Raw genomic sequence first — 72,089 nt, 5'->3', positions numbered from 1 at the left:
TTTAGGGCTCTGCTAGTATCTCTGGTGGTTCATTCGCGAGTTTGCGGGTGTTTCTCCCCCTCTGACGCGCGGTTTCCAGAAAAACGCCGCGTTTCAGTGGAAGTCTGAGTGTGCTGACGCTTTTCACCAGCTGAAGCTTCTGTTAACTTGGCAGCCAATACATCGGCATTTCGATCCTTCGTCTCTGACAGAGATTTACACAGATGCAAGTAGTGTCGGCGTTAGTGATATGCTCGTTCAACGGCCTCACAAAAAGAACACGTCGTAGTGGGCTGCTGAGCACGAGGGGGGGGGGGGGATCGAATCTCAGCGGCCGGATTTCGATGGGGCCGAAATGCGAAAACACCTGTGTACTTAGATTTAGGTGCACATTAAAGAACCCCAGGGGGTACAAATTTTCGGAGTCCTTCACAACGGCGCGCCTTATAATAAGAAAGTGTGTTTTGGCCCATAGAACCCCATATTTTATTACACAGGTCTGTTTTATTCATAATGAATCCCTGTGAACTTCTAGAGCCCATAATATATATATATATATATATATATATATATATATATATATATGTTGTTGCGGGACAAAAGCAGGCCCACGAGTGTAAAATAACGTATATCTACAAATGGTGTATATGGCGTTCAGGCAACTGCCAGACTTCGTCTTCCTCTAGTCCAATTAAACTTCTTCCTTCACTTCACCGTAACGTCCCCCTCCCGGCGTGGTAGCTCCGTCTCGGTGCATGTTATAGAGCCTCACTTAATGGGAGGACATAGGGCTTGAGCCTGGCGACGTGAACAACATCGCTGGTTACGTTGGGAGGCACTGAAGGCTGACCTACTAGGGCGATCTCGCATGTCACGTCGGACAGTTGGCGTAACATCTGGTACGGACCAGAATAACAGGAAAGTAGTTTTTTTATAAGCCGACGCGACGTGAAGGCGTCCAGAGGAGGGCAAGGGAACCTGGTGAAAAATGGTGGTCTCGGTGCCGAAGGTCGTAGCATCGCTTTTATAAAGCTTGCGAGACAGCGAGGCGATGACGGGCGACATCTCAGGCCTGGGCGGCTAAGTCAATAGCATCGCGAGCGTAACCAGTGCTGGGTGATTGTACTACGGAAGGTAGCAACGTGTCAAAGAGCAAGGTGGGGTCGCGGCCATACAAAACGTAAAATGGTGAAAATCTGGCAGTGTCGTGAGGGGACGAGTTGTATGCGAAAGTGATGTATGGTAAAACAACGTCCAAGTCGCGGTGATCGTCAGAAACGTACATGGCCAGCATTTCAGTTAGCGTGCGGTTGAGTCGCTCGGTGAGACCGTTCGTTTGAGGGTGATACGCGGTAGCAATCTGGTGTTCTGTAGAACAGGAGCGGAGCACATCATCGACGACCTTCGATACAAAGTAGCGGCCGCGATCCATCAGCAACTGGCGAGGGGCGCCGTGGTGCAGGATGACGTCGTATAGTAAGAAGTCGGCGACATCTGTAGCGCAGCTGGTTGGTAGCGCTCGTGCAATGGCATATCTCGTGGCATAAGCGGTTGCTACAGCAATCCATTTGTTTGCTTTGATGAAAATTGGAAAGGGGCCAAGGAGGTCTAAGCCCACACGGAAGAAGGGCTCTGTAGGGATATCAACTGGTTGCAGCAAAACAGCGGCAGGCATAGCAGGCGTCTTCAGGCGCTGACACAGGTCACAAGAAGCGACATAAAGGCGCACAGAGCGATAAATGCCAGGCCAGAAGAAACCGCACCGCAGGCGGTCGTATATGCGAGTGATGCCCAGATGGCCGGCAGTAGGAGCGTCGTGAAGTTGCTGGAGCACGGCGAGTCGAAGGTGCTTGGGAACGACTAGAAGGAGCTCCGGGCCGTCAGGACGAACGCTACGACGCTATAAAGTTCCATCGCGCAAGGTGAACATACGGAAGGACGGGTCATTGGGCGAGGAGCTTAGGTGTTCCATAAGTGTTCCAAGAACAGGATCTTTGCGCTGCTCGTCGCCAATATGGAGGAAGCCGGAGAGGAATAGAACACTGATGCCCGAGTCTGCATCGGTATCGTCCGGTTGATCCACGGGATTGCGGGACAGGCAGTCAGCGTCTTTATGCAGGCGCCCTGACTTATACACAACAGAAAATGTATATTCTTGTAGAACCCCAATGCCCAACGTGCAAGTCGTCCAGTTGGTTCCTTCAAAGAGGCAAGCTAGCAGAGGCCGTGATGATCGGTTACGACGCAGGAGCTCCGACCGAAAACGTACGGCCGAAATTTCGCGACCGCCCATACGAGCGCGAGGCATTCTCTCTCAGAAATGAAGAAATTTCGCTCGGGCGTGGAAAGAAGGCGGCTAGCGTAAGCGATGACACGGTCTTGGCCCTTTTGACGTTGAGCGAGGATAGCGCCGGTGCCATGACCACTCGCGTCAGTTCGTACTTCAGTGGGCGCAGAAGGGTCAAAGTGTGACAGAATTTGGGGAAGTTCTAAGCCGCTCAATCAGGGTAGAGAAGGCTTTCTCCTGCAGTGGTCTCCAAGAGAATGAGATATCTTTCTTAAGAAGGTCAGTGAGAGGGTGAGCGATGTCGGCAAAATTTTTCACATATCGCCGGAAATAAGAACATAAGCCCAGAATACTACGGACATCGTTTGTTGAACAAGGTACAGGAAAATTTCACACAGCGTGAACTTTCTGTGGATCAGGGGTGCTATGCAGGATGCGCCGAGTTTCTCGTTCACCCGAGTTTTGCCCGAGTTTGCTCGACGGCAGTCAGTGAACGGAGATAGCGCGGGACGCGCAAAGGCTGCAGGCAAAAAAATACGTAGACAAAAAGCCGCGTATGACAACATGAGCGCACCCTGCGCGGGACGCTGCTTTCACGTTTCAAGCGCAGACGGCTGCACAACGAAATGCGCCAGCGCCGCGTATTGTTATCAACGGATTATCGCAACTCAGCAATACCGTAACTGTCCCGCTGTCTGTCTACGCACTTGCCGTGAGCCGCTTGCCACGCATTTCGCGGGCGCGTCAAGGGCGTGCCTCCACTTTTGGGGACTATCTTTGTATCCTCCATCGAATGCGAACAGGGTACATGCGGCGCATTCTTGCACTTACGCTTTCGCTCAAACGAATACGTTAAAATACAACAAATAAAATAACGAACATTTTTATTTCTTTAAGTGTCTGTTTTTCGTTTTGAATGCTAGAAATTTCTGATGACAAACGGAGATCGAGCAAATTATTAAATTTTGCACTTCTTGCCGCGAGTGGCGACAGTGAGGCGAAAGCTTAGAAGCGGATACATTGAAGCGGGTCGCGCGCCCGAGGCAGTTCATACGGTGAGAAGTCACCTAGGGGCGCTACAGTAGTATTCTCAATAATGTCAGCGATCACCACTCTTTTTTTATTAGGGGAATAGAAACGCAGCGCAGCGGTACGGCTCTTCATGGCAGGCGCTTTAAGGACCCCGCTTTAACAACTAAAAATGATGCACTAGTCATACATACGGGAACAACGGCTGTCGCTGCAAAATGACGGTCCGTAGTGCCCGTAGTGACGCAGTTCAGTGAAAATGTACCAGTTTATCTTTGTGCGCGAAGCCTCGGCGATGCATTGCGAAGAAGTGCGTGCTTCCCAGCGACACAATTCATCGCTTGTCATCGCTTGCCCAGGGAAAGTGCCTCTGAGCGCGTGTACGCAGTATTTGAGTGTTTTGTGCGCACCAAGGTGCTTGCGGATTACTTATGCTGGAGCCAGCAGCGATCGCAGAAGGATACCGTAACGACACCGCGGCAATTGCATTTTGGCAGGTGAGGGCTCTTGTGTGTGGTTATGAAATGAGACTTCGAACTGAGGAAGGTGTTGGAACTGTTGAGTGCACAGTGCTTGTGATGAAGAAATGCTATTGCACTGGGTCTAGAAGAGCGAGCGATTCTCGGACGCTGATCGTGTTTACGACGTTGTGGCTCCGATACATCACCGATGACAGAGCAGCCATCTCAAACGACTGCTGCGATACGCACTCCTCAGCATCGTCGTCACCCTCGGTGCATCGACGCCTTGCAAGCAGCTACAGTGACGTGCCGATAATTATTTACTGTGCGCTACGTCGCCACAATGCAGGCAATGAAACCGGGCTGTGGGGCGATCTCAGCCCGAGAAGATATATGCATAAGCCAGCGACAGTGAACGCTTTGTTTTTGATAGTAGTGCGCAGTACATCACTGATGACAGTGCGTTGTGCGTGTTTTATGTCGGTGGTTAACATTGTTGATGCCTGTCAGCTCGGCACCGCGTCGCTGTTGCCGAAAGATAAGTTGGGCGTGGCCCAACCGTGGTGGGTGCGCGCACAAGAGTTGCATGCCTCGAGCGGGGCGTGACCTATGGCTTTGATTGACAGGCGAATTCGTGCTAAACTCGTGCATCGCGAAACCCCTTCCGAGTTCAACTCGGGAACATGGCGGCGGCAGCAGCAGCCTGTGTTATTTCATCCAGCGGCAGCAAGCGTCAGTATGACCGTCTGGACCCGTTCACGTACATGACCGCCGTGGAGTTTCAGCGTCATTTTCGCCTGTCGAAGACATCAGTGCGCTGGCTGTGTGACGAGCTAAGCGAAGACTCGTATATGGAGACAGCGTGGCGGGCTTCATTCGCTCACCGTCGAAGAGCAAGTCCTCTGCGCCCTCAGTTTCTACGGGACTGAGAGTTTTCAGGGAAGCGTCGGCGCCGAGCGTTACATTGGACGTCATCAGACTACTGTGAGCCTCTGTGTCAGAGATGTCTGATGCGCTTATTGATGCGGCAGTGCGGAAGCGGTGGCTGGCTTTCCCGAAGACTGCGGCTGAGTGGGCATTAATAAAAGAACGCTACTTACTTCGCGGAAACATTACGAACGTAGTCGGGTATGTCGACGGAACGTACGTAGGAATTAAGGCGCCTTCAACGTCAGCGTTACTGTGATTAGCATTGAAGCGATGTCTAGACGCACCATATTGCCAAATTCGTCACTTCTGTGTAGCCGACCTAAATTTTGTGTTACCGACATGACACATGCGACAGCCTATGATAATGACTTTTTCGCTGGTTGCTGAATTTTTACAGATTGTTCTACTTATCTATCAGGGTGCCTTCCAAATGACTCACTTTTTGGGGAAAGAGGTTAATGAAGTATGAATAGATAAATGGATATCACAAATTGTGTGAAGTACCCTGTGAATGCTAATCTCATAAAGAACTTGGTTTTTCTTATGACATTACTTAGTACAAGTTAGTATGCATAATGCTGAATTATGGTCATGCGTCATATATCGGCCGCACTATGAAACAGCAAGGCATTGCACAATTCGTTGCAGTGTGAGATGTGGATGTCGCACCAAGCCGGTTGTGCCTATGCATTTATGGCGAAATGAAAATGCATTGAGAACCTTAGTGTGCTGGCTTGCATGAAGAAAATACTTCAGAGTGTTTGCTGTGTTCACTGTTTGTGCATCTGCCAGTGGTTCAGTGTATCTTCTTTTTTTTTGGGGGGGGGGGGGGCAGCGTTATTCTGTATGGACAAATCATATATTTTCGTCTCATAATGGGGCTCTAATTCTTCAGCAGTAGAACAATGCAGATCCACTGATCTGCAGAACTCGGTGTGCGTGAAGATGTCGTGAACCACCAAGGCAAAATTACATATCGGGAGAAATGTGGTGCAGATGCCACTGAAAAGTGGGTCTTTAAGCCGCCATGATAAAATTAAAGATTGCAGAGGGAATAGACCTTTTGTACAGCTTTAGAGCAATGATTACACAAACTGTGACATGCTCAAACGTGTAAAAGCTTGCCGCAATGCCAAAGTAGGATGAGCGATATGTAGCGTATTTTGGCATTGAACGTGTCTTGTAACTGCTATTTTTATTATAAGCCTCGCTTTCACACCTTTCCCTCCGGCACTTCCTTTACTGCAACGTGGCACTGTCTTTCTATTGTTGTCATGATGGTGATGGTAACAGCCGCAGTAAGGCTGGTTAACGCTTGCCCCTTCGATTCCTGCGAGTTTAGTGGTACAGAATATGGCACGTGCATACACCTGTGCAGCAAAATTTTACGCTTGTGGTGATTTGTTGGAGAGCTAATTCGTGTTGGGACATTTCAAAGATGTGCGCCATTGTGGCTTAATAACTAGAGCATTGATGAGGTTGAAGACTGGTTGTATTGGTATAGAAGCTTGAAGTTGAATTGCACAACAATTCGACGGGACACAAAGAAGAGAAATATACACAGCAGAACGCTATGCTGTGTGTGTTACTCTTCTTTGTGTGCCGTCGAATTGTTGCTCGATCCAACTTCAAATAGAGCATTGAGCTTCTTTGTTCTTTGGTGCAGGACCGAGGAAGTGTGAGCTATTCAACACCATGCCAGTGCCTTGCCCCCGCAATTATGGAAGTCTGAAGGTTTGCAAACAAAGCTTTGCTTTCAAATCCACCTGCTCATGTAATACAAGCACTGATTGAAAGAACCGTCATACAAAAATAATGGTGAAATGAATGGCCTTTGAAAATTTGTATGTTGACACTAATGACATAATAGGTGCCACACCGAACTCGGCAATTGTACTGGACAGAGCAGTTTGTTTCCTATGTGAAGCAGAAGCTTCCATTTCATGCTGTGCAGATAACCAAGCTCAGTTTGTTTTAACGTGGTTCACAAGATTCACTGTAATCTTTTTTTGATTCTAAAGAAGTGCCAAACACCACCTCTTTTTCAAGGATATCATGGGAATATTTGGCGAGACCTTTTTACAGCCCCTCATAATGGAAGTGTGGCCAGCCAGCTTTGCTTGGGTGCCTTTATAGATTTCTGTACCTGATCATTGTGTGCTATCAAGTTGCTAAAGTCTATGCAACCAGTGCAAGGCATTACGTGATTCTATAGTCGGATACAACTTTAGGAGGCCGCAGAATCTGCACTTCAATGGCAGGTGAACACAAGCCTGCACCAATGGGCACACACTCTACACTGACGTCGTGCTGCTGGACGCACTAATACCCGCTCATTGGAGAGGGACTATTTCTTTAGACGTGGAGGCAATGGGCAGCTGCACTTTGGTCATCTGGGCGGGGCCTCTCCTGTCTTGTGAAGTTGTATCCGACTAGCGGATGCCGCTTTTCATACAACACAAAAGGACAAAGTGTACAATTATTTGGCCTATGAAATGGATACATCACAAGTGAGCTATGCATGGGCTTAAGCTGTGTGAAAATGAGTACATGCAAATATATGACATTGTTAAAGAATATGTGGTATCGAACATGCATGTAATGGCACGTTTAAATCGGGGAGTGTTGCATTCATATGCACAGTCTATAGGTGATAGCATTATTAAGCTCATGCAGTTTCCTGTCTTTTCATTGTGAAATACACACACCATTTATCTTGTGGCTAATCAACACCCACTGTATTCTTGCACATAGAAAGAAGAAACAGCACAATGACGTATATGCTGCATTAGTGTCTTTTTGGCACAGGTTGTCTTACGTTTTTGCCCATTTTGAAGAGACATCAAGTGCACGTTACAAGTGTCTCAATATGCACAGCACAATGTTTACTGCAATAATTTTATTCATGCTCTTGAATAATAAACGAAATAATAAACTGAAAGCTCCTTTATAAGGTGTGTTCTGGGGGCTCGACTGGAGAGCAGTGAGGGCACTGATCCTATTGTTGCAGAGCAGCCCTCTGGACCTTGCCACACTCTCAAGAGCACGTGCCTGGCGCTCGCCTACTGCCACCAGGTGGTTGAGTGCCTCCAGCAGCAGAATGTTTTGCTGCAAAAAAAGTGGATTGTTGGAATGAATCAACCGCATTTAAACCATTATTTACAAATAAAAATGCTCTATACACTATTGGTACTAAATGCCCTTAACTGTGGAAGCCTTTAGTGTATGCATAAATAAACAATTTGTCGGGACAACGTTGCTTTATTTTTCATAACGGGTTGTTTTTTTTCAGAGCCAATTGTAATGTTTATTAGTGTGCCAACAGCTGAGGTGTCCTCGCACCTTCACGAGTCTCTACTGTCAGCACCACAAACCTATTTTTGTTCACTGCAAAACCAATGCCGCTCCCTACAATCCCGTCTTATGCGAGCTGATTGCATCCTATGCCTACAAACATCATATTTTTGTCCCATTATGCAATTTTCTGCCATCCTCGGCTGCAGTTCTTGACATCCATTCTGTCACGCTTATGTAATCACCTGTTATAAATTGGCAACAAGTGATTGAAGACGTGCATGGCCTGCCCGCCGATTCCATTTTTTTTTCTTAATCTCAGCTAGCATATCAGTTGCCACGGTTTACTACGCCACTGTCTTCCTGCCTTAATGCTATCTCCAACAATTTTTGTTACTTCGCTTTCTGCACAGTCCTCGACTTCTCAAGTTTCTTTGTTAACCTCCAGGTTTATGTGCCATATTGGATAACCGGTAGAATGCAATGATTCTAAACATTTTTCAAGGATATTGGTAATGTGGCGATCACGATTCGGGAATGCCTCCCATGTGCTGTTCAAACCATGAAATTTTTGTATAATTTCCTGCTTTACATCAGTACCTGGTATTGATATTTCACCTGGATAAAGATACTCTTCCATAGATTCTGCGGGCTGAATGTCACTGATGAATTTCTGTCATCTCACCAAGTTAGTGAAGGTTACCTTTATCTTTTCCATATTTTCGCGGGCCCACGTACATGTAAAAGCACGAACACTCATTGGTTCTCAATGCCTTTTTTAAACTGCTGGACATTCAGTTCGTTACTACGATAGTGACTTAATCCGTGCACTATTATTATGCTAAATATGACACAGTAGAAATATACTTATCTGCAGTTTGTCGATGTCTCATTCACTGTGTTGGTTGCGAGATCCATCATCGGCACCACATCCTTGTCGCATCTTAGCTATATCGGCTGTCTTCCTTTAGCACACGCTATGCAATATTCGTGACGCTCGCAGTCACGCAGAGGGGAGGAACTCAGCGCACTCACAGAAGCAGCACCGGATAAGTTGTTTGTTCAGGATTGTACCGTGAACAGTAGGTGCGCGTTGCGATCTGTAAAATCGCCTAAGCTATTGGCAGTCTTTCGGGGTGCACGGAAATATTGCTCACGCAGGAACAGAACTATCCAAGAAATAGTGGTCATCGTCGAGCCTGATCGCTACGTCGCGGACTGCAAGCTCGTTGTACGAGTTTGTTTACACTGGGCTTCGATGTTTAGCCGCCATGCTCGCCCGATGAATGTATGTGATGACGCCACCACAGCGTTCCCTCGTGGTATAATGCGAAGCGTACTAAATAACAAATTAGTCGAATACACATTCAGTCTACATCTTGTAAGCTTTAAAATGCTTTTAAACCACGTTAAACTAACTTATAATATTGTACTAAATTCATTTGTTTTATAACTCGCTTGTGCGTGTAATGCACTCAGTGGAACGACAAACAAGTGAAAGAAGGCACGACCATGCACCGACGGTATGATCACGTGAGCCCCAGTTTGTCGACCGCCCAGAAGGCAACGCCCAAGGAATGATAGCCACCCAGAGTGAATCTAGATAAACCAATGAAACTGGAGGCTTGTGTAAAGATAAACTGTGTCTCGGTACCATTTGTGCTTTCATCTTGGGGTGTCGCCAGAGCTCGTGAAGATCCCGAGTTTCGCCAAACTCGGCGCATCCTGCATAGCACCCCAGGTTGGATTCCGGCGGCGTTTACGAGATGGCCGAGCATGTTACTTTCACGGTGACCGAAATGGCACTTGGAGGAGTTTAGCTGATGGCCAGCCCTGCGAAACACGGAGAGTATAGTTGTGAGGCGCCAGAGGTGGCTATCAAAGTTCGGCGAAAACACAATCACATCGTCGAGGTAACAGAGGCATGTAGACCACTTCAAGCCGCCCAAGAGAAAGCTTATCATGCGCTCGAATGTAGCTGGCGCATTGCATAATCCAAAGGGCATGACTTTAAATTGGTACATACCGTCCGGTGTGACGAAGGCGGTTTTCTCGTGGTCCATCTCATCGACGCTAATCTGCCAATAGCCGGAGCGGAGGTCAATTGATGAAAAGTATTGGGATCCGTGAAGGCAGTCAAGAGCGTCCTCAATGCGAGGCAGGGGATAAACATCCTTCTTTGTTATCTTGTTGAGGTGACGGTAGTCAACGCAGAAGCGCCACCAGTTGTCTTTTTTCTTTACTAGGACAACCGGTGATGCCCACGGGCTACTGGAAGGTTCAATGATGTCCTTGTTCATCATCCTGTCTACCTCTTTCTGTATGATGGCCGTTTCTGTTGCGGAGACACGATATGGCCGCCTATGATTGGGGCTGGCCTCACCGGTGTTCATGCGATGCGTGACAACAGTTGTCCGGCCGAGTGGACGGTCGTTCAAATTGAAGATGTCCCGATAAGCTGACAGGAGGTGACGAAGAGCTGCTGTTTGCTCGGATGGAGGGTCAGGGGCGATCATCATAGAAACATTGTTCGCAGGCGTCGAGTCCGGAGGAGTGGGTGACAAAGGTCCGTTGGCACTGAGGAAGGCTTCAGAGGTCAAAGACTAAATCTGAAATTCTTCAAAAGGAGTGATGTGCGCTATCGCAATATCTTGTGGCAGCACATGTGACTAAAATTCAAAATTGAGGATGAGCACGCGAGCACAGTTGTCGCGGATCCGGATTAAGGTGCTCGGTAGGGCAATACTGCGCAACAAGACCACTTCAGTAAGCGGCGCCACGACGTAGTCGCCATCAGGTACGGGAGGACAGGGCGTCAGGAGGACATTTATAGCCGCCTGTGTAGCCTTGCAAACTCAGCAGAACATAAGCGGTGTGCAGCACAAGTGGTTGCGTCGGCAGGATGCCGCAGATCCAACTTTACAACACCTGCGGATCAGTCAATTTGGGCAGAGTGTTTCGAAAGGAAGTCGAGGACGAGAAATAGGTCGTGTGGACAGTGTTCAAGGATGATAAATAGAACAACGGTATAATGGCCCCCAATGGTCACACGTGCTGTGTACATTCCAAGGACAGATGAAGTACTCCCATCGGCGACTCGCACAGTGCACGGTACGGCGGGTGTCAGAACCCTTTTGAGCCTTCGGCGGAGAGCAGCGCTCATAACTGAAAGGTGCGCTCCTGTATCAATGAGAGATCTAACAGGAACGCCAACAACTTCAATGCCCAGTAGGTTTCCACATGTAGGCAGGGTCAACAGAGGATTTGTGGGCCGGGTCGAAGTTGCAGCTTCACCTCCGGGAGCTGCACCGCCTAGTTTCCCGAAGCGAAGTGACCGGTTGCAGAAGGGTACGAAGAGCGGTGAACGAGAGGCGAACCGGACCTAAGACCCTGCGGAGACGGGGAGCGGCTGGATCTTGGTGGAGCACTGTCGGCATTGATGTTCCTAGTCGGCGTATTGGGCGAGAAAGTACAATTGTCCGGTACTTGGCGGTAGTGACTCGGAGACAACCACCGAGGAGGCGACGACCAGTGGTTGCGGCAATGACAGGCGATGTTTCCAATACCGGAGCAATTAAAACAGATGGGTTTATCGTCCGCTGTGCGCCAGTCAGCTGGGTTGCGGCGGAGTGGCGGAAAGCTCTGCGTCTGGGAGCGAGCGGCAGGAGAAATCTGGTAGGTGTTTGTATGGCGGACCGAGCAGAGAGATGGAATGCCCAAACTTGCTATTTCCTCCCGAACGACCGCTTGTATAAGGGAGATAGCGGGTACGCTTTCCCGACAGTCTGAACGAACTGGAGCCGGGGCCATGGCCTCAAGCTTACGGCGAACGATGCGCATTATTTCTTCGGGTCCTGTGGGCTGAACGAACCGCGGCGAGTCTTCGCAAGAAGATGTCGCGACGGCATTGGGCAATCGGTCGAAAGTTTGAGTGAAGCGGCGGCCCTTCGCTTGTTCGAAGCGCCGGCACTCCTTTATAATTGCATCCACAGTGTCACAATCCTTACACATCAGGATATTGAAGGCACCGTCTGCAATACCTTTAAATATATGACCAATCTTGTCTGCCTCGGTCATGTTGTCATCAGCCTTGCGACAGAGGGCCAGCACTTCCTGCATGTACACGACATAGGATTCTGTGGACGTCTGAGCGCGGCAGGCAAGTTTTTTTTTTTTTTTTTTTTGCTGCCAGCTGACGACCGACAGGTCTGCCAAACAGGTCTCGCGTTTTCTCTTTGCAGACATGCCAGCTCGTTAGGTCAGCTTCATGTGTGTCGTACCATTGCTTCGCAGTTCCCCTCAGATAAAATATCAAGTTTGCTAGACACATCGTTGGATCCCACCTGTTGTTGTCGCACACTCGCTCGTACGTCACAAGCCAGTCCTCGATGTCGGCGTTGTCCGTGCCACAAGATGTCCCCGGGTCCCGTGGATGAGTGACGATGACCGTTGGCACGGGTTGCCGAGGCGTTGTCGCTTGTGTCGGTTGATTTGCCATTGTAGCGGCAGGTAGATGACGTCCGCTGCGAAGTTCCGTGATTGTACCCCGCACCTCCACCAAAATATTGCGGGAAAGAAGCAGGCTCACGAGTGTAAAATAACGTATAGTTACAAATGGTGTATATGGCGTTCAGGCAACTGCCAGACTTCGTCTTCCTCTAGTCCAATTCAACTTCTTCCTTCACTTCACCGTAATATATATATATATATATATATATATATATATATATATATATATATATATATATATATATATATATATTATAAATCCAAATAAAAAATGTTTTGCTTTTTCCGTTTTGCTTCAAATAGAAGACGCTGAGGTGATATTTTGTAAATGGCTTTGAGAAGATAGAAACGCTGTCTTAGGGTGTGTTTATCGGGGCCCGAACTCAGGTGACAAATTTATCAGTGCCATTCACGAATACATGCAATGTGACGCCCATGGTTCACGCATCGTTTTATGGGTGATTTTAACCTTTCTGACATTAATTTGAACGACATGCACTACTCATCAGCAGCCTCGGATGCACCAGTTGATCTCATGTCAACCTTCAGTTTTCATCAGGTCATTCCACGTCCAACGCGTTCGGTGGGAACTACTCAAAGCATTCTTGACCTAATACTCATCAGCCATCATTTCGATAATAACCATGTACGAACTGACGTAATTCGTGGCATATCAGATCATGGCATACCAGTATGCGTGTTAACACTTGTTGGTATTACTGCCCACTTCCCTACGTCCATAATAACCGACTTCCACAACGCTAAGGACAACACCATACTAACATACCTTGATCACGAGTACCAGCCTTTTTCTCAAATGGATTCCAATGCTTCTGTTGACGTAAATTCTCTTTGGCTTATGTTCAAATCTGTCGTCCTCTATTGCGTCACGAAACCAAGCTGCCGCCAAAAAATAATCCCTGGATAATCCGATAAGTGACTCAGTGAATGCAGCGCCTGAAAAGATTGCGCAGAACAATAAAAATTAAAGGAGGAGACGAATCCGGGGTGACGAAACTGCCTAATGTCATCGGGGAATTCAAGCTTACAGCCAAAAATGCAGAAAAATATTATTTTAATGTAAGGTTACCGAGCTTTCTTACTAATAATTCCGGAAGGGTCTGGAGGCACTTTCGCACCAATGATAGAGTAGCGTCCCACTTAAGCCCACAGGAAGTAACTGCGAAAGCCAACGCATATAACATTTTCTTTCAATCAGTATTTACTACTGACAATAACATTATTCCCTCCATTTTAACCAGACAGGGTGTAAGCATTGGCAAATTAGACATTGTGGACGCTGGCATACTTAATCTTCTGCTTAATCTTGACCCTAAAAAAGGCAGCGGTCCTGATAACATAGCTAACGTCTTTCTGAAAAGGTATGCGGAAGGGTGCAGTAGATACCTCCGCATAATTTTTCGTAAATCACTCACGACTTCGCAGCTACCGAACGACTGGAAAATTGCAAAGATAATACCTATACATAAAACAGTCGATAAAGCAACAATTTCAAATTTTAGATTTCTTTCTTTAACTAGTACATCCTGTAAGCTTCTAGAGCACATAATCTTAAAGCACATAACGGTTTTTCTTGAGAGCATTTGCTTCTTGTATCCATACCAACATGGCTTTCCCAGTGGTTTATCAACAGTAACCCAACTAACAGAACTAGTCCACAATCTTGCATTTACTCTCAATCACCGCGGCTAGACTAACATGATTTTACTTGGTATATCTAAGGCATTTGATTGTGTATGCCACAAGAAATTCATCGTGAAAGTTGAAAGTGTTGTTGGGAAAGGAATCCCTTCAGCCTGGATAAAAGAATTTCTAGCCAATCATTCACGATTTGTAATCTACGAAAAAATGCTAACACTGTCGCCGTTACTTCTGGAGTTCCCCAAAGCTCAGTCCTTGAGCCATTACGCCTCCTGAACTATATTAATGACATCACAGCTAACATTGGTTGTAATATAAAACGGTTCGCCGACGACGGCGTTATCTATAGCGAAAGCACTAATTACAGCGACCACATCGCACTTACTACATCCCTCAACACTCTCGCTATTTGGTGCTCTAATTGTCAGATGTCAATTAACGTAAAAAGTCTGTGGCCATCACCGCAACAAGGAAAACAAGACCATCTAACTTCACATATGAAATTAACGGTATACCGCCAACTAAAGTTGAACAACGTAAATACTTGTGAGTTACATTAACCTCAGACCTTGGGGGAATAAACATATTTCGAATATCAGCGCAGGAGCATTACGCAAACTATTTTTCCTCAAAAGAAGCCTCGCGCTCTCTACGACATCAACGAAGCTACTGGCCTACACAACGTTCGATAGGCCAGTTCTCGAATATGCAAACACAGTCTGGTTTCCTAATACGACGACTAACATAACAAAATTAGTGGCAGTACAAAGAAAGGCTATAAGGTTCATTCACAACAAATATAAACGCGCTGACTCACCGACTAATCTTCTAACGCAGTCTGAATGACAAACGCTATCTACCAGAGCAAAACATCCTCGCCTGAAGCTCTTGTTTCAGCTTCTAAAAATAACTATCAGATAGATGTGTCTAGCTACATTTCATTTTCAACGACACGTTTAAGTATTAATTCATTCTTCCCCCTTACAGTAGCTGAATGGAAGCAACTTGATCCTGCTATACCTGCCATCGAATCGTTGTATCCTTTATCAACGCATGTATCTTCGTCCCAAATTTCTCATTGTGTTGCTTTCGACGTCCCATTTTTCTTTTTTCCTTTCTTTCTGTTGGTTGTTGTTATGTGGACATATTGTACGCTCTGTACCCAAAATAAATTGTCATTACTGTATTACTTTTAGTCCTAAGGTTATTGTTGTAACTGCCATTTTCCTGATAATTGTTTGCTTAGATATTTTTTCGATTCGTTTCATCCCGCTCTCAAAGTGTATATGTTTTAGGCGCATCTCGTCACACAACTTTAAAATTTCTTGATGCGTTAATTGTTATCTTTCAGTTCGCTCGTATTTCGTGTTCAACTGGTAACTTACATCTTTTTCACTGCTAGTATCATGTTCATTAACTGTCATGTGAAAATATGCCTTTTTGTTCCTAAGCTGAGCTTCCTTTGTATATTGCCATCCTTGGGCAATTGTTTTCTTTTCTTTTCCTTTTTTTCAATTAACTATTCTGCCTAGATGCGTACTGATAGACATGTATACTGTATCGCCCAATCGCCATTCTCTCAAATGAGATAGCAGAACTGTAAATAAATAAATAAATAAATATATTCTAATCTCGTTTCTTTCCTTGAAAGCGAATCATTTTCCAGTTCTTGTCAGCACGGTTTCCGAAAGAATTTTGCTTGCGCGACTTAACTCTTGCCTACCACTAATATCTTAGCATCGTGTTTAGATAGTGGTTTGCTAACCGACTGTATCTTTCTAGACTTGGCTGGGGCTTTCGATAAGGTGTCACATCAAATACTCGTTCGTAAAACTAGTTCGCTGAATATTGACCTAAATCTTTTCAAATGGATTGAACGTTCTTGACTAACCACTCTCAGATTGTAACAGCTAACGACTCCTTATCGTCACCATGTGCCGTAACATCTGGTGTTCCCCAAGGTTCTGTTTTGGTTTCTTTACGCCTTTTAATTTATGTTATTGACCTTCCGATTGGAAATAACTCTTCCCTTAAGCTTTTTTCTGGTGACTGTGTTCTTTTTCGTGCAATAAATGACCCTGACGATAGTTGCGCCCTTCAGTGTAATCTTAACAACGTATTTGCTGGTGTGAGCGATGGTGTATGATTCCTAATCCGTCTAAATGTAAAGTTATGTCCATCTCACGCCAGTCTAATCCGTTCAATACGTTCGATTACAAGGTTAATGGAATTTCACTAGAGAGTGTCCTATCTTATAAATATCTTGGTGTTCACATTACTAACAATCTGTCCTGGTGCACGCACATCGAGTACGTCACTAAGAATGTCAACCGCCCTCTTGGCTACATGCGCAGAAGCTTCTCTCAGGCACCATCCCATTTGAAGTTACTTTTGTGTAAAACATTAGTACGGCCTAAGCTAGAATATGCATCATCCATATGGGACCCCGTACAACTAACTTCAATCGAGGCTATAGAATCTGTTCAGATTCGCTTAGCTCGCTTCATCCTTTCGAATTATTCTCGCACAGCTATGTTTCTTTGATGAAATGAACACTTGGTCTAACTAATCTTGCAGTTCGTAGAAAAATTGCTCGCATTAGTCTTTCCGACAGCATTCTTTCTATATATATATAGAAATATATAGATATATATAGATATATATCTATATATCTATAGAATATATAGATATATACAGCATATATCATCACTTGTTGATCATCCGCATGTAATGTTGCCATTCCTAGCTGCAAAAATAAAAATGTGCTTATTAAATCTTTCGTACCAAAGACTAGCGCAGAGTGGAACCACCTTCCACCTCTTATTGCCTGCATTGAAGACACGCCATCCTTCAAGACACCCATCCCCAAGCTTATGATTTTTTGCTTTCTTCTTGTACTTTTTTTGGTTTGTTTTGTTTATCCACCCACCCCCTCTGTAACGCGCCTGTTGGCCCTGAGGGTATCGTAATAAATAAATAAATAAATAAATAAATAAATAAATAAATAAATAAATAAATAAATGAATTGAAGCCGGCGGCATTCATTACATATTGAATCTCGGAGTAAGTAAAGGCTACACGTGTAACCGAAAATTTTAAAGGGAGACCTAGCTCCTCGATTTATTAAACCACACAGATCAGATTAAATGAGTTCATTACCTCTCGTTTGTCTGCATCCTTGCAATGCCTGACAACATCACATTTGAGGACGTTATCTAAAAACTTAGCGGCCGAGTTCGGTGGCCATCTATTCTGCACGTACGACTTTCATAGTATGGTACCCACTAGGTTCTTCTGTTGCTACCGCATTCATCGTTGCGAATTATTTTCCGCGTTTAGCGGTTTCCAGTGTGTTATCCGATTTCAGTAGGATTCCTCAACCTACTTACACACATTTTATTTTCTGCGGACGAGTGAGTAAATGTTTCGAATAGGTTAATTCCTTCAGGCACTTCTCCAGAAACACAAAATTCGAGCATAGCTCAATGCGGAGCTGTCCCTATATGCAGAAGACCAATGCTCTAATATTTTGATATAAAAGTTAAATAATTTCATTTGCTTACATATTGAGTAAACGCTTCATTCCTATTGAAAGCTATTAATATGCTTCCCGATATCATATAACCTATTGACTAACTAGAAATGGAAGGCTCGCGGTTTTCTATTTCTTTTGACGAGAAGTGGGGTGGGTATTCATGGATAGCAGAAAATGTTAGTTTTTGTGAAGAAATCGTTTGCCCGATTATGCTTCTTAATCCAATCAAGCTTGCCGCGCCACAGAAATAATGGCAAACCTGCTCTGACGGGGCTAGGTGAGATAACGAACGCTCTTTCTATAGCTCCGTAAAACCTTTACATTTTCAGCAATACGAACTGAGTGATGATATTATAGGGTCCAGAATGGCAGCCACTGGATAAAATGTAATTTACGCCATTATATGCGCGGAATGAACGAATTAACGTCTATAACCTTTTTTTTTTTTTTATTGGTGATTTTAGGTGGCTACGCGTACCACTTTATCTAAACAGCACTTCTTCAAGGCAGCCCCGTCGCGGTGTAAGGCTCGAAGGCACGCCGATACGCTGTGCGGCACGCCGGCCGCGCCGACGCCACCACGAACGGAGGCCACCGAATCGCCGAGCCCCGCGCGCCATCACCAAGGACGTCCGTGTCAGCCTCAAGGCGCGTGTGTGTAAAGACACACAGAAGGTAGAGGCCTTCGAGAGGCTGCAGGGGCCGCTGTGGGGGCACGCGTAGCTGTTTCCGCGATATACGAGGAAACGACGACGACGCCTTACGTGTGCTGTTGTGCCTGCAGCCGCTGCTCACGCGGCAGGGTGAAAGATGTTGACCAACTTCTGGCATCGTGGGTGAGTACAATCGAGACTACTTTACATTCATGCGAAATTCAAAAACAATGAGCACGGGCCCGACGTTACAGCTTTACAGCGGCGACACTGCCGCAACAGGTGCTGCTGCGGTGGATGTTGCTGCTGCTGTCGCAGCTGCGGCAGCATTCGTCGAAGCTGCTCCGAATTTCAAAACCATCTTTGTATGCTATCAGTGCAGTTGTCAATGGAGAATTAAAAGACACACCATGCAATTTTGTCATGTCTACAATGACTTATATTCACCAACATTTGCCAACCATGGGGCATAAGTATTACGTAAAAGGTAAGCAAGTTATGACACAAGTCGAGGTCAGGATCCGCCCTAGAAGCTCCGGGATCGGTTTGGGCGCGGGCTTGAGTCGGTCCCGTAATAGAATTTAAACGTCTGTAAAACAGCTGGCTGTAAAAATTGCAACCCTTAAAGAATCTCGGTTCAGTGACGGCCTATTGGCCGAAAAAAACCAGCGCAGGCAGGTCCCGTAAAGGCAACGGTGTACAGTCCACCAAATACTTTTAGCCCTTCCCTCGGTTTCTGGGTAATTCGTACCAGTAGCCACTCACGCTCACCTACGCCCCAAGTTTGATGCGTTAGTATTTCTAGGGTATTTCAGGCACTTTCTGGGGCCAATTATTTATATACGTTTGTATCTATGTACATTTGTACCTAACTGATTTCCGGTCTACTTGGGTCACTGGATAGTCCGTGGTCAAATGGGTAGCGCCCCTGGCTGCTGTCCTGAGGAAACAGGGTTAGAAATAGAACATCAGCGTGCGCTACAGTACACGACTCATACACAACTCGTTTCAACGGCGGGAATACGTTGCGTGGCTATAATGGTTCCATGTGAAATGCATTATCGTCGACAGTAATCGTGGAACGGGTTCTTGCAAAAAAATTTTTGTTAGTCTTCGTGACACGGAAACTCTGGTGGACGTATTTCTTACGTTATAGAAGCCGCAAATTGTTTGAGGCGAGAATTGCGCTGAGTCGAAAGACAGACGACGAGACGTTCCAGTGAAGGTGATGACATCAGTGACAGCGACTCTGTTGGACAACATGGGAAAGCACATTAGACAGGCAGTGAACCAGGGCGTAACTTCAAGTGGGGCGAGGCGTCACAAAGTCGGAATAAAGTGATGGTGAGTTTGCATTGCGATGGCGTTGAAGAGATTGGACACGTGCCTGCAAAATACAAGGCTCGCAGAAAAAAAAAGTGCCAGATGTATTCGTTGTGTAGAAGCCACGAGTGCAAGCAGTGAAAGAAATTGCAGTGCATCTGATTTCAGTTTTCGAAAGCAGAAGGCATGCTTATAGCAGAATGGTTGCGCAGTCATTTGTTTCAGCGCAGATATGTTTACACTTCTGGCAGCAGTTCATTCTGTCTCACCTCGTGTTACCTTGCCTGTTATCGTTTAATTGCAAGAATATAAGTAAACTAAATTTTGAATACTTTCTTAGAACAATAAAATAATTATTTTGGTAGCTGCAAATAAATTCTCGCACATACGTCCACAAATGATGTTGCGTGCAAAGGCATAGTGCAACGCGACATTGGGTTTCATTTACTTCGTCATTCTTTCTTCAAGCGAGATGAATAAAGGGCGGCATATTGTCGCATATTTATACAGACATAATTAAATTCTGACTTTCAAGTGTTCTTAGATAAATACTTCAAACCAACGCAGAAGCTGCAGAATTTTGTACTTTCTGAAGCGGATGTATGAAATTAAACAGAATGCACCGAAATGCAATCTATAAAAGCATTTTTTCCTTTTGAATGATGTTTTGAAACGCTGTTGTTGAAACGCTGAAACCCTGTTGCTCTTACGGAAACTTGGCTCTCTATTAACATACAAGATCGCGAAACCTTTCATGAAGGTTCACATTTTAACATATACCGGTGCGACCGCACTGTGTCTCGATGTGCTGGCGTACTACTAGCGGTTTCAAATGATATTCCTTCATCGAGCATATCAGTTAGCACCTACGCCGAAATCATCTGGGCACCAGCAAAAATTGACTGTCGCAAACTCATTTTAGGCGTGTGCTATAGACCCCCTTCTTCCTCTTTCTGTTTTTAAATGAACTGCATGTCGTCCTTAATACGATTTGAACTCTGTTTTCTACATAACCCGTCACACTTTCAGGAGATTTCAACTTCGCTAATATAATATGGAATGCGAACCTTCCTACTTTAACTCCGTACTGAACCGAATCACAAGAATTTTTCGATATGTGTTTTGCCTTTTTGTTAACCCAAATTGTTTCCGAGTCAACCAGACTGTCCACTACTGCACCACACACATTTGACTTAATTCTTACAATTACCACTGATCTTCTCTCTGACGTTGCTTGCTATCCTGGAATTAGTGACCACTTACTGCTTACTTTCACATTGAAACAGCCGCGGCGAAACGCTCGAAACAACGCAAAACTATTCTTGTCTACAACAGAGCAAATTTTGAGGGAATAAATACTGAACTTCATGCATTCATAGATGTCTTCTTGCATAACTTCGACAATACCTTAATACAACCTAACTGGGACACATTCGAAACTAAAGCACACGAGCTAATCAAAAAATACATTCCAAAGCGAGTGATCACCACCCATTGGCAGGCACTGTGGTATAACCTCCATTTAAAATGCCTATCCAATAAGAAAAAACGTGTTTATCACGCAACCAGGCTCTCACCTTCTAATTTACGTTGGGATGCGTACAAGACTGCACCTGACTCTTATCTTGCAGCCATCAGGAATGCCAGAGAAAACTTTTTATCTACTGTGCTTCCGTCGATGCTTGCCTCTAACGTAAAGAAATGTTCGCACACCATCAACTCTCCGCCTCAGGACACTATCACCTTACATGATTCTTCTGACGAACGCGTACCCAACGATCTTTGTGCGAGCCTTCTTAATCAAACATTTGTACAAAATTTTTCCTCTGCTTCTTCAAATGAATTACCCTCGACACAAGCGTTCAATCATACAGGCATGCCTTCAATACGAATCAACGTATCGGGCGTCGCTAAACTCATCGGAGGGTTAAATAACTCATCATCTCCCGACTTCGACGGTGTTGCCACCAAATTCTTGAAAAACACTCGTGCGTACTCGTCTACTGAATTAAGAAATATTCCAACAATCTTTGGACACGGGTACGCTTCCTCAGAAATGGAAAATAGGGAAGGTGATTCCAATCTTTAAATCAGGCAATACAAACTTCCTTTGTAATTATTATCCTATTTATTTCTCTCACCAACAACTGTTGCAATATACTAGAACTTGTAATGTACAGTAACTTGGCTAACTTTTGGAATCAAACTTATTATTTGGCACGGCTCAGCACGGCTTTCGCAAAACATATTCATGTGAAACGCAACTTATATGTTTTACTCACACATTGCACCAAATATTATATCGACCATCTCATGCCCATTGCATATTGTTAGATTTTCCAAGAGTGTTTGAAAAGGTGTTACATAGATTGCTGCTTCATAAACTAAATCAACTAAATTTAGATACTAGTTTGCTAAGATGGATTGAATTTTTTCTTACATATCGTTCACGGTTTGTTGTCGCGAATTAGTGCTGCTCTGCTTTTAGCCACGTTTCTTCAGGCGTTCCGCTGGGATAGATTCTTGGACAACTTTTTCCTTATCTATATCAATGACTTCGCGTCTCAGTTGAAATATAAGGTTCTTTTATTTGCTGACGACTGTGTTATTTTTTGGGAAATATGAACTGTTAATGACACTACCCTCACAATCCGATCTTGATGCTGTTGCTACCTGTTCCAAAGCATGGTTAATAGACTTAACAGTAGCAAATATAAAACAATGCATATTTCTTGGGCAAAGGCTTCCACATCTCCTTTTTAACAATGTTCAATTAGAATCAGTCACCCCGTACAAATACCTTGGCGTTCACATACCACTAACTTAACCTGGAACCTTCACACGGAACACATAATTGGCAACGCAAGCCGCATGTTAGGATACTTACGTCGTAACTTTCTTAGAGCGCCATGGTCACCTGAACTATTGCTGTACAAAACACTAATACGTTGCAAGCTAGAACACGCATGCTCGATATGGGATCCAAATCAGGATAAACTTGTAATGGGACGAGAATTGGTTCAAAATAACTCCGTTAGGTTTACTCTGTGTAACTACAATCGAACCGCTAGAGTTACTGCCATCTTATCTAAGTCTAATCTTGCCCTCCCATCCCTGTCTGTGCGCCGCCAAATTTCCCGACTAACTCTTTTTCATAAGTAGTATTATCATGCTGTTCTGCGCGACAAATCTATCTATAGGCCGCATTACCGATCCCATCGCATCGACCACAGCCACAAAGTTGGAATTGAGATTTGCAACACTAAACATTTCTTTCACTCCTTTTGGCCCAGGACTTTCGCGATTGGAATCACGTTCCTTGTGATTCTGTATCTATCAGGGATAACCAACACTTCCGAATTTTTCTAGCTAACAGTGTATAAACAGGGTCTTTGTAATGTTGGTTTTTCATGTTATCGTGCTAATATATTATGTATATTTTTTCTAATGATATAGCTAACAATGTATTATGAGCAAATATTGTATTTTTCTTTTACGTTTCGCTTGTATATTAACACCACACTTCTCTGAATTGCCTTTGGCCCTGAGCGTATCATAAATAAATAAAGTAATGACATGGCCTATAGCTTCATATTCATCATCTTTGCCCCCCACCCCTCTTTCTGGCAGTACGCGGGTTCCCTGGGTATTAGCCCAAATTAAGAAGTGTGACATTCTAAGTCGACGAAGGAAACAAAAAAAAAACAAAAATTGTCCGTCTAGCCAGAAGGCGAAGCACTGAAAGAGATAGCAAGGCTTAGCTTTCCACAAGAGGCGCCTCAGAACATTGGCGCGCAGAGGAGCGTGCCAATGGCGCTGCAAGCGTCGTGTATGTAACCGACGGAAGATCGTCGGTGTCGGTGGTGCCCTACGTAAGAACTTATAAAAATATACCTTCACGTTCACCACGGCGGCAAGTGCAAACAGCTACTTCAGCATGGATGCTACTGAGTGCGCGCACAGCGGCCACATTCGCACAACGGAAGCCACAACGTGACTTGAGTGGAGCGTGACGTTGCGTCCACTAGTCGCTCCTGAAGCCGAATGCGCTTCCCTTCCCTGGAGGTCTTCTACTCATGCGTCGTCACTAGTGGGACAGCACGACAACGCCGACGCCAACGGTGACGCCACTAAATTTGCCTCTAGCATCTCTACAATTGCCGTCGCAATAAAGAGATACTGCGCTTACTGAGCTTAACAGCCCATATGCTAAAGCAACAGATGTAGAGACAGACCAGGAATTCACTCATAATATGAAACATTTTAAAAGAGTCGAATGCTGGGCTAGCCGGTATTTTGACACGAGAACCATTCTGAAATATAGCGCAATGGGATGGCACAACAGAAAGGAAGATGAGCCCAGGCGCATGCGTGTTCTTCTGTGTTCGTCTTCCTTTCTGTTGTGCCGTCCCGTTGCGCTAAATTTGAACATGATTCTCATGTGATGAAACACGAATTCTTGAACTGCTGACTGAAAAGCGACGCAATAAAAGAGAAACCGAAGAAAGGAAAAAAATATCTTATTCCAGGGGACAATTAGGAGATACGGACCTTAATTGGCCCACAGAGTTAAGAAATAAAGCGATTTACAAGGCTGCCCTTTTTTTTGTAGGTACAGCTGTTGACATACTTCGTTGCCAAGAGGCACATTTTGCAGAGACAGCCGGTCGTTGCAATAGTCTGGCCCAAGTTATTTTAGCGTGGTTTATTTGAACTTATTAGTGGTCCACGTCAAAACTCGAAATAGTCGCGGTATCCGCGCGCATATATATATATATATATATATATATATATAATCATTCTACAGTAATTTTGCACACATGGGGTTATTTGACGCGCATGCACGCACGAATATGCGAAATTTAGAATGCGAATCGAACAGTTTTCATTATTTTCAATGTTCTCAGATATACATTCCTCTTAGGATATAACAGAGAGCAACATTAATTCTGTTTGCAGGAAAAAATATCAATGCGAATAACGGCTCTTCCCAATGAGTCTGCGACTCGAGCACTGCGCTGGTTGCGCAGGGGCACCACTTATTGAGCAAACGCATGGGAAACATTACTTATTTTCAACATTCAACAAAGACGACTCGTCGGTAGAAAGACTGTGAATTTTTTGTCTTAATTTAGGCGAAGCAATTTATTTTCTAGCCATGCTCATCATCGTTTAGCCACTCTCATCATCCATTTACAGCAATGCGCCGTGCTTGTACCGGCCCAGTTGCAAGAAAGAAACAATCTGACCAGAGAAACCAAAGTTCATCCATGAATGCACTGAAGTAATGTTATGCACAGCTGCAAGCTGCAAAAGCTTGCGCACTTTTGAATTTGTACTAAACGATTGCTTGTTCCAGGCGACAGCTGTCTCTATCATCATTAGGGAAAACACGGGAAAGACGGGTGGGGGTGGGTGTTGTTTTTTCAGCGCCGCTCAAGCTCGTAAGGATCTGCAGGCTGGTAAAAAACGTGGGGACTCAAGGTACATGCACTAAACACCATGTCAGCTTCTTTGTTGAATGCAACGTGGGGTGGTGTACAAAATTCCACTTCCCTGCGGAAAGTGCTATATTGGACAAACAGGTAGGTGCCTGAACGACCAGCGTAGGGAGCACAGGAAAGCTTTAAACGCTCTGACAGGCGCTGGCCACTTGGCTGACCACTGCCGTAGATAAACACGAAAATGCTCCCCGTGTTTTCACAACACGCAATTGCTCAGACGGTTCGCCAGGCACTTAGATCGGGAAATATATGAGGAATATTGAATTTAAAAAGCTGCTGATGAATATGTAGGCACTACATCCCTGGAAATCACTCATAAACAGTTGTATCTTGAGAAGAACCTGATCAATGCTTTGTAATGGCGTGCTGTGGATGCCTATCGACTTCTTCGCGCATGTGGTGCTCTCCTACGTGGCACATTCTTTAATGCGTCCGCCTGCGCTTTCATTTGAGCATACGGTGGTTTCCTGTACGTTTTTTTCTTGAATAAAGCCTGCCAGTTGAAATCTAGCGCTGTGTCCTGTCTCAACTTATTTCCGTTAATTTTTTTAGCGCTAGTAACTACACCTTATCAAATGGATCAACACCAACTAGCCCAACTTTCTACTTTAATCCTGCCGGATATTCAAGCCGTCTTAAGCTGCTTTTTTCACTGCTGATTCTCTGCGGGAAAGAGGTGTCCATACCAAGACGATATTATCTACTTATTTCCCGCTTTTTGAAAAGTGATAAGGGAGGAATTTCACATTTAAAGTGCATTGAGCTTGAGCAAGTTTTATGTTTGAAGTTGTTGATTCTTTTTCCCTTTGCCATCTTTGATTCACCTAGTTAACTAAGTAGCTAGAAAAGCTGCAGGAGAGAGGCGGTGGCGCTAAATTAGACTTGTGCTCCAGGGGACATTTTCACGGTCACTGGAGGAACTGCTTGTCATCTTGACTTCAGCTGTCAACTACTGTGGCCTCGGCATCTTTCTTGAGGGTCATGGCCATGTCCAAGAAACCTTGTTTCTACAGGCTGCATAAAAAAGGATAATTTTCTGAGCTAGATCTTTGTATTAAAAGAACCCGTTTAACTTGTATTCGTAGCTTAGCGACATAAGATTGCCGTGTGACTGGCCACTCAAGGAACTTTACGTGTATTCGAGAGCTTCTTTCTTGGAAAAACACATTTACGTAGGACACAATGAGCAACAGAAAGCTGTATCAGGAGGCTTTCATGTTGTTCTACAATTTTCTCATTGACACTTTTCATCAATTATTTGAGAAATTTATTGATTAAGAGTAATTATGTAATTAGGCAGAATGCAACAAAATAATCTGAGTATCTTCGAGCAATGAAAACATTACCTTGGTTTTGAGTAGCTACATGGCATTTACATGTTTCTAAATCTTGGTGCATGATAGTTGGGACACCCCGAGTAGATGAAAAAAATATTACAATTTTCATGATCATGTCATGCGTGGTATTGGTGGCTATGGCTGCTTCAAGTAATTCTATCTATAAGGTGGAATCAGTTTTGAAGTTAGATTGTTTGCAGCAAGGGCGTGCAATTTAGAAAATAAAGCGAAACGGTCAAGCTGTGTTCCCTATTCAGATGTGTAACTAAGAAGCTGTAGAAAAATGAAATAGCTCAGAACACCTAAAAAACAAAGGAAATTTTGAAAATTTCAACTGAACAAGAAACCACCTTTTGAAAATGCAGCAAAAAGCTGCCAGCTTATGCAGAGTACGCCGTTTCTATCTACACCAAGTGAAAAAGTTGTTACAGAAATGTTTCGGCACCATATGAACGTAAGAATCAAGAACTTTCAGCAGTATATTAAGACCCCTAAATGAATTGCGCTTTCAAAATTCTCCATCTGAAATCCTCAACAACTTGTTCTGGCGTTCAATGTGTTGAGCTCATCCTCTATTCTCAAAAGCCTCCTCTAAGATAGCAAGCTCGCAGCCACAATTTCTCTAAAGGCGACATCAGCTTGAGCCTCAACATAGGGTTGGTATCCAAATAAAGTAGACAATGCATGGCAAACATCATGAACATTCTTACATGTTAACCAGTGAGCTCACTGATGAAGCCATGAAATTATGTGATGCAGACAAATGATATATTGAAGCAGGTTTCGTGAAGTGTTTCATGCTTCCAAGGCTTCTTCTCCAGTTGTAAAAGCTGTCTCCACTACAGAAATAGGCGATGAGAATAACAAAGAACTTCAATATGCTAACAATACGTTAGCCATTTGCATGCAACCAGCAGACTTTCTGGCTCCTAGCCTGCCTCGTGCAAATCTACTATTCCACAGTACTTGCTTTTCCCAGTACCAAACACTTTAAAATGCAATGTGTTCAGAACCCTTGCCCTCTGTTTCTCTGCTTTGGAAGCATGTTATCACGTGTTCGTTGGTTTTAAGAAAAGGGACACAAAAGACTTTGCACCACTGATCTACAATATATGTTTTGCTGGGTGCCGCTAGCCGCGCTGGATGCAAGTGAACCAATTGGAAATGTGTCACGCAGCAGCTTGTCCTGGAAGCAGGGCGTATGGTGCACTAACTATTGCATGTGAACAGATAATATTTCTGCTATAAAAAAATTCTTTCTGCTTTTCCACAATTTAGGAGATGTTGTCTCTAGATGTATGGTAAGCACTTTTACGACAATCTGAACCCATATACAATAGTGTTTCCTCACATAAAGTGTTTTCTCATTTATAAGTGTTTCTAGTGCCACCCCTTATGTTAGCGACGCTGTGGACGCTGCAATAGAAAAAATTTGGAGATCTTTTAGAAAAATTGCTCTAGCCTGCTTTGCTAGTTCACGGCACAACAGGCGGGAATTTTAGGGGAAGAAATGTCACATACCCGTGCAAAAGAAGTGCTGCTACAAAGGGAGTCCGATGTGCTATTCACCCTCTGTAGTGGAGATCAGTGGTGTGCACCCTTTTTTACTGGCATTTCCTTTATAGCCGGAACCGGGGCAACAACCGGCACCTTACTTTTCTGAACATGCAACACGTGCAGGAAGAGCCACATCACTGTGCATTGATTCCATGGGTCCATTTCTCTGAGCGAACGGATGACACATTCTATCAAATTATTAAAATAATTAGTTGGCACATTTTTACTACTGTGGCTAGACATGCTAGTTACTAGACGTGTGAAACATGTTACCAGCCCTCTGACAGAATGCAGCAATAGAAGCATACAGTGAAAATCTGCACCACAAATTAAATCTGGAACACTGTATGATTATACAGTATGGTTACTGTATGCTCCAGCTCTGTGTGAAGTAAAAGTTAATTGTGAAGTGTTTATGGCGTGTTTCTACTTATGTTGAGTCATCAAAGTGTACAATCGATGTTCCAAGTTGACACATTGTCGGCTTTTAGTTGCTTATGTGATTCGCTTCCTACTTACACCCCCCCCCCCCCCCGTGCCGTAATCCCACTCCACTAAAAAAATTTGAAAAAGAAATGCCGTGATAATCTTCAGCATTTGCTAATGGCAGGAGCAATGGCAAATAGCACGTGGTTGAAGCTACATAAATATACAGTTTTCACACAGCTTAATTGCTCAGCAAGTAAGAAAGAAGTATGCTGTGCACGTCTGCATGACCAATTCAATGTCTACTTGAGACTGCACTGAGGCGGCTGCTTGGTACTGTTCGGCAATTCGGCTTTGGTTTTCTGCTATACAGAATTGTTATGGTACTAGTAGCTTGCTTTGCGACAAAATGGAACTTGGAGCACTCGTCATCTGCACATAAATGATGAGACTGCAAATATAACACAAGAGGAGGACTATGTAACTCTTACAGAAAGAACTGATATATTATGGTTATAATGTGATGTGATGCCACAATTAAACAGAACGCAACGAACAGAAGTGAAAGGCGCTTCCATGACACCAAGGTTATTGGACAGGTAGTACTTCAGAAGCGCCCGCTACACAGTCAAACAAGGAAACGCCGTGTTCCATTGTGTGTGTTTGAACACGGATCCACACGCGGTAGCGATTCCTGTATTTCTACCCAGTTGTTTAGTTCAGCGCAGTTTGAAGTGCCAGAAAAAATAAAGAGAGAAAACTGCATTATAGTATTGTCGCGAAGAAAAATACAACGTGAAGTGCATTCTGAGGCCACGGACTATTGAACAAACACCTTGCATTACATTCATGCAAATTTGTAAGCTGCATGACATATATAACATCATAAATTTTCATATCGCACCAGTGTGCAGGATTTTATACACAAAGTCAAATACATTTAGTGCAAAGATCACACTGTGATGGTACGCAATAAAGTGAGTTCTCATAATATAAAAGGCGTTGCCTTAATGTTACAACAAAAAATGACATTATTCAGTCACAGCCTTGTAAATATTAGCATGCAGGAGCACCACTTGGTTAAACAATAGCGATGTAATGTCTACGCATGCAAGTATTACCTATGCATTTCTGCCATTGTCTAAAAAGAAATAAATTTTCCCATCTAAGTCTGCCTCATACAAGATTAGAACAAAAGCATAAATGTTCCATACTCACCCAAATAGGAACACCTCATTCGAAGTTCACAAGAAATATACCTCTGTTTATGCCAGCCTCCTACAACGCTAAACGTTGCTGCATGCTTTACAAAAAAAATTGTAGTGGTATATCACTTCACTCTAAAGCTATTCAGGTCTGCAGCATTGTAGAACACATCTACAAATATCCTATTTCATGTGTAACAGCCTAATTGATTTGCTTACAGAAATTGCGAAGAGCAAATTAAAATTACTTCTTGTTTAGCATTTTTGCCTGCTAGACCACTATCGAATGATATAAATATATTAACATATTAACTCAGAAAACCTAATTTGGCTTATAGATTACCATCGTCGCATACTGCCACAGCGGCATTCTGTCGTGTGTGTTGCAATAATGAAGGGGTGCTTGTCCACCAGTACTCCAACGTCACTAACAGTGATAACCTACACATCTAAGTAGATGGTCATGATTCAGGTAGCAAAAAGCTGAGAAAAAAATTCACTCCCTTTGAGAGCAACAATACTAGGATAACTTGAAATAGATGGACTCAAATCATGCAGCCGACCTCTTCTGAGCTCCAGCAGGGCAACAGCAACTAGTCTTTCACTAAAAGAAAATGATCGATTAGTAATGATAAGGTGCGTTGTTCCAGCTAAGTATGAATACAATCTGATTTCCATGCATATCTTCTCCCCGCTTTAGTAATACTAATGAATTATTCGTAAAATACAGTCTACGATGATTGCATTCGCTTCTCTTGTACGTCCATTTTTTTTTGCAACACATACAACATTTACAGCTTGCTTACTGCCGCGAATGCCTTGACTGCCCAGGCATCATACAAAGAAACACGTCTTGCTGCCCCGCAAGCAGCTGCATCAAGAAAACAGAGCAGCCAGAGCGAATAACGTTTTTGGTTCCTACAATAAAAACGTTCATGATAGCAAAAAAGTAACGATCACACGTAGCGAACCACTGCTGTTATCTCGAACGTTTAGTTCCATATTCTAACAAAAGTTCTTGCCGTATCGCATACAGTATGCTCTCAAGCTGCTACAAGCGTAAATACACGTGCGCAACTCAATGTAGTTTTATTCTACGCTTTTAACACAAGTGAGCAAGAAGTTAACAGTGTCACACGGAAAATTGCGATCGTGGTCAAGCCGATCGCGCTACCATTGAAATCCATCCGAAAAGATAGGTGGTCCTTTTCCCCGTTCCTGCATCATTTTTACCCCAATACGCTGCTTAGCGTCCTTTCGAAACAATACTTCTGTTCGCGACGCCGGCTTACCATACATCATTTTAACGCCTACCTTATGCAAACTAAATAAAATTAAAATCAGCTTACATAATTAGCAAGTTAGGAGCGCACGTAGACTGTTGAACATCCGTTGATAGCAGCAAGTTATCGCGTGTCCAAGCGCATACGTGCACCCGAACACAGAGCATGCAGAGTTTCGTAGACGAAGTGAAACACATTCAGCGCGAATATCCCCGCGCTATGACGGCACATGACGAGCACACAAACGTACACCACACAGCGACGAATTCGGAACTTTGCTAATTCGAACATGCCGAGACCCGAGCAGCGTAAGCATCCATCGCTTCTGTTCTTCGCTCCCGATGCATCAATCTCTCTTCCCTGGAGCCTTTCTCCACTCTTCAGAACAAATCAAGACATATTTAAGGTAAACTAACAATTTTTACAACATCAAATGATAAAAGCCGGTTCACTGCAAAAGTGATGCTTTGTCTGCCGCTCTTTAGATCAGGATGGATGGATCGATGGATGGATGTTATGAGCGTGCCCTTTGGAACGGGGCGGCGTGTTGTGCCACCAAGCTCTTGCTATTATACTGCCTAATGTCCTACCTAGGTTAAAAAAGGAAAAAAAAAAGAAAGACACTATGAACTCCCACAACCAAATTTTCGCACCCCCTATTGCGAACTTTGATTTTGTACGTCTCCTTTTCTTGTCGTTTCCCTACATTTCTTCCACTAATCTTCCAATCGCATCTCACTAATCTCTCCTGCGAATATGTTTCTTTTTCCACTGCCCTCGCTGAGCCCAAGGGCTTCAAGGAGGCCAGTGGTGCCTAAATCGACCACTGCGCAGACGTCTTCACATTCTAATAAAACATGCTCCATCGTTTCCCTAGTTTCACGGCAGCAAGCACATGCTTCTTTTTCCTTTTTACATCTCGCTTTATAGGTGTGTGTTCTAAGGCATTCCGATCTCGCATCGAAAAGTAATGAGCTTCCCTTTGAGATATCATAAATTGTTTCGTTCTTGATTTCGGTTTTTCCTCTTAAGTAGTTACTCATGGCAGGTTTCTTTTCCATTGCCGCCACCCATGAGATTATTACATCCTTTCTGACTTTCCGCTTGACGTTCTTCTTTGCTGTGTTGCCCACTCTACACGCCGCTAACTTGCTGTTAAGCTTCCTAGTCATTTTCCTCCACTCTGAATCAATGTTTTTCCTGTACAGATACCTAAACACTCTCCCAGACCATTTACTTTCTTCTATATTCCTCAGTCGTTCTTCATAATCAATTTTATTGTGAGCTTCTCTCACTTCTAAACTAGTCCAGCCCGTATCACCCTGCACAGCGTCATTTGTAGTCTTCCCGTGAACGACCTTTGGTTCCCATCGAGTCCTGATTGTACACCTGATTTCAAGCAAACAACCGCATTTCCAAAAGTAAATCCTGGAACCATTATACCTTTCCACATACGCCGGTGCACCTCGTACCTATTGTTTCTCTCTATCACTCTGTGCTTCATTATGGCTGCATTTCTCTTCCCCTTCACTATTAAATTTTTTTCTCGTGTTTCTGTATATCTATTGCCTTTGTTTATTCTTATACCAAGGTATTTATATTCTGTTACCCGACGTATTTCTTGGCCCTGTATCTCCACTGTCTGTTCACTGTTTTCATTGAATACCATAAGACCTGATTTTCTAACACTAAATTTCAAACCTAAATTGTTGCCTTCCTGTCCACAGGTATTAGCCAGACGTTGCAAATCCCTTTGCTTGTTAGCGAGCAACACAATGTCGTCCGCATAAAATAAACCTGGGAGTTGCTGCTCTATTACTGTACCTGTCTGTTTGTATGAGAGATTCAACTCGATATTACTTCCTTCTAGCGCCCTCTCCATCCTCACCATGTACATCATAAATAGCAGTGGGGATAAGGGGCAGCCCTGCCTCAGTCCGTTTTTGATCTCAACCTTCTCCTCGCGCCTCATCCATTCCCTTTCAACGCAAACGGCATTTTCTAGGTAAATCTCTCTCAAAAGTTGTAGACAATCGTCACCTAAGCCTTGCTCTTCCAGAATATCCCAGAAAATGTTGCGGTCTACGTTGACATGGGCTCCTGTAATGTCTAAAAAGACCACATATAACGGTCCGCTATCTATTCTTGATATTTAAATACACTTAGTAAGAACAAATAAGTTATCATCCAAACGCCTACCTATTCTGAACCCATTCTCATGTTGTCCCAAAATACCAATATTCTCTGCCCATGCTTGCCGCTTTAATTTGATTGGCTGTATTTCCAGCCTCAATATTACCGATGTAAAGGATAATGGTCTAAAGGAGTTAATTGTATCTTTCTTCCCCTCACTTTTATAAATCAAGTTATTTCTACTTTGTCGCCAACTCTCTGGTATTTGTCTATCCTTTAGGATTATGTCCATTGTTTTAACCAGAGCTTCCTTACTTTTTGGTCTTAGTTCAATAATCAGCTTAACAGGAAGGTCACCTAGCCCTGTGACTGTGCGCTTAGGAATTTTCTCTTCGGCTTTCTTCCAGTTGAAATTTGTCAGCACCAGCTCATGTTCCACCTGGTTCTCTTTTATGTTCTTTTTCCCTTCAAATAAAACCTCGCCATTGCATTGACAATTACGTGACAATACTGTAGAGTATTGACAGGGGCCCAAAAATATAAAATATATATAAAAAGAAAATTAGTAACAGTACAATACAAATATATACTTCGCACAAAATATTTACTTCGCAATACAAATATTTTACTTCGCACAAAATATACTAGGAGTTCGGTAAAGAGTTAATATAATACGCCTGAGCTTTGCGCTTGAAGGCTTGAAATGCACATGATTTGATATCGGACGGAATCGAATTCCACAATGATATGCCTGAAAACGTGACAGTAAATTTCCCATAGTTTGAATTTTAGGAAGGAGCAAATTGTGACTTGCGGAAAACCTTGTGTTATTATTATTAGTGAGGTCAGTACGGGTAAAACTTTCAATACCTATCTCCGTATTATTGAGCGGAACATTATTAGCAACAGCTTATGATTGAATAACATGCGCAAGGGGATAAGGTTTAGGGAACGAAAAATGGGAGCAGAGTGAGACGGAAAGGTGGAAATCAGTCGTACCGTTTCCTTTTGTTAAGCTTTTTCTTGGTGGAGATGAGTGAAGTATGTATTCCCCCGATGAGAGGCAATATGAAACGTAACTGTGAATATACGCGTAATACAGAGACAAAAGAATGCTTGGTTCAAAAAAGGAGCGCGATTTGATAATCACGTGAATGCCAAAAGAAATTTTTTGTACAAGAGATTGGGCATGGCGGTTGAATTTCAAGTGCTCATCTAAGATAATGCCTTGAAATTTGGTTGACCTAGATCTTGTAAATATGCGATTGTTAAGTGATACAACTAAGGAATCTACGAATAATGTTTGAGGGGAATGAAGGAAGGGCAAGCTGACCGAACTCTTTTGGCCAGCGTCGTCTGTGCTTGTTCAGAGGTTGCAGGTAGACCTGAAGACACATAATTTTTATTCTTGAGGTACCTGCATGACTCAGCCAATATCCGTGCTGGCGGAATGATGGCGGGGGCTCTTTTCACTCTTCACACAGTCCTCCGTAGACTTTATATTTCGTCCAAATACTTCTGCATCCGCTTCTTTGTTCGTGGTGTAAAAGCCTCGCAAATTCGGCTCCAGCCCTTTCCTGCTGGTGTAGATGGGGGCTCCTGTGATGACCAAGATGTGCTTGGCACAGACTCTGTTGGGACGGAACAGTGACACTTGAGATACAACACAGATTAGCCAAACTGATGTAAGGTTTTCTTTTATGCTCCTACCAATTATGCTGAACCATAAATATCAACAAAATTCATATCATCTGCTCTAAACAAATTACATGTATCTCAACACTAGCAAGCCAATACAGCATATAGCAAGCATATTTATTTCTGAACCACGTGTTTTTTTACCTTGTCGTAGCAGCCAAAGTCAACACAATGACCTTATTGTAGCAGGCAGCAGCGTCTCTTTAGCGCGCGGAGTGTGTTCCTTTATGCTGGTACCGTCCTCATTACTGCATGTTTGGAACAGACGTTTTGACTGCGTCAGACATTGAATAAGCACAATTTTACAACATGAATTGCGAGAAGGTGTGACCATTGTAATGGTTTGTGACTACGGAACACGCTCAAACGTACACTGTTTTTTCTAGAGTGCTTAAGCAGCATGGTAAATATAGCTACTCTCCCTAAAATTGATCTCTGCCTAACTACAATGCATGTCAACAGCTTAAGTATTATTAAGATCACAAATGAGAACATTTGTGCGCTCACTGCTGGTTTCACAAGGAAATAATTGAAAGACGTGAAGCTATTAGAAATGACGAATTTTTTTGCATGAACGTGATGCACCGCTTCGCTACTGCAAAAATAAATGTCCTCAGGTAAACCAAACTGAACAGCAATAACATTTAAAATCAACAGGTACGAAATATGGATGAATTATCATGCGTGCAACTGTTTAATATATTTAATTCAGTACTTTAGCTTCAGTTTATCAAACGCTTATTCGCGTCTGTGAATGAAAGAAGTTATCGGCCGACTCAAAAAAATACATATTGATAAGGCTACTCAGTCACCTATGGATGGCTAAAACGAGATCAAAAATTTGACTCGCGTTCCGATATCGCTTTCTCTTTTGTGAATGCGTGCATAATGATGGCCTCGCAACTAAAAGTTTATTTCGGAAACAGCAACGGAGGGTCCGACTGCCCATATGTAATGCAACAGCTACTTCGTTAAGTTGTCTCGGCCTGTAAGTTAACGAGACGAATGTATTACATAGCGATTGAAGCAGCGACGTTAAACGACTCACCGGTATTGCCGTGCCCAGTCGCAACAGGATCCGGCTCCCATTTCGATGCAGATGTGCTCCACATGGCTCACGACTGAAACCTAGCTTTCGGGCTTACCCCCACAGGTTAAATAACGCGAGGTATCGAAGCACAATAAACTGGTTTTAGCACAAAATAAGCAACCGATGAACGAACCAATGAAACCGTACCTGACGTGCATGCGAACATACCGGTAAAAATTATAAATCCAAGTGAGAGGTCAGGTGGGAGGTCGGTGATGCTGAAAGCTAGTTTGCATTTATATCGGCGAAAACAACGAAGTTAGTAACAAAGAGTAGAATGTGAAATTAGGAATAATAATTTCGTGGTCTTTTTCATGCAATAAAAATGCTACCTTGGTTGTTGAAGAAAGTTTGTAGGTTAAAATTGCGCTTACTATGGCGCCTCTAGCGCGATATAATGCCCTCACGCCGCGCGGTCGATTTTTTCGCCCTCTGTAGTCATTTGTGGAACCTTAGAGTATTCGGGGCCTGGCGGTGGCCCCTCGCCGAAGCGCAACGCGCGCTGTCCCCTGGTGCCGTACTCTGAGAGTAGGGAGAACAAAAGAAAATTGGTTTTGTTTTAGCATTCGTGCTGTAGTCTCTGAAACAGTAAAATAATTGCTTGACAAATAATTGAATTCTGAAAGAGGAGAACGCTTCCTTTCCAACAAGGTAGTGCATTTCATACAAAGAGATAGATTATGCAAGAAGAAGAAAGTCAGGGGGGTCAACCAGAGGGTTTGCTTCTGCGGACAGCAAAGCCCAGTCTTGCAATGCAGTGCAAAGCACTGCACTGCGATGCGTCAATACACTCTACTGTAGTGCTAATTTGGGCTGGTTGGCGCATGCAATTAACGGGCAAATAAGTGGATAAAGCACATGAAACAAATTGTGTTGCATGACGGATAAAAAAAAAAAATAAAGCTTGAATCGTTACGCCAACTTGGCTCTAGGCGTTCTTTCTTTCCTTTCTCTTTTTTGTTTGTTTTTGACAGTACACCCAGTACTAGCACGGTACTAGGTCCTTCACCTCCGGTTACCTTCCCGTAGATTGCACAAGTATCGGCGTATGTTCGCAATCTTTATTCTGCCGTACAAGAACGTGCGCGCTCTACGGTCTTGTTTCAAGGTGAAGCGCCAAATGTTTGCGATTGTATTTTGCCGCAAGAATTCAGAACACATGAACAGTGAAGATTATGCGTAATTGTTGTCTGTCAATGAATGGACATTTATTGATAGAGACAAGATATTTTGGAAATATTGTGGGAACGAGTTAAACCAGTAACCTTATAGTTCAGCGAAGCCCTTTCACTCTTGGGTTAATTGCTTCTCGCATTCGAAAATTACACCCCGCCGTTGTATACTTGGATATACAGGCCGCGAGTCCCGTTCGAGACCAGTTGTTGCTAAATATAAACGCAGTTAAATCATTATACCTCTCCCTACGTTTCGGTACTGATTTATAGTGCGCACAAGTTTTGGCGTAGAGAACCAGTGTCATTCCCGGTGCATCAGCACCTGTGAGTACCGCAAGTTTGTTTACGTATGCACGTATGCCCACGGCTCTTCGTGCACTTAAACATATATGCTGTATCATTAACTACAAAACGCTTAATTTAAGAACATTGCACACACACATAAATTTGTGCATATGATCACCGTTACAAGGCCCGTATGCTCGTCAAACTGCGACCAGAATTGAGAATGCGTATATATTTATGTATGCTCTCTGTTATTGCAGCTTTTGGCAGAACTCTCACATTTGGTACGCATCTTCAGAATGCATTCAATTTGCGTGTTCAATAAAATACTGTTAGCTGAAACTTTGTGAATACAAGCGCTCATTCAGACAACGTGTATAGTTTTCCTCGCAAGAGTACGTATGTTCGCGTAAGAAAATTACGGAATTCTGTCTGTTTCGTGCAAAGCAGCGCAGCCACTGTATTACTACAGTGAAATGGCCGTAACGCTTAAAACGTAGAGAACTTTTTGTGTATTAACGGGAGATCTTACCATATTCTTAAAATTCGACATACTTTCCGTACGCTTACTTGCAATTCTTCCGTATAATGAAGGAAATCCTCCGTATAATGACGGCAATTCTTTTCAGTGTAGGATTAACCTCAATTTGAAGAGAGAAAGAGTAAAATTGGTCAGGAAGAAACAGGCCAACCTAGGCGCAGTAGGGGTAAAACGAGACCACTTCAGACTGCTACTTCCGAACAAATATGCAGCCTTACAACAGAGACATGAAGATCACATAGAGGTAATGAATCAAACAGTAACTAGGCCGGCTTCAGAGGCAGCAATTGAAGTGGCAGGTAAGGCACCAAGGCAACCAGTAGGCAAGCTCTCCCAAAGAAAAAAGGACCTAATAAAGCAATTACCAAGAATGAAAGTGTCCAACTCAAACGATAAGATGGAATTCGCGAAACTGTCAAAACTAATGAACAAGGAGAAAATAAGGAATATCGGAAATTATAATGTGAGAAAGACTAAGGAAGCCGTAAGAAATGGACGCATCCTCAAATCAGTGATAAGGAAACTTGGCATAGGACAAACCAAGATCTTAAAGTTAAACAAGGTACTATCATAAGCAACCTCGAATGTATAGTAAAAACAGTCGAATAACTCCATACTAACCTGTGCAGTACTCAGAGGAGCCACGGTACCTCCATTAGAAGCAGTAATGAATAGGTTGCAGAGACTCCTTCTATAGCTAGCTATCAGGTTAGAAGGGCAATGCAAGACATGAAACAGGGAAAAGTGGCAGGGGAAGATGGAATAACAGTCCATTTAATCAAAGATGCAGGAGACAGAGCTTGAAAAACTGGCGGCTCTCTATACGAAACGTCTATTGACTTGAAGGGTTGCAGAGAACTGGAAGAATGCGAACATTATACTAATCCACAAAAAAGGGAGACGTTAAAGAATTGAAAAGTTATAGGCCCATTAGCTTACTCCCAGTATCACATAAAATATTCACTGAAGATAATCTCCAATACAATAAGGGCAACACTGGACTTTAGTCAAACAAAGGAACAGGCTGGCTTCAGGAAGGGATAGTCTACAATGGATAACATCCGTGTCATCAATCAGATTATTGAGAAATCCGCAGAGTACATCAGCCTATTTGGATTTCATAAATTACGAAAACGCATTTGATTGAGTATAAATAACAGCAGTCATAGAGACATTACGTAATCAAGGGTACAGCCCGCTTACGTAAATATCCAGAAACATATCTACACATATTCCACAGGTACCTTAATTCTACACAAGTAAAGTATTAAGATACCTATAATGACAGGGATCAGGCAAGCAGACACAATCTCTCCAATGGTATTCACTACCGCTTGTAATAATTATTCAAGTGAATAAACTGGGAAGACTTAGAAGTAAGGATCAACGGTGAATATCTCAGCAACCTTCGGTTGGCAGGTGAAATTGGCCTGTTCAGCAACACCGACTACGAGTTACAACAAATGATTGAGGACATAAAGAGAGAGGGTTTAAGAGTAGGGTTGAAGATTATTATGCAGAAGAAAAATGTAATGAATAGCGGGGCAAAGGAACAAGAGTTCAGGATCGACAGTCAGCCTCTAGTCTCTGAAGTAGTACGCTTACCAAGGTCAATTACCCACAGGGAAGCCTGATCAGGAGAAGGAAATTCACAGAGGAATAAAAATATGCTGGAGCGCATGCGGCAGGCATTGTCAGCTCCTGACTGGAAGCTTACCATTATCATTGAAAAGAAAGGTGTATGATCAGTGCATTTACAGGATCTAGAATATGGGGCAGAAACTTGGACATTGACGAAAAAGCTTGAGAAGAAGTTAAGGACAGCGCAACGAGGAATTGAACGAATAATGCTAGGCATAACCGTAACAGAAAGAAAGAGAGCGGTTTGAACCAGGGAGCAAAGGGGTATAGCCGATATTCTAATTGACATTGAGAAAAAAAAAAATAGAGCTGTCTAGGTCAACTAATGCGTAGGTTAGATAACTGGTGGACTATTAGGGCTACTGAATGGGTTCCAAGAGAAGGTGAGCGCAGTAGAGAACGACAGCAGACTAGGTGATGGGACGAAATCAGGAAATTTGCGGCCGCTAGTTGGAATCGGACGGTGCAGGACAGGCAGCGCTAGATTAAGGGGGGGCTAAGGGGGCTGCAGCCCAGAGCCTCACCTCGGACAGTACAAGAAGGGGGCCCATTTATTCTAACCTGCTTAGTATATGGAACGGAAGGGGCAACGGAACTTCGGGCGACAAGTATGAAGCGAGAAAACCAGAACGAGCAGACAGGACCCCCCGCCTAATGGAACAGCATGCGTTTAGCCTGATCATTTGGAGACAGCTTGTCGAGCTGTAAAAACAGGAATACCCCGCCACCCCGGTGGGGCCCTCTTACTTACGAAGCGAAGTGCATTTGCTTGGAAGAGTTTTCGTGATTTCATGTTAGTCCGTCTGTCCAGTGCTTTCTGGAGAGGAGGGGCAAGAGGGAAACACCTAAAACATGTAATGTGGTATGAGGACCTAAATCCCCTTTGCCCCTCGTCCCCATCGCGGCACCCTTAACCTCTCAAATAGCTCCGCCGCTGTCTTTCTCAGAGAAAGGATGTTCTGCAGTTCCCAACAGTGCGTCCCATTCGACTTTCCTTCACCGTGATGCTAACTTGGGCGGGGGAGAATTAGTCTGATAGCAGATGATGTGCCTGATGGCAGAGTCCAGGCAGGAACGGAAAGAAGACGTCACGCGTGCTTTTGTCCACGTGCCTTGGGGCATGCAATGTTCACTGTTCGGGCTGGGGTTGTGGAAGAGTGAAGTGGGAAGTTGGAAAGCTCGACACAACGGCCTGTCTCAAGGGCCCATTCCTGCCTAATGGCTGCGCACCCCACGCGCGCTTGACGGAAAAAGTAGGTCAGACAGGCCGCCGAACTTTCCAGAAAGGAGTAGAAAAAGATGACTCAGAGGCGACGGAGCGCGCGTAACTTCGCTTGCGCTAGGAAGCGCCCTCTCCCCTTCGTTCTCGCGCTCGGCGTCGACGGGGTGAAAAAAAAATCGAGAACCTCCCAGAACAGCCGATTGCTCCTAGCCAAAAGGAAGACGAGACTGCAACGGGAGAAGGAGTGAGTTTGTACGGAGAAGGAGGGAACTTGTACAAGGAACTCTATGCGTATGTGAACGCCTGCTTTCGCGCTTGTAACACAGCGACGCGGCGCGCGTCTATAAAAGGAAGTTGATCGTGGGCGGCAATTCAGCTCCAAGCAGCCGGTTAAGCTTGCATAAGCCCGCCCGCTGAGGAGCTGCCAGGAGACGCCCCACTCTAGGCCAGCTACGCACCATCCAGGCAGCGTTCGCCAGTCATCGGCACGGCCGCCGTTGGACACCTGCGGTCGCGTCGGACTGACAAAGTGCCCGGTAAACAATTAGCATTCATTCATGCGACAATTCTTGGTCGGAAGCACCAAAGTGGTGCGTCTAAACGAAAGGTGAAGTTATAAAGAGAAGATCGTGAAAAGAAGCTACCAAAGATAACAAAGTACCTACTCAATGCAGCTTACGGGGAGCAGCATGATCTCTCTACTCAAAGTCCGTGTCAAACTCCCACATGTACCGACTGTGCTTCTGTGGAGGACTTGCCAACTCCATCACCACGGTTTCCTGCCAAGAAGCAAGCTTTGACTCATCTTGGTTGTCTTGATCCTGTGAAAACGGTGCCAACTACGGTCGTCCATATTTCTGAGCAACCGACGATAACTGAGCCCTGTCCTGTTCCTGAGTCAGCAACGTCTTTTGCTACTCGGCCGGGCCCCTGCCACAGAGCTCCAGGTGTCCGGTACGCCATGCCCGATTTGTACTACTGCTGATCAACAGGCGCCAAACCTCTCCGATGAGCCTCCATCTACTGACGAGCGCCAGGAAACAACACTCTAAGAACCCACTCACTTGTTTCCTGTTAGTTTTGCTTCAAATAATCATGTTCCCACCTACAAAGTGTGCCTCGAGAGGACGATTGAGACGGCGTCTCATTGCGGCAACAGGGAATTACGGACACCCCCGCGGCAAGAGGTACATTGCGAGATTCTCCGAAGTGACCCTGCTAAGTGGCCGGGCGTTATTACTGACAGCTTTCCGAGTGTATGCCTTGAGAAAGGGCCATTGTATGTTCAAAATCTGGCAGAAAGGTTTGTGTTCCGAAAGGCAATACAAAATTCAGAAACGCTATATGCCACCTGATTTTTTCATGCGAAAGGCTGTAAATGGGGAGGCGTACGAGCGACACTGGTTAATGTACTCGGAGTCCAAAGGTTCCGTTTACTGTTTTATATGCAAACTATTTTCAATTTCAAGCAAGCCCTGTGCTTTCACCACGCAAGGCTTTTCTGACCGGAAAAGAGCAGAAGAAAAGGTTTGTGCACATGAAAATAGCGTAGAGCACCGGAACTACGTGACAGCATGGCTCGCCCGCTCTAACTCGAGCAGCACAATTGACAAGGAGCTGGTTAAGCATCTTTTCACTGAGACCGCTTACTGGACAAAGACGTTGAACCGCGTAGTCGTTGTAGTTAAAGTTCTAGCTGAGCGCAACCTAGCGTTTAGGGGCAGCGAGGAGATTTTTGGTTCACCGAGAAATGGCAATTATATGGGAGTGCTTGAGGCCATTGCCAAGTTTGATCACTTTCTAGAGGAGCACATCAAACGCTACGTCAACACAGGAAAAGGTCACCCATCGTATCTGTCAAAAACCATTTGTGATGAATTTATAGAGCATATGGCAAAGGCTGTCAAGGAACGTCTCGTTGACGAAGTGAAACGCGCAAAATACTTCTCTTTAATTGTTGATTCGATTCCCGAACTTACTCCCGTTGATCAGCTGTCAGTTCTTTTACGATACTATTTAAATGGAAAAATGTATGAACGCTTTCTTGGATTTGTTGCAATTGAATCGTACGCCGGCTTGTATCTGTTCGATACCGTGATGTCCCTCTTAACGACCAATGGCATTTCAATTGATGATTGTAGGGGCCAAGCTTATGATAATGCGACTAATGTGTCACGAAAATACAAAGGACTGCAAGCTGAAATCAATCACCTGAACGAATTGGCAGTCTACGTCCCGTGCGCTGGTCATTCACCGAACTTAGTTGGCGCGTTTAGCGTGGACAGTTGCCTTGAGGCAGTCAAATTTTTCACTGTAATTCAGAGAATGTATGTGTTCTTTGCTGCCTCACCTAAGTGATGGAGGTATCTTTTGGACAGCATGGGCAGAACTAGCCAACAGCTTGTTTTGAAAAGTCTCTCTGAGACCAGGTGGTCAAGCCACGCTGAATCATATAAGGCCATTCTGAAAAATTTCAATGCAGTCTTGTGTTGCCTTGAAGCTATATCAAAGAACTAGGAAGAAAATGGTGACACTAGGAACAAAGCGCACTCTCTCTTCAAGAAAATGGCAAAACTAGAGACTGCATTCATGGCGATTTTCTGGAGTGATATCGTGGAGCGCTTTGGCAAAACGAGCGTAGCACTTCAGAAACCAGGCCTAGACGTTTCAACTGATGTAGACTTGCTGAGCTCTCTAGAAGGCTTTGTTAATTCTTTGCGACCTCTCTTTGATACCTTCGAAGAGAGAGCACGCACGCTAAGTACCAATCAATGTTATCAGGATGAGGGCAAACGCATCATGTTGAGTAAGCGCCTGGACGGAAAAAGCGATAGTGCGCTACAAGGTAGAAAAAAAGTTTATTGTAGAGACCTAGAATGTTGTACTTGACAGTCTAGGTTCTGCTTTGCGAACAAGAAAGGCTGCCTACACTGAACTCTGCGAAAGGTTCGGATTCTTAAAATTGCTGATAGAAGTTGGGAGCGAGGCCTCTCTGGCACAGCAGGCTGAGAAATTGGTGAAAACCTACAAAAATGATTTGGAGCCAGCATTTTCCGCGGAAATCGTTCAGTTTGCCAACTTTCTGCACAACTCTGTGTGCCAGGACATGAGTCCCCAGGTAAAAATGAAATTGCTGCACGAAAAAAAGCCTATTGGAATGCATCATGTAACCGCACAAAAACAAGGGACAAAGAAGGAACACACAAGACAGGCGCGGAATGTCCCTTGTTTTTGTGCGGTTACATGATGCATTCCAATAACAACCACCAACTAGCCCGCTTATCCCTGTTAAATTAGAAAGCCTATTGATTTGTTCTCGAACCTTTCTATTGCTTTGCGAATGTACTTAAGCATACCCGTGGCAAACTGTCAGACCGAACGATCGTTTTCCATGTTGTCGCTGAAAAAAAATCGCCTTCGTTCGAGGCTCCTTGATGACAAGGTGAACTCGCTTGCTATCATGTCCATTGAAAGTGACCTCCTCCGCGATCTATCCTTGGAACAGACTATATCTGATTTCGCCAAAGCGAAGGTTCGAAAGATGCCATTTTAAAAGAGGACTGTTGCCGCTATACATGAATAGTTCCAATAAGTTCGTTGTGTCGCTTTTCAGCTCCACGTTGCCAATGAAACGCCGAGCAGTGTAATTCAAGATATGCAAATCTTCGTTGTTCGTCACTTGTTTGTTCTACTTGTGATATTTAGCGAGCTTATAAAGAACTGTATTTTTGTGGTTTTTGATAGTGCCACGTTTATTTGGTGTCGTCCTTGCTTATCTTATCTTTAACGCAAATATTTTCAAAATATGTTTTGTAATTACAGTTGGTAATTTTCTTCTGTATTCTAGTGCATTTTTATGGTGTTTGTATTGCCTTAAGTATTGTATATATATATGTATATTGCATATTTATAGAGTAACAGGTATAACGATTACTGTAGTCTGATGCTTGAATTTTAATAAAGAATGTTTCGGATACAACCATGCGTCTCCTCACGGGATTAAACTTAGTGGTGCAAACAAAGCCTAGCTTCAGAAGGATTAACATCTGAGCTGTGTTGTCTTTTCTATGCTCTTGTTCATCTAGAGTGCTCTAAACTTTTCCTTAAAGCCTAGCTTTTGCTGAAAAAAGAATGCAGACTAATCACAGAGTGAACATATGTGTTGGTGTTTACAACAGCACGCGTTCCAAGCAAGTTTTGTTGTTTTTCCTTATAATAATAACAATAATAATAATCCCGTTGATCGCACTTCGTTCTTCTTAATTTCGTGGAATTCAAATGAAACATGGCATATTTCCGGTAGTGTAGCAGGCGAAAGGGGAGGGGTCAGTATAGGGAAAGGGGCCTGCATGCGCATTTGCCCAGGGCTCCCATTTTTCTTAATCCGGCCCTGAGAACAGGGGTAATTGGAGATCGCAGAATTGAAAATTCTGTGATGTCCAATTAGGCCTTCATGCTGCAGTGGACATAAAATAGGCTGATGATGATTATGTTGATAGGTCCATCGAGATCCGTGTGTCGCTGATAAGTGAGCTTATTAGCTTGTAAGAATGTCGAAATATGTTTGAATGCAATGTGTTCTAAAAATATACACAAAATCATAACATCGAAATAGGCCAGAAAGAGGAGACTACCGTTGGGCTGTCAGTTTTTGGTATGGGGATTACCTTATCAAATTTGTAGTATTCAGGGAGCTCTTACTTTAGCAGTCACCTGTTGAGTAATATGTTCGGGAATTTTACAAGCTCATGAAGCAGGATTCATTCCAACTTGTTTTGGTTCGGTTTCCTAGTTGTTATTGTTTTCTGCTTCTCTCTTTGTTTATCATTTCTACATTTCAATTAATATGCAGTTAAATTTCCCTATGCTTTCCTCGGCTTCATTATCTGTTCGCTTTAATTAATGAGCGTATAGCATGCATTCTCCTTGTCAAACGACATAGATTTCGATACGCTCAGTTATAGGCGCGTATTTCACCTGGCAAAGAAAAATTACGCATGCGGGATGTTTACGTGAACGCTATCAATTGTACGTGGAAAGATGTTTTGTTCTCTGTAGGCGTCAAGTAAATTCGTTTTCGCACACCTGTGTTCTATTGCAAGAGAGCTATTTCTACATAAGTCATAACGTTAGTGTTTATTTTTCCATCGCTGTCGATTTCTTAAATATCAAACTGAAAAATATAAATTAGATATTAGAAATTAGATAAATTAAACATAAATATCTATAAACACGCAACGTCAAAAATTATCGTTATTTATTTCAACAATGACGCCAACTGCAATCACGAATCTCCAGTCCCACACTCCTAACAACTTCACGCATCCTGAAACACAGTCATGCGCCCAGAGACAAGCGAATAACCGAGCCAGAGCCTACGAGAGGGCAACGCTTCCTGAACGTCGGCCGTAAACATGGGAAGCCGAGCGGGAGTCCTTGAACCCGCGCATGTGCCTCGTCAGACGAGCCTTGTCAGCTCCTTATCCCGCCGTCGTTCCTTTTCGCGAGGCGCGTGCGGCGGAGAGCTGGCTCGGATACGTGCGCACTTGCTGTGTCCTCAGTCTGAGTACTGTTACAATCGCAAGGTAACCGAGGAGCGAGTCAGCCGTGGCATCGACGGCGTTGCGAAAACGAATCGAGCGATGAAAGGTGCGTGTTTCATGTGCTGCTACGGGGTCCATGTGAATCAATTTCGTTGCAGCTGTTCGGTGAAACGGTGAGCTGAGCTCGACCCGCACGTGTCTGGAATGCTCGGCTACTTATGCTTGGTCGCTAGAGCAAGTTCACTTGCTTAAACGGTGCACTTTTCTTTTCTCGTGTTTGGAATTCAATTCTTGGGTTTTATGTGATAAAACCCTTCATAATATTATGAGGCCTGCTGCAGTGCGGGACTGCGGATTAATTTTGACCACCCGGGGTTCTTTAACGTGCACCCATGCACGTACACGAGTGTTCCTGCATTTCACCCCCATCTAAACGCGGCTTCTTGTGTTTTCTTTTATAAGCGTCAAAACATAATAATAAAATATGGGCCGTATTCAGAAAACTTTCTCCTTTGTGCGCTGTTCTTAGCCACGAGTTTCAAGCAACCAAGGAGACAATACGACACCGAATGTGAGCGCCTATGATCAGCGTTTGAGAGAGAGGGAGAGCGCTAATTTCACAAGGTCACGTGGAATTTCGCTGGTCTTGTACGCGTCCGGTGCCTGGACTGTAATGCGATACTACGAATCGCCTTTCCTTGAAGCTTGGCGCCTTCTTCCTACGGGTGTCCGCCAGGCACGCTGCAGCCTGACGTGCGCGGTTTCCTCCACTCTCTGTATGAGCAACGAGGGAAATCGAGATGGCAATAAACAGTGAAAGCTGCAGCTATCGATATGGGTGTGCCAAGTGGAAACTAATATCATTCTTTCACTGGGGACCCGTAGACGTCGATACTTTATTAGGACTGCTACATTGGACCAGCTTTCACAGACGCCTAGTGTCAAAGAGAGGATAAAAATGCATTACATTGACTCATCTACCTCACAATAATGCTCTTTTCTTCAATCACGTAGCATCAATCAATCAATCACCCAAACACTTTAGAAACGCGCGTCATTTCGATCAGTGAAGTGAACGCAATGTACGGAATAGTTTGTAAAGACTCACGCAGTGTGTGCTAAAAAGTTCATATCAATTATTCTCATATCAATTTCATTAGACGTCCTTCCGCCAATTTAGCGCGTGAAAACTCTTAAGCTACGTGGTGGCTTTCCGTTCAGTTCTTGTTATGAGCTGAATTAGTAAAGGCAAATATTGACATTGTATCTTTCAGTTGAAATTTATTTGTAAACAGTACAGCGCCATTTAACTGTAGGCTTTCTTCAGAATATGGAGAAATTCGTGAGCAATAACTTTATTGAGCAGCAACAAAGTCGGCTCGTTTATCTAAGAGTTACCTGATAAGGTTCAGGAGATTCCTGATAAGCGCCCTGATAAGAAATATCATTAGTTTTAACGTCTGTATGAACACGGTAGCAATAAGAGACGCAGCTAGTGGATGGCTCCTGCTAATTTTTGAACAGGAGTTCTCAAATATAATAATTAAAATGATGTGCCTGCCAGCATTTTAATCATTAATCATTAACCCATCATTCTGTTGGAACTACTTTCTATACATGTTACATGCTTTCTCCGACAAATACTCAACTGTTTCGTTTCTAGTGATCTTTTAGCAAGCTGTTAACAGGCCACGCGAATTCAATAAAGTTAGTGTCAGTGATCAGGCCTGAAGTCGAGCATGTTCGACGTGCGTAAGAGCAGCAACTTATTCGAAAGTGTGCAAACCTAACTTGTACATGGTAGTGAAATTCGTTTTGCTGACTCGCTAATGTACATTGTACGGCTGTCGGCTTTGCGATTATGAATACCATTATAAGCAATCACTGGACAACATCTAGCAGTTCAAATCAGCCCTAATATACGAAAATGGCATTGAGATGGTTCACTTAAGTACAGTGAAATGCAAAATAGACCCTTCACCGAGAATATTATGTGCACTGTATTGCTTAATCATGTCAAGGTAAGGATCATCAAGGTTAGCATAGTCCTCCGGCACACCCACACACATGCATGCACGCAAGCATGCACACACACCCAGATACTTGCACAAACACATGCATGCACACAAAAAACACTGATGACAAGTAATGCGAGGAAGAAAGGCAGTTTGCCAATAGGCGGAGGAAACGGAGAAGAACCGCAGTTTCAGATCTTGTGGTGAACGGACGTGCTTTCCAAGGATCCGTGGCAGTGACGAAATCACAAGTTTTTCGTGCATGGTTTGAGCATGCTCCTGTTTTTAATTTGCTAATTTTTTTTAGCCTTTAAATAAGAATGAGATGCGCGGGTGTGTGCGCGGGTGTGTTTCGTGTACATTTCATTTTGCAGGATAGTCAGAGCATCCTTTGGCGCCACGTGCTTCAGCATGTGCAACCGGCTGGAAACGTGAAGTCTTTATAGCCTTTAAATAGTAGCTTGGAAGTGGCAAGACTAATAGCTATTAGTGGTTTTACTGTGTGTGCTTTGGTGTCGGGAATATTGCTTTGGTAGGAAAGTGAGAGCGCGGCCGCGTGGTGGAAAACGTGCGAAAACGTGGCATACCTTAAGTGGGTGCGTCATTGGTTGCTTTTAAAACATTGGTGAGAATTACTTTGCGACATTTTAAGGATTTAGATCCTGTGCGTATCTGTTTTTGCAAGAAGACACGTATTCTGCATTATTATGTGATTATAGTTTATAGTTTATTATTTATTTATATATTTATTATTGTTTATAGTTTATAGTTTATTATTATTATAGATTTAAACCGCTATAGCAAAATAAGAAAGTTATATTTTGGGAGTTCGCAGTGCACACACACAGAAAGGTGCTATGATAAGTAGCTGGAGAGTGAAAAGCATACACATTTCAAATTTCGTTTCAAATCGTGCCCTCCGACAATATGCAAGACAGTGCGTTCTTCAAAGTTCTTCTGTCAATAGTTAATTAATTAATATTTATAATTAGATAAATAATTAGTGTACTGATTCTCAGTAAACTGACTGAATAAAGTACAAAAGGAGTTCTTGACGCCTAAATGAGCAGACTGGTGTACATTACTCAGCGGTGTGAGGAAAATAGGTCGTGTCATCAAGAAGTGCACATCCCGCGCACACAAAATCGGACGCTATGACCCATCTAAATCCCGGCCACTAATAGTAAAATTTACCAATAGCAAAATAAAAGAAGTGATTCTTTCGAAGTGTCATATGCTCAAAGACAGTAACATAGTCGTCAGCGAAGATTTCTGCTCGAAGACTCACACCTTACGGAAGAAATTATTTGAGGTCGCAAGAACCTCAACAAACCATTTAAACTGAGGCATAAGACACTACTGGTCGACGGGAAATGCTATCAATATAATCCGGTCTATGACAGTGTTTACAAAGTTCTTCCGTGAGCGAGTGCAGTTGGAGAATGACGTCTCTCACCCCGTTAACCCTTCGCTTAGGTCACGCTCGCCCTGTGGCAAATAAATAGGTAAAAAGAGAGGGGTGGTGGCCACGCACCTGCACCATCAGCCATCTCGACGCTATACGCCAACATACATAGTATCATACCAATGAGAGATTAACTATGCAGCAGAATTAGCGATATAAATGCAAACATAATAGGGCTAACCGAAACGTGGGTAACAAAATATCTAACTCGAAGTTTATTTTTTCAAGTCACAAGTATATTGTCTACCGCAACCACCGAACACCCAGAACTGATTGTGGCCTGATGCTGACAATAGAAGAAAACGTAAATTCGTTTTGTGTACCTCTAACGACAGTTTTAGAATTATTGTGGTGCTGTGTTGCCATCAACTACAAGAAGCTCATTATCAGTGTTTGTTATCGTGCTCCTACTTGCCTGAGTTCATTCTGCAACAGCCTACATAATTTTTTGAATCAAGTCAAAGTTCAATTTCCTGAAGCAGAAGTTATATTAATGGGCGATTTCAACTTTCTGCATATTAACTGGACATGCGCATCTCCCTTTTCAGAGCCCCTTTGCACACAATCTGAACAATTTATCACTTTATGTTCTGACTTTGGCTTCTCCCAGGCCGTTGCTTTACCAACATGTGTAACGCATAATACTTCATCACTTCTTGATCTAGAGCTAACGTCATCTATTGATAACACTTCAGGGGTAACACAGTTACCGGGTTTAAGTAATCATAACATCTTGCATTTCCCGCTTACATCAACACGACCATCCTAACGTAAAACCTATAACATTAACCGAGATTATAAAAAAGCGAACTTCTCAGCCATGAACGCCGAACTCCTTACTTTCATTGAAATTTTTTATCTAACGATGTCGAACGCGCTGTTGAAATAAATTGGTGCATACTTAAAAGCAAGATTCAAGAAATTATCAATCGTTATATTCTCCTACAGTCTATAACCGGCATCCGCGACCCCGTACATTTTAAAAACACCTTAGCAGTTGACTAGCTGGTCTAACCATTGTGTAACTACATTCTCTTTATTGTGTTTCTGCGTGTTGCCTTATATATTTATTGTATATATTATTGTAATTCTGTGCTTATTTGCTCATGTATTGCTCCTATATTGCTTTAGCCATGTTATTTTCTCAATTATTCCTTGACTATTATCAGAGTTATATATTCATGTACAATTGACCCTTCCCCATTTAACGTACTGTAAAGTACCCTGAGGGTAAAACAAATAACTAAAGTAATGATCACATATATAAGGAAAAAATTACTTGGCACGTCGCTAATGTAACCATGCACCTTTCTGCACGGCAGGTGAATATTAGTCATGGAGATAGGAGCGTCAGGTGTGACGGCAGCGCTGCTGTCGACTGTGGTTGTCCTGTGCATTTCCTGGCTGGTCAAGAGAAGGCACCAGCAGCGTCTATTCCGAAGGTACGGGATTCCTGGACCCGCGCCCAGCATTTTATTTGGAAACTGGAGGCAGCTGAAGGAAGATAGACTCGAGGTATGAATCAAGTATTTGCTGGCACATCGTTGCTCAGTTTTTTATATTTTCTTCATTTTTACGGGCAGAAACACAAGCGCAGCAAAGCAGCTACGAAGGAAACGCTATGCAAATACTTGTTTCTGTGTTTATAATGGTCGCTTCTCCGGTAAGAAGTGGGGCGGCTGATATTATGTAGTCATATCGGCGCGAAAAGTGTGTGAACACCAAGCATAACAACATCGATCTAGCAACTAATTACAGAAAAAATTACTGGTCTTTAGTAAATAAACAGTATATTATACTTACGGGCTACTGATGATAAGGTACCACATGTGGCACAACCGAAGAGCTTGCGAAACCCAACGACAAAATGGTCAAAAAGGAACGCTTAATATGAGGCTACTTTCATAAAGAGCGGCGGTAACCCGGTGGCACAAAAGTGGAAGTAATGTTTTCAAATGGGCTCTACAAGCCTACTACTGACACCGTGGCTGCAAAGATCGTAATAAGAAGTACAGCACTAGATGTAGAAATAATGAAGAAACAAAAACAACAGCAAGCTCCTCCAGGATGCTCCAAACCACACACAATTCGTTTAATGTATAATGTTTGTTCGGCGTTACCCGTATGCCAGTTACATTTCCCGCAATGACTTGGAAAAACTGTTAAAGCCAGGGGTACTGCGTGGCCAAAAGCACGATCCGATTATGAGACACACCATAGTGAGAGACTACGCATTTGACCACCTCGGGTTCTTTGACGCGCGCAACAGCACAGGGGCACTTGTGCATTTCGTGCCCATCGAAATGCTGCCGCTCCGGCGAGTAAACACACCCGCGACATCGCGCATTGCAGCGCAACGCCAAGGCCGATAAGTGACCGCCATGGTATCGCAGCGACGTCGCACCTAGCAAACTGCCGTTGCGCAATAGATAGGATGTTGTGTTGTGAATGCACCCACGGGGCGGAGTGTGAAGGGTGCACAGATATGACCACTTACAGGTTACTGCATGCCTAGGGGAACAATGGGATAATACGCATATATATAGTTCTCGCATATATAATTTTTCTGCGAGTGGTCAGAATTATTCCAGCGACCTCAATATAAGGCGCGTGAAGCATTTGCTATGTTCCGACGTATGTAAACATAAATGTATGCATCATGCAGAAGTAACCATGCAAAAACAAATGTTGGGACATATTGTATTCGGAACTCTCGGCGAAATATTTAACGTGCGTAAACGTTAAACCTCAGTTGTAACGACGCGAGACCATGTACCTGTGCATTTACATTTTATGTGTTCCTCCCGGCACGCCTACTTAGGCATACTTTTTCTCTTGCGCTCTGTACGACACAAACGGACAAAGCGAATTGGTCCGTCTATGTGTTCCCGTCTCCGTGTCACATAAAGCGGAAAAACAAAAATGTCGAGAGTCATCAACTAGCTTTTTCATCACCCAATTGAGCTAGTTAGGCAAGGTGCGTCCCCGTGCAGAGTGCGGCAACGTCTGACTGCAATTGGAATTCTCTATTACTTCAACTAGCCCGAATATGGCATCCTCCATACATGAGTAGCACATGCGTCGCATGTAAAGCACTCGCTGACGGAATGAGGTGTGCGGTACAGAAAGTCATGGTGAGCTCGCCTCGAGGAGACGGGCTCGTGCCACTGCTCGCGCGTTCGTCGTCGTGTTCTTTCACAGCCGGCTCCGATGCCGCTCATCCTGCCAAAAAAAACAAAGCAAAGTTAAATTAAATAGAGTTTTTTGAGGCACTCGAACTCATGTCCTTCGGTGGGAGCTGAGCCCTCGAGCTTATGTGGAAGTTGATACCACGACCTTTGGAGTTAAGGCGAACTTAATTAAGGCAGAGGTAATCTTTATAGGGTTAATTTAGGCAATCTAAGCAACGACATTTGATGTTAATTAGGGCAGGGGAATTAGGAAACAATTAAGGTACCGTAAATTAAGACACTCGATCCCACGACCTTTGGTGGAAAAAAACAAGTAATAAGAAGTAACAACGAATTCCAATGAGCATGTCGACCAACTTAATTACTGTCTCTTGATCGCGCAGGCTTTCGCTTTCACCTTCTTTGGCGTATACTAATGCGATTCTCAATTTTTCTAAGACCATGGGCGCTATAACATAGCGCTTTGCAAAACTTTTCTATTCCAATTCTGCAATCGGTCCTTCATGATGGGTCCAAAGATTTTCGGGCCACCCCCACTTCGTCTGTCTGTCACGCGACGTCGCGATAACAGCAAAAACGCCCCATCTGATTGAAGTATAGACACTGATTACGCAAGATTAGACCGAACAAAAGAAAAATATTTTTTCTGATTCGACGGCTTTTTCGCCACAATACTCTGCCATTGATGAAACGTTTTCGGGCTGCGCCCACTTCGCCTGTCTGTCACTCGATGTCACAAAACCGCGAAAACTCACCGCGTCAAAGTGACGTTAACGCGTTAAAGACGCTATAATATGCCGAACAAAAATTAATTTTTTTCTTAATAACCGGACACTGCCCCGTTCCGAAAGGAATAGAAGATGGCTGCCCGCCGATTGCTCGGGTACTAACTATTCAAAGTGCACGGGGTGGATTTATTTGTGCATAATAAACATTTTCCCGTGGCAGTTTAACGTCATCGAGCCCTTTCGGCACGTATACGACATCACTTTGCCCACTCTTTGCTGAGGATCGGTTCGGGCGGCATTTTTAACGTTCGGTTGGAAGCCGCCGCGATTTTTGTCCAGCCACTGTAAGTTAAGGGGAAGCAGATCAATCGCATGCGCCAGCACCATCCTCTTCATCCGGTTATCTACTTTCACTGGGCTGGCTTTTAGCCCTGTCGAACCCCTCTCCACTTGAGCGTGCTCCTCGCCACTTTTCAGCCAACTGTATGAGAAAATGTGCTCAACGTAGGCAATGATACTCGCTTTGAAATAAAAAAAAAAAGGTTACGTTCTATTAACGAGGAGCGCGTTTCCGTGGGCTGTTGTGACAACGTTGCAGGTAACCGCCCAATGCTTGCGTCGGTGCTTCTTCATGTTTAACGTCACGAGATTGGAATAAAAACAGATTGGAATATCTTCAAGTTATAGAGCCCTATTATGAGTAAATTACCTTAGACGTAGAAATGTGCGTATCATTAGGTGTGCTACATTAGCGGCGCGCAATATTGTTCGATGAGCCAATCCCGAAGGCTGTGTACTGGATGTTTGGTTACAGACACGACCATCATGAGGCCGAGAGCTTTTCATGATTGCACAATGCTGGAAAAAGTGAGGCTGCATTATGCGCATGGCCAATACACCGAGTGGTTCAAGCGTGACTAGATCCAACACCATATAGTTCAAGCAAGAGAGAAGTATAAAAGCAGCTGCGTAGGCTTGAAATGCCACCCTTTAAAAATATGTTTATAACTTATCCTTAGGAAACTTGAGACAACAGTTCCTTTAATAGCATATGTTTAAAGATCCATTCTATTACCACATCAAGCTTTCATTACCCATTACAGGTCATGGACGATTGGATCCGGGAATATGGCAAGGTGTTTGGCTTCTACGAGGGCGAGATTCCAATAGTCGTCATCAGTGACCTCGACATGATCAAGGAATGCTTCGTCAAGCAGGCAGACGTGTTCCGTGACCGAATGCCCTTAATCATAGAAGTGGAGCCCGTGAAAAGCAGTCTACTCGCTCTTAGAGGTACCTTGTGCTACCAACTTCTACCAAATGTTAAGGCCTACAGCAAAAATCATGGTATCCCAGTGGCCGCTATGTCCTGTACACCTTGTTCATTTTTTCACAGGAACCGCAAAGTCGACCAACGCCATATTACAGAGTACGTTTGTTCTCTTACGATTTAGGGGTGTGTGAATATTGGAAACTTTCCAATAACGAATAGAACTTCCTATTCGATTCGGTCTTCGAATGGTACAGTCATTATTCGTAAATGCGAGTATTTTTCCAAAACTTTTCGAATATTTCAGAACGTCAACTGCCCACGAACGAAAATAACTTTGGAGCAAAAGTACGGTAAATTTTTACCTCAGCGGGCATAGAATAGACATAAAACGCGAGAACTTGCGTAGCAGAGCAGGCTACGTGCGTCGCTTAGGCAGCCGTACATTACAGGCTATACAACGATCATTCGCGCGTACTTAAGAGTCCTGTGCATGTAAAGAAACTGCGTGTTTGTTCCTGATGCTCCATTTGTGCTTTTAAGAAACAAAGCACCATAACGAACTATGTAACGGCGGAAACTAGCTAACTTTATGAATATTAGTGTGTGAACTTCGTTTTATGGTAATTCTCATAACGGCTTTTCCTTATTAGAAAACTATTCGAAAACTATTCCATGTTAGATTTGATTTGGTTCGGGCATTGTTTGATTCGTGTTCCATTCGGTCTCAGAACTCACTATTCGCACACCCTCCTTACGATCGCTTCGTGAAACATTGGCAAAATAAAGGAAAACGGACACAGGTAGCACAGCCAGCGAGCGCATGTTGCATCCGAGTCTGCTCAAGGATCACCCACGCGCCTTTTGCTAATCTCTACTTATCGGCGTGCAGAAAACAAAACGAAATGCCATGATGGGCGCAAGAAAGTTGGGCTGTGTCGGTTATTCAGAAAAGCCCAGTCGACCACGCTTCCATCATACTAATAATTGCGCGCATTCTGGCCCATTAACAGCATTGCTCCGCGTCTAGGCGCTGATCGGCTCCATAGTTTATAGAGTTATTGTATGTGTTGTCCAAGCATAGTTTCTTGTGAGAGGATGTTCTTACCGCGTTCGAAGCATACTGGTTATTGACATCTTTAAAGCCTACGGCGAAGCAATTGTGAGAATCACCCACAGGGTTCACTGTACGCGTGTGCACGTTCTTCGACGCCTATCTTCGAGTCAGAACCTTCTCTTTTCACCTGGCTGGACGAGCAGGATTGTTTAAATCATACTGCAATGCCCTAGATGTCCCGTCCTTGCATTAATGCTCGTTGGCGTCGCCGTTCTTCCATTCGTTTGGTAAAAGACGGTGACACCCGACGTTTGCTACATCATGTATGCCGACGGCATAACTATGTGGACTGTCTACCCTGTTCTCGGCCACCGAAAATAAGCACTCCATACTGCCCTAAACTTGACTGATCCCTGATAGGGACAAATGAGAATAGGCGGTGTTGTCTTTCAAACAATACCATTCAACCATTTATGAACTGTAGCGTAGAGCTGTGGGTGTATTGATCGCCTGTGTGTTTCCTCTTCTATACTGCTCCGTTTTTTTTTTGCGTTACAGTTCCAGATGCTCAACTTATACCAACTCGCCTAATTTTCTATCTTTGATTAACCCCAGTTTAAGTTACATGCGCTGCCAGTTTCTCTTGTCCTTGTATTTTCAGTTATGCTTTTTAATAGTCCAGCTGAGCATTGTATCCACAACCCATGTAGTCTAGAAACGCCTCTTGTATCAACAGCTTTGGCCTATTTGATGTATTATAATATTTTTCTATTCGTTTGATAATTCGCAATTCTATGACTGCTGATTGCCATCTATTGTCTTCTATTGATTCTATATCTGTCATACATACAGTGACATAATTTTTTTTCTGCTCGAGGTGCAGCCACGTCAAACTTAACAGCCTTTAGCTATGCCTCATTTTCGTTGAAGAAACAAAAATAAGCGCTCTCTCTTTCTCTCTCACTCAAACATCGAAGGATACACCATCGTATACGACTGTAGCAAACAAGTACGGGCTGCACTAGCTTTTGAACAGGCCCATTTGCTTGTCCCTCAGTCAGGAACCTGTACAGTAAGACTGGGCCTCGAAGTCGCTGACAGGATTTGCCTACCCATGGGTCAAGAGCGCAAAGCAATGCGAGCAGAGACGACACACCAATACGCCGGATTGCCTTAACGTCGGGTGCAGCATGCGCCAGCTTCGCTCGATAATTTCTATACAACTGCCGCGTCTCGCCCATCAAACTCAGTTCCACCATTTCACGATGGCCACGTCATTAGCCTATGGGTCAGCGGGCCATCATTTTGTTGCCACGCATGACTCCAGTTCCAGCTTTTCAGGAAAGAGGAGCAAGTGCTGGTGCATCAACGCTGTTCTTCCCGCGCCCTAAAGATGTGAATATTAATTTTTACCCGTTTCTGTGTTAGCTCGATACGTTGGAAGAAACAGTACTTCCTCCATAACCACCACAAACCCGGAACTGCCATTGCATCGAGCGCCACTCACCGACAAGTCATTTGGCCGTCTTCCTCGCCCGGTGTCTCACTGAGCAATGACACTGTTCGCCCGCCTCAGTCGCAACGATTACAGACAAGAGCCGGAAACTCTTGCACAATATGTCGATGCAAGTGCCCAAAGCTACCAGAAGCAAGATGCACCGTGCGCATATATGTAGCCGTCTCTGAAGCGCCAGCGTATCTCGCTGAACTCGCCACCGTACGAGAGGAATTGAACTCGCTGCTACGTTTCGTCGAGGTCGCGCAGTATTTTAGGCTTGTCATCGGCACAGACATTAGTCGTGTAGCTCGCTCCACCTAGCCACTAGGTATTCACCACCTGTCGAGAGGTGCCCCGATCTTCATCCAGTGGGTGCCCCATATGCAGCTCTACGTGGCCACTTAGAAGCGGATTAGTAGCCCGCCCGCATTTTGGCACGCCCTACCGCAGCTTGCCAAAAATGCCTGCAGACAACTGCTACGCCAGAATGGCCGTCTCCAACGCACCACGCGAGCATTTATATTCCGTGAGGCACCTCACTCAAGCAGAGGAGTTGGTGCTTCGGAGGTTTCGCGGCGGGGCAGCGTTTATGTCTGCCGCGACGGCGCTCTGGCCACAACAATACTGCGCCGCTTGTGGAGGATCCTCGGGCTCGTTCTTGGACATCGCCGTTAATGCATTGACCGTGACGCACACTTGCTATGGTCTAGCCCTGAACGGCAGCAAGTGTGTCTCCGAGCAATCGGTCTTCTCCCGGGCCGCCTTCCTGGCATGTAATGCCGGAGACCGCGGCAATGTGACCACCTTTTTCTGGACTTCATGCATCTACCAAACATGTTTGCATACGTGTGTTGTGTTCTGTGCACATCATTTGCACTAAATGATTAAGTCTACGTTCGTGCATATAACCTTAATAATTGGAAGGGTGTACGTACGTACTTCATTCCTGTAAGCATAACCAATCACTTGTATGGGTTATTTTTACCTCTCCTGATAACAGTAATTCTAGTTTTTAACATGACTCTTTGTTTAACTTGTATGTTACTGGGTTTAACTTGTATGTTACCGCCTAGCCGATTAAAGCTGCTATTGAAATGCCTTCGCAGCCCTCTCCGTATACGGAGTGGGCGGGGGAGGCGCTCAGGGCTCGTGTAAAACATAAAATTCATTTCGAGTGGATACACCTCGCACACACACCGGCTACAATCCGTACATTGTCATGTGTACCGTAATTATTTATCAAGATAATTAGTGACTTGTGTTAATTGACTTTGTGTTAGTTCTAAGAAATGTCGTGGGAAAAGCTGTAGTGACTGGGCAGTCGGTCCTAAAAAGTGCGCTTTCGTCACTCAAGGGACTAACTTTGCGAATGTGCGTGCCGTGTGCAAATTTCGGCGAGTAAGTGTTAAGTCCCTGGTCGGAAAGAGAGCAACGGGAGGACGAACGGCAACAGTTACTCCCCATGCACTCCGCTGTTTTCCTCCGTTCGTGGAGCGATTCGGCGAAAACGGTATTGTCTATAAATCGTTAATAGTTCGAAGTTCGTGCACTGTCTATTGAACTGCATGCAAAGGAGCCCTTTGCCTCTTCGTGAGAAACCTGCGTGAAATTTAAAAGCTGGAATGTGAAGAGCCATGCCTAGGCCATGTCCTTCGCACACCATAGGCGAGCGATACACAGCTCAAGTCATTGATAGACTGCTACGTTTTCTTGGTCAATATTACCGTTCCTTCCGTTCCAAGGAGATTAGAAACTTAGCGTAAGCGACGTGTAGCTCAAACGGGACACGCTAAGCGACAGGGAAATTGACCTTCTCTGTCGTCTTAGGTGCGCCGTTTGAGCTATCTGCACGTATACATCGCGTAGCGCCTCAGTTTAAATCACCCTATGAATAACGGGCAGATTTCTTTTTGCAGTCACTTATGGTTGTAACTACACTCAGCATTAGAATCCCCCCACATAGCATACACAAAATGCCGAGTCGCTGTCACATTGCCGCACCTGCGTTCCGAAGCTTAACCTTGTGTCAATATCCCGGCCTGCCAGCTAACCCGCCGTGGTGTTTTTTTAGAGACCCCCCGTGTTAAAGTGGTTATCGTACCTGCTTTGTAAGCGTGAGTACGTGAGTTGGAATACTGCTTTCTGGGACCTTTTGTTTCTTTTTTTTCAGATGAGTAATCTTTTATCGGGGTATGAAAATGAAAAAAAGAAAATGACTTCAATGGCGTCTTTGGTCGCATGGGTTGCAGCGCAGTCGTGTGTGTTGTTGACGAGTGATATTGGCACATAAGCCGCCAAAACAAACTGACAAGGGAGTTCCAATCCACTTTCGGCGGCGTCGCGTTGCTTATATCAGTTGCAACCAGCTCGCTTTTCTTTTCACAAAGAAAGCGTCCCTATCGGGCGTATGCTGTATGCCGAGACCACTCGCCAAGTACTCGGCGAAGTGCATAGGGGCTTCGTTCTACGAAAACAAGGCTGATAGTAGTGCTACAATACAGGTGCGAAAATGTCCGTAAGGGTTGCATATTTTTTTTTTATATTTCTTGGGTTGACTTTGTCGAAAGCCCGACAAAACCCTATCACCTCAAGCGAAAAACTGTATCGGGTGTTTATAACAATATGCCCTGCAGCTTTTCGAGTATGTAATAACTTAAGCCAATCTTTTATAATCTTACCGGAAATACCTAATTAAGGAAGCTACAAAGAAATGCTTCCAAGTCGCTAAGGACAACAGCGAACACTACTTGAATGGTTGCAACCATCCCTGGTGTAGTGCTTTTTTTTGATGATGTTGTTCCTGTGTCGTAAGCGCTTTCTAATATTGTCTTTGCGCTGCGTGCACTGAATGCAAAGTGCCGCTTTTCTTCGGCAGGTGACGAGTGGAAGAAAGTGCGCTCTCTGCTCAATCCCACCTTCAGCAGCGCCAAGATGAAGTTGATGTCGCAGGTTATGAACGCTTGTGCCGACACGCTGGTCGAGGTGATGTCGGAGAGACTCGCCGCGGATCAAGACATCATCGACGTAACTGAAAGCTCTCAGGCACTTTCCATGGATGTCATCACTAAGTGCGCTCTCGCTTGGCAGGTGAGACGCATGAGAGAAAAAGAAATTTTACTAAAACTCGACGTTTCGCGTCAACTCAGTGCTGCAAACTGCTGGCCAGCAAGCACTTGTCAAGTTTTAATATTTTTGTCGGGTGATTGTTCAGGAACGAAAGCATCACATAGTAGGTTTTCTAAATGGCGACGAGCCCTACGCCAACAACAATAACCCACAGTAGAAATGAAAAGTCCGCGTAGTAAAAAGGAAGTAAAAGAAAAAAAGAACGGTGACTTCACAAAGCCATATACATGAATATGTCACAGGTACGTGAATATTTGATCCCGCTGTGTGTTGCTTGTAAATTGAAGCAAACACGAGTTTGTCACAATTGACATCTATGTCTATTCTGGCTCGTATCATCTCTGATGCCACTTAGAGCACCGGCAAAATATTCATCCACCATCTAAGGGAGCTTCATGCGATTGCCATTTTCTTGGGTCATAGTGAACATTATTTGTTTTTCACTTCGATATAGAAAACCTAAATTATTCGGTTGTGGGTGTTCACAACACAGATAAATGATGAAGCCCAGGGATGCTGTGAAGAGTGTGCTCGCTGCTTTCGGAGCCCCAACGAGCACAAAGTGCGAGCGATGTTGGCCTGTTAAGAACACAATTGAAGAAACAATGTGGATACCAAAGATTGCTAATTAAAAGACAGTCAATAAAGAGAAAAAGAAACACGTGCGCATTTCAACAGTGATTGACACAGGGTACATAACATGGACGAAAAATTGACGATTTCAGGTCACCACGCTCAACCGACAAAGGAAGGCGGGCTTCCATATGGGTAGCATGACGCGAGCAACGAGAAGTCTTGCAATTGTACTGGTTGACTTGATTCTAGCATTGCTTTAAGTGTGCGCGCCATCTTACGCGCAGGCGTTCAAAGGGCATCGCGCCAAAATGCTAGTGATCAGACTAGCATTTTGTAGTTCTCAGACTAAAGATAAAACTCGTAGTGCTGCTATTGCGGCTTTGTGATCTTGTTGTAAATGTATTTCCGCAGGCAGAATTTTTTTTTCTTTCTGGCAGAATAATTTACGTGACAAAAGTAATAGCTAGATTACAGCACCGGACTCTGCCTCTTGTTACTTAGGGCCCATAGGAAATGCACGGCTTAATGTTTAAAAGAAAAGTCAAATAAAATAATAATGCCTCAACTGCAGAGGTAGATGTAAGTGAATCAGTAATGTTTCACTGGTTTCTTACTGTTCTTCTATTTGACTGAGATAAACCGCAAAGTATGAAAACATTTTAAAAAGGAGAAATTCGACTAGGAAATTTAATTTGTCAATTTAAGAGACTCATGGCCCAGAATAATTCATCTCATATTTTGTTTCACCAATGTTCACATGAACGTCGTAGTTGAAGAAAATGGTCCGCATGGCGCTGTGTGTTATATTGAATGCTTGATGGCGTTCCCTAGTTTAAATGTGGAGGCACGTGCAATGCCCAGACCAATCTAGGACAACCATAATCTTGTCGTCATCACAAAATTGTTGCACTTCTTTTTTATTTAGCGGACTCTCTGTACAGGCATCAACGCCACGCTGTAGTTATTGAAGGGGCAACATCTCTCCTTCATTACTAAACCTGGATATATCTCCCGCCGTTAGAGCAACGCATAGTGCGTCTTAAATCAAATTGTAAGTTATATTCGCACAATACGTTTTCTTACTTTTAACTCTTTTTGCGCTTTATTTTGACACAAATGCAGGTTGACTGCCAGAGAAATGTCGACGACCCTACGCTCAGATGTCTGCAGAAAATTTTCCTCCAAGTGGACCAACGTATGATGACTTCCGCCGTCGCCATTCCTATCCTCCGAAAGATCTACGCTTGGATCTTTCCTCTGGTCACCTATGGGAAGCTGCTTCTCCAAATTTCGGACAACTTGCGTAATGTTATCGCTGTCCGATCGGCGAAAAACGAAGGGAAGCAGCGAAGCTCCGGGGACATTATTCAGCTGATGCTCGACTCCAGAATCGAGGCTGCTCAACAAGGGATCGACAAAGTCGAAATCACGGACAGACACCTAGTAGCAAACTGCTTCGTTTTCCTCGCCGCAGGCTTCGAGACAACTGCTACGACGCTCGCGTTTCTCTTGTACGAACTGGCCCGACATCCTGAAGAGCAGGACAAGCTGTACCAGGAGGTTAAGTATCAGCTAACGGAGAGCTCTGTTCACCTTGGTTACGACGACGTGCAAAAGCTAAAGCGAATAGACGCAGTCATCAGCGAGTGCCTTCGGCTCTATCCTCCCATCGTCCTGTTCACCGCCAGGGTGTGCGCAAGGGACACGCCGATCTCAGGTTACACAGTGCCCGCTAGTGCGCATATCATTCTGCCCACGTGGCACGTTCATCACAATCCAAACATATGGCCCGAGCCGCACAAGTTTATCCCGGATCGATTCCTATCAGACACCGGACAAGGAGAACGAAGGCATGCGGCCGCCTACGTGCCGTTCGGTTTGGGACCACGCGAGTGCATAGGGCGCCGGTTCGCTCTTCTGGAGTTGAAGACAGTGCTCGCCAAGTTGGTCAGGACGTACGTTTTCAGTTTGTGCGACGAGACCGACGAGCCAATGAAACTCACCGTGCCGACCGTCACTCTCAATCCCAAGCGGAACATCAAGCTTCGAGTGACACGAAGGAGCTACTGAAACGAACTTTGTTTTTGTTTTCCCGTGGTTTCTGCTTACGTCGCGAAAGCTTTGAATTCAGTCGTTCTTTTTAATTTGCCGGTCTACTGAGGTGAGGCCATGCGTTTTCTAATAAAATACATGTTGTACAGGGTAGATATATCTTTTAGACTTTATGCATTTGCTAGTTTTCTCCTTAAAGAAACATATATGGCAGGTGAGCAGTGACTTAAGGATATCTATATAATATAGCATATCATATTGACCGCAAATAAAGACGGCGACAGAGGGAGAGAACACATGTAGTAAACACCAACTACGCCGAAGTGAAGTTCTTCTGAATCAATATAATACGCAAATTATTTTTCGGCATGTTCGCACAATGGGAGCAAGTTGCATAATAAGGGTTAGTTCGCATAAACCTGCAAGCACATCGAAGGTACAACGAAACACATTCTCCTTCCTAAAAAGTATATGTTCAAGTTGAGAAAAAAATATGTTCTGATGTTCGGAAATTGAACTTGGAACCACCATTTTTCCAATGAAATCGCCCCACTAATCGAACTTAACGCGAGGCAAGTAGAAGCGTCTTGTCTTCAACTTTCATGCGGACACTAGCATTTTATTAACAACAATTTGCTGTATCAAATCAGTAAATAACTGTTCCAATTCGCTTTCTTAGCAATTCAAGCGATGTCTTGAAGATGAGTTGTCTTGAATTTCATAGCGATAGGCGTCTGCGAAAAGGCGAAGTCTACTCAAGCGGAAAGTTTGTACAGACGTCAACAATGACAGCAGCCCATTGCTGCATCTCAGCTAATGACCATTCGAATAAAACTACGTGCGATTCAGACCAGCTAAAGTAACTACACAATAGTTATACCGCTGTCGAAAACTGATGCACCTAATTTGCTTCTCACGCTAGCGGGCAAGACTACACTGTCCCAGTGGAACTTGAAGGACTTCCATAATTTCCCCATCCGTAAACATAACCTCCATCTTTTGCCGCTTAGACAACCATGAGCTAAATTTAGATTTCTATGCTGCCCTGTTGCTCGGAGTGGCGTTTGTTGGAATTCTTTATCTTACCTGGCAGACGGCTTCTTATCATATCGCCACGCTCTTCAGCGACACCCTACTTTAAGCGGATGTAGGCGACTGGCCCTCAGGAGTCGGCACATAGAAAGTGACATATTATGACCAGACCGCGGGAGGGGACCCGCTACACAGACAAGCCGTCAAGTCATCGTTTTCGGATGCCATTCATCACTGCTTCACAAGGGCCGGGTGCAATGCGAAGGCGTCTACTCCTGCTGCGTGCGAACGGAGACGAACTCTAAGAAAGCTCCTGTAGGCGATTCAAGCAAATCATCTGCATGCCCATGCCCGTACCGATCAGCTGGACCAGTGCCTACTCTCTGTATGGTTTTCCACTATAAAAGAGCTTCTCTCCGCGCGTTGCCTCAGGCATTGGAGTTTTCCGACATCAATGTTTTTCTACCATTCCCACCTTCGCTAGCGTACGCGCAACAAATTCCTTGCTCAGGCGTTGAAAATGCCTAGTGGGGGGGTCACCAGATTAATTTTAACCGCCAGGGTGTCTTTACGCGCCCCCAATGCACAGGACCCTGGGCGTTTTTGCATTTCGCCCCCGCGAAAATGCGGCAGCCGCGGCAGCGACTTGATCCCGCGACCTCATGCGTAGCAGCGCAACACCCTAGCCGCTAAGCTACCACGCCGGGTGTTTCATGCGATACATCAAATCATGCGTGTTAGAAAACGTGGATATATCTGTGAGTTCGACCGCTTCTTGATCACCGCTTTCGGAGAATGTGGGGCTGAATCCACAAAACTTTTCTTTCCTGAGTGTTGTTGGTCGTTGGCCGGCTACCTTTGTTAGTCATATGTCCGTCATCATGATCCGCTCGCGCCACCACCTACTAACAAGTCTAACGTGAGTACCCTTTGTGAATGCAGGCTCTGATTTGCCAGCAGCTACTGTGATTGTCAATATCGTAATTGCCGAGTTAATCTTTTGTGCTTGTTGGCACTAGTTAGCCAATTAAACTGTTTCTTTTCATTCATTTATGAGCGAACATTCAATGTAATTGCCATCTGCGAACGCCATCATCATTGCTCTGCAATAAGCGCGTTTTCGTACGCAGCATAAGAGGTCCCATAGGTTGATTCAAGGTGCCAAGACGGTCTCGGGAACACATGTGCTCTTGCGCTCGAATCGTTCAGAATATTCAAGCCAATTCTGAAGCTGGACATTATTAGCGAAGACGGTGGGCCAACGGTGAAGAGCTACGAACGAAAAGCTTTGTGCATTGCCCGAGGTCTTCGGACCAGAGTCCTGAAAGTGCCTTGCTAGACTGCCCATGCACCCTTGACTTTCCATGTCAACGTTCTAAAATAACATTGCATTGCGACATAATGGTGCAGATTTCCTGCGTCTGCAATGAAATGCGCCGCCTGTGCGACACGAAATGTAAGCTCTGCCAATAGGAAGCTCAGCCACTGTTCGTCGAAACTGACACTAAAACCCCATGCACGCAGTCAAGGAGCAATGTGCGAACTGAAAAATTAACCGACGATTACCCTACTCCCTAACGTCAAATTTGAGCTCAGCTCTATTCGTGTTTTCATTTTGCGATATACATACATGTCTGGCGCGTACAATCTGTCTCGCGCGGCACGTTGCAACGGAGTGAAGTGTAGCGCGTTTACCTCGCTAATCGGCAGATCGAGACAGGCAGCACGTGGGTGACGCGTGGGACGATTCACAGTAGCCGGTGCAGACAAAGCTCAGCTCATGCAGTAGTTTCTTTCCATATACAGTATCGGTGGAAGCACTCGCCGAATGCCTCATCAATGGCGTCATTGATGAACAGACGACGTGCGCTACTCTGGCGCCATCGCGTAGTGATTGCCGCCACAAAGCCTGTCTTGCGCGGCAGTGCGCTTTTCTTACGCTTAGAAGAGTGCGGGTGTAGGTCAGTCGGCGAATCATGATTTGGGATGTTACTACAAAGAACACACTGCACGAAGAACGATAGAACGGCAAGCCGTACTCACCACTGTTGATTTATTGAAAGGAAGGCCGAGGTTATCTAGATCAGACCAGAGAGCAAGAATTCTTGACGACGCGAAACAGCGCTCGCCCCTCGGGCGTCCCATTAAAGTCACGGTGTAGGATGGACGGATGGATGGATGTTATGAGCGTCCCCTTTGGAACGGGGCGGTGGGTTGCGCCACCAAGCTCTTGCAATTGTAATGCCTAATGTCCTACCTAGGTTAAAGAATAAAAAAGAAAAAAAAAAACACTAAGAACTACCACACCCAAACTTTCTCATCCCCTATTGCGAACTGCGCTTTTGTACGTCTCTGTCTTTAGTCGTTTCGCTACTTTTCTTCCACCAATCCTCCGATCGCCTCTCTCTTAATAGGATGGATGGATGGATGGATGGATGGATGGATGGATGGATGGATGGATGGATGGATGGATGTTATGAGCGTCCCCTTTGGAACGGTCGGTGGGTTGCGCCACCAAGCCCTTGCTATTAATATTATACTACTACTACTACTACTACTACTACAACTATTAAAAATAAAAAATAAATAAACACTATGAACTGCCACACCCAAATTTTCTTATCACCTATTGCTAACTGTGCTTTTGCACGTCTCGGTTTTTTGTCGTTTCCCTACTTTTCGTCCACCAATCCTCCAATCGCCTCACACTAATGTCTATTGCGGACATGTTTACTTTTCCAATGCTCCTGCTGAACCCAAGGGCTTCAAGGAGGCCAGTGGTGCCTAAATCGACCGCTGGGTAGACGTCTTCATATTCTAATAAAACATGCTCCGTAGTTTGTCTAGCTTTGCCGCAGCAAGCACATGCTTCTTGTTCCTTCTTGTTCAATTCCGGGCACGGCGCTGAAGCGCCCTCTCTCCTAAGTTGGCTCGCCGAAGATGCAACGCGCGCATTGCGCGCTCTCCGAGCGCGTACGCTTGTCCGTTCACAGCCATTCGGTGGCGATTCACCAGCAGCGCTTTACACATAAAAGGGTGCGTTTCTTGCACCTCTTCGCCGGCTCGAAATGCCTTGAAAAAATTTACGAAAAGAATGCCATGTCTCCAGAGCAATTACCTGCGAGATGTAATCTTTTAGAACGCCAAATCTCTAATGTATGTCTTTCTTTAAAGGCAAAATCGATAAGGTAGGTACCATTTGTTCGGATGAATGACTGTACTAACCATCTATGTCATCAGTTCATATAGATATTGTTCGTATAACTAATTCCCCCCGATGCCTTAGATCCTTGGAAGCATCGTTAATGACAGCACAGGGAATCGCTAACTGCTCGACGAGCAGACAGAGCGAAATGTGTTTGCGCGAAGACATTTTGTGTGGACAAGATTACTCTTGCCTTTATTGTGTCTACAGTGCGCATCGTCGTATTGGACAACGTGTATATGGCAGATCATTGTACCATAACATAATCACCAGCCACCTCCATTTCCCTGTATTTCCCGCTTCCTCTTTCCATAGTGAGGTGTAGCAGGCTAGAGACACGCTCTCCAGGCCAAACTCTCCTCCTTTCGCTTCATTAAAATCTACTCTGTTCTACGCAAACTCCTGCGATATTATCGCTTCGGGTGTTCGACGATCTGTAGAACGCTCTTAAAAAACAAAGTGCGCGGAATGCACTATGCCTACTTGTGTATCCTGTGAGTCAATTTTTAAGCATAACGATTCGTTTTCTTTGCTGTTGCTCCCTAAATATATAATGCGAGAAGGTAGCGCATTTGTCCCGAGCTTCCTCATTCCTAACTTACTACCCTCCTGGTTGAAGTGTGTAATATTCCTGCACCGACCTATTGCTAGTCCTTTTGGTATTTGCTTCGCAGCTTCCGTTCGGAAGTCCTTGTTCCATGCAAAGAATTGCACGAACCCAAAATTTCAATCGTACCAAGCGACTCCGAGATTTGAAGGTAATTACCTTTTCACTGTAGGATGGCTAGCCACTGCAGCAGTTCCGCACGATACATGTCTGATCCATCATAACAAAAGCACGGATGGAAAACGCTCGCCTTTGTTGCAACGTGCAAAGGGCGCGCAAAGTGTGAGAAGCCAGCGCCGCCCGCGCAGTGCGGAATTCCGCGAGAGCTCTGAAGAGCCGGAAAGCCTGCAGATCGCGAAGAAACATGACAGCCTACGCGTCAAAATTGGGAACTTTTCCTCGCAAGGTCACCTACACGTACGCTCACACCACTGTGGCGGCGTTGGCTGACGTCGTCTGCTCCGGGATTACTACTAGTAGCTTGTTTCAAGCGCAGTACGGCATGTAATAAAGACAGTGTTCATTAACAGTGCCCGGTGAAATGTCCACCACTTCTATTTATTCATGGTACCGAATTAAATCCGGGAAAACTTACAATAGATGAGAAGACATTGTTGCACTCTTCAATGAGGCACACCAAAACAACTGGTTTATTGTGGGCGAACTTGTGCCCGGAAATTCAAAACTAAGCATTCACACAATTTATAAGAGTTAACAGGAGCCTATTCAACAGTCAACCGCGTCTCCACGCTGAACAAACTTTTCACGCGCCCCGAAGGCCAGGAGCCACGCCGTGACTTCTCATTGGGTGGAAGACTCGGGCGCTGCCGTGTTCGCGTGTACGGGAAGACACGCGCTGTATCGCCATGCGCGAGGCGTTCTGGCGCTCTTCTAATCGTGATGCTTTGAGTAATGGCTCGGGGCTTTAGCGATGACGCGTTTGGAAGGGTACCTCGTGAGAGTGTTCGTAACTGGCATGTGGAGAGCTCTCTCCGGCAATTTCGCAATTTTTGTGCGTCGCATCCATAGAAGGACATGTAAACGATGGCAACGCGCCGGACGCGTCGTGCTGCGTGCTGTTGTGCTGCGGCGCAAACTGCATTTTCTCCTCGCCCGACCGTGATATTGTCGTGCCGCCCGCACGCGCCTGTCGCGGTCTAGCAGCTTCTTCCCTTAAATACTTCTTTCTCCACGGATCAGACACACGTGTGCGCCCGAAAAGCAACAAGAAAAACGATAAAAACGGAGAGCAACCTTCAACATGGGTGCAGTACAAAGGCTAAGATAAACGCTGATAGGATACTGAGGCAACGAACACGTTTGTATCACGTAAGAAGAGACAAGAGTTCTTTCTGAGTAACAGCAGATGGGGGGGGGGGGAGGGGGGCTGATGGCGAACTAACGCATTCACCATCCCTAAGGCCAAATCAATCTTCTCACGCTTTCGCCATACTGTCCTGCTCCGCTTACCGCCACATGGTTCCGCTGTGCCCTCCTTCTTCGCTTTCCTCCTCGCCTTCTCTTTGCTATCACCGGCTTTCCATATCCAGCTTTTCTGGACATGCACCAACTAGCGCCCCAAACGGCCCCGACGCGAAGCTAGCGCGTTTTCAATGGAACGAGTGCGTTTTTCGCAAATCTCAGAAGCTGCAGGTCGATTATTTAAAAATGCAGGTGACAAAAATGTTCTGGAAGACAATCAACACTAGCCAAATGCAGTGATCACGCTGCGGCAAGCAAGAATTTTGTTCCCAGAGCGCTTAAAGATTCAGCAACGGGAGCCAATGGGAAAGACAAAAATTTGTACTCGATTTGAAAAAAATTATGGGGTTTAACGTGCCAAAACCACTTTCTGATTATGAGGCACGTCGTAGTGGAGGGCTCCGGAGATTTTGACCACCTGGGTTTCTTTAACGTGCTACTCGATTTTCAAGACAAGAACAGCAGCTGTTATAAAACTACGGCGTGTATCGTAAAACACGCTGCAGCGTATGCAGTCCGCAGACAGCTTTTGATTGATGCCTATCTCGACTCTCTACACAAGCCGTAACACTGTTCCCAAAAGGGATTTTCGAAACGCAGTAGTGCATGTTCACGTGGTTTCTACAAAAACCCGTGCGCATCGCTTGTGGCAGCGTTGGAGTCGTTTAATCGCGCGCACCTATCGTCGCGCGTCATGCTTGTAGCAGTTCCATGCCGTGCTGCGGGACATCTTTTCTTTTCTTTGATGCCATGTAAGGCTAAGTTGGACAGTCTCCCACCAGATGGCCGAAACACAAAACTCAAGATTTCGTTTAAGTTGTGGTTTCTTTAGGAGGCTTTTTCAAATATTATATTTTCTACTTTTACTTTCTAAAACGTAGCAATGGGTGGCTTATTTCTTTAGTCATAGCTTTTATTATCAACACCTTGGACAACTAAACAAGCATGCCCATGACACTGTGTTACGTTAAAAAATACTATCGCACCTTGGAGCATGGAGATACTCAGGAATTCTGGACATTGCACCTTCACTATTCTGTGGAATTTCGCGGCAATGCACATGCGTAACTAAATGGACAAAATTTTAAACAATTTTATTCCTGTATAATCGCCGTGGATGAACAAGTGTCAACTGTCTGCGCCAAGAGGGTAGTCCTTTGTCAACATTGCATCTTCGGCACTTAATCGGAACACTGGTGGTGCGTTAAAACAATGTTTCGGTCGGGGAAGGGCGGGTATGTCACATGACAGGAGCAAAGGGTTTTGCACCCTTTCTGCAGAGGGCACACCGACTTGAAGAAGCGCCAAATTTAAACCATAAACCGATTTAGTACAGCTGAAGCTTAAACGGTAATTGCAGAGCGAGTGCCATTCAGTCTGTTTGCACGCGCATGTTTTTGTGAGGCAAGAGAGAAGGAGAGGGAGTCTAAATGGATGTGCACACCTTGAGCGTGCGTACGTGGGTACTTGCATTTGCGTGAGTGTGCGTGTTTGTGTCTCAGTATGTGAATATGCGTGCGCACGAGTTCGTGTATGCATGTACACTTTGGTCTTAAGGACATTATATAAAAATCTTTTGTATGTGTGTACATGAAAATGCCTTCGCGTTTTCTCGAGTTTTATATTTTTTTCTTATTTCACTGTCTGTGAACATTTCTGTAGTTTAGTAGCCATGTACATGTCATGCCTTTTTTCATTTTTGTTTATTTGCTGAGCGTGTATCATATGAACTTATGCAAAAATATTTGTTTTCGGAAACGGAAGTCAATAAAACGAGGCCAGAGATCTGTGGTGTTGGAAGTAGAATTTATATACGTTCTAGCATATGCTGGCATGCTCAAAGTATGGACAAGACTGCGTGCGTGCTAACGCATAAAGAACCCACTGCGCACCACTCGCCACTTCACAAACAATGCCTGTGGTAGCGCACATGCGTGTTAAAAAAAAATATATACGCGCCGCGCACAAACAAAAAGAAAGCAAAAGTAAAGGCGCGCGGGGCATGGCGAAGGGTGGAGAGGGAGCGGAGCAGGTCACCATAATAAAACAAGAAGAAAAACCCTAGCGAAAAGAGGCGCCGCGGGGCTGTGGTCCCTGTTGCCATGACAACGTAAACAATCGTATGCGCCGCCATTTTGTTAAGACATGGCCCTCCTGTTATGGCCGTAACTAAAGGGAACCTTGGCGCTAGCGTCGAAAGAGCGTCTGCTTCAATATAGCCAATGGCAGCCATGGGGAGATTCACCCTTGGGCCCTCAGTAAACTTGTGCCAGGCGCGCGGCTGAACGCGAGCAACACAAGCGACCGGTTGCCTTAGCAACCGAAACGACAGTAACTTTTCAGCCACGAGGTACCGCCACCATGATAGGGTCTCTGCGGGCTTGTGACCTTTTCTTGACGCCGCCGACAGCGCAGTTTCCGCTATTCATTTTTTCTTAGAGCGTGGTACAGTCACACCACAGCGAGGGCGACAGTCAAGACGC

At 44.5% G+C, this 72,089-nt stretch overlaps 1 protein-coding gene across 3 annotated transcripts; it reads left to right on the top strand.

Annotated features, from left to right (window-relative positions):
- The first annotated feature begins 18,418 nt into the window (after positions 1-18,418).
- LOC126517576 (cytochrome P450 3A8-like) lies at positions 18,419-63,433 on the top strand. Of its 3 annotated transcripts, none has more exons than XM_055064534.2 (6): positions 18,419-18,522; positions 51,105-51,297; positions 54,805-54,994; positions 55,098-55,130; positions 60,402-60,613; positions 62,351-63,433. In XM_055064534.2, exons 2-6 carry the CDS (start codon positions 51,118-51,120, stop codon positions 63,296-63,298), a joined length of 1,563 nt encoding a protein of 520 aa, XP_054920509.1. In that variant the 5' UTR covers positions 18,419-18,522; positions 51,105-51,117; the 3' UTR covers positions 63,299-63,433. The 3 variants fall into 3 exon arrangements, with proteins under 3 accessions (XP_054920509.1, XP_054920508.1, XP_050023289.1); XM_055064533.2 differs by lacking the exon at positions 18,419-18,522 and adding an exon at positions 46,268-46,408; XM_050167332.3 differs by lacking the exons at positions 18,419-18,522; positions 55,098-55,130 and adding an exon at positions 46,268-46,408.
- The last annotated feature ends 8,656 nt before the right edge of the window (positions 63,434-72,089 follow it).

The sequence above is a fragment of the Dermacentor andersoni genome, chromosome 11 (genome assembly GCF_023375885.2).
Source record: "Dermacentor andersoni chromosome 11, qqDerAnde1_hic_scaffold, whole genome shotgun sequence".
Taxonomy (NCBI): Eukaryota; Metazoa; Arthropoda; class Arachnida; order Ixodida; family Ixodidae; genus Dermacentor; species Dermacentor andersoni.
This window is presented reverse-complemented; position numbering and strand designations above follow the sequence as displayed.

What these genes read in the sequence shown, in the direction of transcription:
- LOC126517576 (XM_055064534.2), top strand. Translation starts at nt 51,118, where the DNA reads ATGGAGATAGGAGCGTCAGGTGTGACGGCAGCGCTGCTGTCGACTGTG. An exon ending in GACCAACGCCATATTACAGA is followed by an intron (nt 55,131 to 60,401) that starts GTACGTTTGTTC and finishes TTTCTTCGGCAG; the next exon opens with GTGACGAGTGGAAGAAAGTG. An exon ending in AGTGCGCTCTCGCTTGGCAG is followed by an intron (nt 60,614 to 62,350) that starts GTGAGACGCATG and finishes ACACAAATGCAG; the next exon opens with GTTGACTGCCAGAGAAATGT.